Source organism: Peromyscus leucopus, chromosome 8b (genome assembly GCF_004664715.2).
Source record: "Peromyscus leucopus breed LL Stock chromosome 8b, UCI_PerLeu_2.1, whole genome shotgun sequence".
NCBI lineage: Eukaryota > Metazoa > Chordata > Mammalia > Rodentia > Cricetidae > Peromyscus > Peromyscus leucopus.
Window position 1 is genome coordinate 12,281,333 of NC_051086.1, and position 72,089 is coordinate 12,353,421.

Sequence of the window (72,089 nt, forward strand, 5' to 3'; positions counted from 1 at the left end):
CCAAATGAGAAATGAATTCTTGCAGGAGCTACCAAGGCACCCAGCTGGACAGCAGACTGCAGCTCTATTCTGCCTTGACTGTACTATTCACTGTTTCTTCAGGGAAGACGAAGTGTGATCTTGTCCACCTATTTGTATTCCTGCACAAGAAAGGAAGTACAACTATAACTTTAGCCTCCAATGAAACAAATAATCCCACAATGTACATAGAGATTCCAGACATATGCCTATTATTTTAACAAAAAATGATAAATCAGTTTTGGAATGTTTGATCTCTATAGTTTGGTTCATGATTAGATTGGTTACTTTAAAAATACTTTAAATTTTACTTATTTTATTAAATTTTTATAAATTTAGACTGAATCTAGGCCATTTGTATTATAATCAACAATTCATCCACTGAATGACAACTGCTACTATGACTTAACCTCCCTTGGTCCTCTTTAGAATACAATCAACAGTTATCTTTACATAAGAAAGTATAAGAATAATATAACTTGTCCCTCTCCATATATATATGTTATATATTGTACATTATATATATATACATTGTATATTATATATGACATGTTATATTGCATGTATAATACATATGGAGGACAAGTCTACACACATATATAAACAATTGTTATTGATTGCTATCAGTAACAAAACAGGATATCAATTGGATAATTTGGAGTAAGATCTTTGAGATTCACTGACTCAAACTCTACTGAATCTGCTTGCCACAGATTACCTTAAAATTCAAGAAGTGGGTAACAGTTGGCATGTGGTTTCTGTTACTCATTTTCGGAATTGTTAAGTGAACTTCTAGTAAGGCCTATTCAGAGCATTCCTCTTTAGGCAGCTGTGGACATTTACTTATCAGGCATGGATTAAACTACTACCTAAACAAAATAGAATCTCAAAGAAGCAGTAAGCCTGCCAACAGCTTTCCAAAATAAAGGATGAGGATTTAGAACTGAAAAAGATAGCATCACTTATCCCATCCTTCAGAGCTTACAAATAAAACAATTAAATCCTAGAGCCAGTAAATTAATCCATGAATGATGATTCTATATCTTCTTTATGGTCTCATGTTGAAAGATTCAGGCTGCTGCCCTGTTACAGAGCTTCTACACACATAGAAGACTTAGTTGTCTTTTCCTAAGTTTAATTCAGAGTTTATGGTAATGACTTCCTCTTGCTCATTAGAAAGATTTTATCCTGAAGAACAGATAAATGAAAAAGAGGGAGGAGTCTGCTGCTAGTACATATGAAAACAAATGTCACATGAGGGTATCATTCAATGCTTTTGAGCCTAAAGGGCAAAGCTTGGGTCTATAGTTATATGTAAGGTCATGTCTGTCAGACATTAGTATGACATCAGATACTAGTGCATTACTATGACAAATGCTTAAAAATTAAGAATTGTCTAGAAATTAATAGAACTTAATTATAGTGGAGAGAATGCTGATCATAAAGCTGTTCATATAGAGCTAGAGAAATATATGTTGGGAATATTCTAAAGAAAACCCAGGAATTCAATTTGTACAAACTGCCTCTTTATTAAAGACAAGTTCTTCTTTTCGTCCTCCAGAGTTGAAAGTGATGACAGCAAATAAATTACTGAAACTAATAATGTTTCCCCCTCGGGTTAAAAGATATCATCCATCCCTTTTGGAATGGTATGTCTATAAGCACTTGTCAGACAGGGGAAGAATTGGAGAAGAGTGCCAGTCCCAAGGTCCTTCATGCCTAGTCCACAGGATGGACTGGACTCCATGCACACCTGATCAGTGGTTTAGTGAAAATGGAAAAGGAGCTATTCATCAAAACCACTATCCATTACCTCAAAGGAATGAAAGAAGGCACATTTTCACTCTCATTTGAGTCTCAAATATGTGAAGGATGTTGAACAAAAGATGCCCTTGGTAAGTTTGTTTACTCTCCTCCATACATGTTGTGCTGTTCTGCATTATACTATGATTCTTTGGCTGTATATTTATTTTCTTCAGGATCTTATCCAGGATGAAATTAATTTTAGAAAATAGCTAGCCTGCCTCCTCCCTGCTTATTGTAACTCCAGTCAAGCCCATTGTGTGGACATTCTGTTAGGGTAAGAGAAAGAAGTCTTGCGAATTCTCCAAGAACAAAGAAATGTCTTAGGATTTTCATATTTGTAGTGTTTTTACTTGAGTCCTCCACAGACCCTGACAAAGGTCTCCAGGGACCCTACAGCTATATGCTCAGAATGACTACACATGTTTCACTTCATTGCAAACCCTAAAGAAAAAATATCCTTCCTACACAGGTTAGCACCAAAGGATAATGAAACTATTTCCCCATGGCTTCCTGATGGGTCAGCGTTCTCCTCAAAATACTCTTCTTACAGGGTGAAGAATAAATCTCTTGGTATATAAAACACTTTGAGCTCTTCAGAAGGGAAAACTAAGGATAAATTTCAGCTATTATTATTACCATTTTTATCTCTCACTCATTTAATATGATCTGACACATTATATTCCCTTTAGGCCCATGGAACCTCTATTCTGAATTATAGTTTATAAAAAATTCACATGTAATAGGAAGTTCTATGCCTGAAAATTTAGTAAACCCCATTTTTTATAGGAAATCTGTCCCAAATGATCATTTAAAAAATCTATTTTGCCTTGGATGTTTACATTTCCATCAGTGAAGTGTTTTTTCAGAAACAATCCCAGATACAGAGAAAAGGTTAGTGGAATAGAAATAAGATTGTGCTACAAGATCTGTTTTTATAAACCTACCTGCATTTCAAGATTTCTTTCAGAGGCATTAATTTTTCCATATTTTCTTTACAAGTCTGAAATTGGTCTTTTTTGAAAAAAAGGTATGAATCTTTTCAAGAAGTGCCATTTAAACTCTGAGAGCATCCAATTCAAAAATGAGGAACCCTTGCAAGGTGTCCATAATGCCTCAGTTTCAATTCATTGTGAAGACTAAAGTGAATTGTGTGTGATTCTTCCAAAGTGGTACTTATTAGTATATTGGAAAGGAGTAGGAATTGTAAAATGAGTGAGCATCTTTTCAGCATGTAAGTCACTTCCTGAGAATTAGATGCTTAGGGACACCTGCCTATTACAATGTTGATTCTCACCTCAGCACTGCACTAAGCTAGAAAATGGATGACATCTCTGACTCAAGAGAAAGTACTTGAGTAGCATATCACCTAAAACTGCAGAGTTCTTCATTATGTCTTCAGCATGCATGGACAGTCAGCTTCACTCCTTGTAGAATATAGATGCTGGTACATTCAAGATTTGTAAATAATTAGTGGCAACAATCTTGCATCCAAAGTACCTTTCTAGAACAAGCTATTCTGGGAAGAATAAGACTTGTTCTCTTGTGGTCTAAAATTTACAGATTTCAGAACAAATACAAGCTTTTAAAATATGCAATCCAGATGTCAGCTGTCCCACATGCTATGTCCAATTTTGTCCTGTTGCAATTTCAATACACTACTAAATCTCTCCTGGTGGAAACTAAAAAGAATCTCTGATACGAAGAAGTGACAAATTTGTAAGTTTTGGAAGAAATGAAGGACTGGTCTCTACCCTACATCTTATTCTGAAGGTCAAGAAGTTTTCATCAGGTACCATATCATCCTTTCCTTTCCCCCCACTAGGAGGGGGTGTACTGTAGACAGAGCTGGGCAAGTGCTTCTCTGCCATCCCTCCAGATGCAGGAGCTATGACTTAAGCTTCATAGATTAGATGTACTATCACTGATCCCTACATCTTTCAAAAATCTTCAATAATAGTACCCACCAGTTGAATGCTCTCTCAATTTCATATCTGGACTAACAAACACACACACATTGTTAGTGTAAAGAGAAACACCCATCATCCCTTAAATTACATAATTTATGAAAACAAAACTAAGACACAAAACAATTTTAACAAAAAATACATATGCTCTAGAGTGTAGAAGGTCAGAAGAGAGAGGATGTTCCTGGAGGAACATCACTAATATTTATAGCTTCCTCCAGCATTATTATAATCCTTTGGGCACCCTCAGTAGGGATGGTGATGAGATAGTCACTATAATTCTTAAAATTATATCGATGGGAAATTAGAAAAGTAAACGTAACTTAATTTGCATACATATATTTGCATGGATGTCTCAGAAAATGGCAGCAGTGGTGAGCTTTGGAGAAGAGGTCATTAGGAAGCGAAGACAACTCCAGATGTAATATTTGTAGGCTCTGTGTTAAAAATCCAGCAGAGCTACATGTCATTTGTCTACATGTTGAATTTACAAAGAAATTAAGCTTACAGTCTCTTAGACAATCCATGATCTACTTTGAGAAATATATATGTCCTAAATGTGAAAGCAGTGACATGACAATGGTTTTGTAATAAGTGTTCCACTAACAAAGACATAAGAAATGTACAATGCTGATGCATTTCTTATGGCTCACATTGGTGGATTAGCAATGTTTGGAAAAATAATGAAGATTTAGATCACTATATTTTTAAATATAGTTAAAAGTACATAGGCAAGTTTGATCAAAGAACAAAAAGCAGCAAGGTGCTTATCCACAAATTTACTTAAACAACAACAAAAGGTAACAGTTTTTGTAGTACTGATCTCATTGTATCCTCATTTATCAAATTTACTAATTCTATTTTTACAATTAAATGTTTATAGCATGAATGTTCTATCAAAAGGCACTTTAAATCAGGCAGATTTTCCTTTATTATATAAAATGTAGGTGCTTATGTAGCAATTTTAATTATATCTTAAAATATTTATCTAGACACTTAATGGCCATCTTTATGAAATACCCAACTGTCTGTACCTCAGGCTTTATCAGACATTTGGTCTCTATAGCAATGACTCAACTCTGCCATTAGAAGTGCAAACATAGCCACAGGCAATTCTTTCATTGTGGCATAGTTGTGTTGCAATAAAACTTTATTTACAAAAATAGGTAGCAGACTCACTAGTCTCAGAGTCACCTTGAACTGACCCCTAAGGCAGACCCATAGGGTATCTTTTATATTTGCTTTAAAACTCTTCATTGCTGAAATGTTATAAAGGAAATGGAAAACCACATGTTATTTAATTGTATGTACTAAAATTATATAGTATAACAATATATTGTATATATTATTTATTTTTCTTAGAGTAATGTTATGCATTTTATTAATATTAATAAGAAATTTATTTCTGTATTTATAGATACAGTATTTATTTGGAACTTCTTCAAATACATGTAACATTTACCTTCTTATATTCCTGTTTTAATATAATGAAAATTATTTTTTATATTTCAATGTTCTTTTTTGATTTATAAAAATATTTTGAAAAAACCTTTATAAACTAAAGTTTTTTCATTGCCTTAATATTTTTTATATATTTTACATACCAATCAAGGTTCCCCCTCTTCCCTCCTCCTGCCCCTCCAGCCTCACTCTCCCAACCCACCCCCCATTCCCTCCTACAAGAAGGTAAGACCTTCCATGGGGAGGTACATTTAGTAGAGGCAGGTCCAAGCCCCTCCCCCTGCATCAAGGCTATGCAAGGTGTCCCACCATAGATAGTGGGCTCTCAAAGGCCTCCTCACATACCAGGGATGGATTCTGATCCTACTGCCAGGGGGCCCTTGTAGCATGAATCTTAGAGAGTCTTATTAATAAAATCAAACCAGTAGCCAGGTATTGGGGTGAAGCTGGAAGATCAGAGAACCAGAACAAGCCACAGCTAACCTCACCTGGCCAACTTCTCAGCTGGTCTTGTTTCCTCAGACTGGAAGCCTCTGAATCTCAGCTGAACTGCTTCTCAAAAGCCTGAAAGCTTAACCAGCCAAATGCTTAACCAGCCAAATGTTTCTAGTTTCTGGTCCTCACGCCTTATATACCTTTCTGCTTTCTACCACCAGTCCCTGGGATTAAAGACTTGCTTTCTAGGATTAAAGGCGTGTGTCACCATGCCTAGCTATTTCCAGTGTGGCCTTAAACTCACAGAGATCCAGAGGGATTTCTACCTCTAGAGTGCTAGGATTAAAGGTGTGAGTGCCACCATTTTCTAGCCTTTGTATCTAGTGGCTGTTCTGTCTTTGACCCCAGATAAGTTCATTAGGGTGTACAATATTTGAGGGAACATAATACCACCTCAGCCCCTTAAGCGGATCAAGCTATCCAAATGTCTGACTTATGCAGAGGGTCTAGTCCAGTCCCATGCAAGCTCCACAGTTGTTGATCTAAATTTCATGAGTTCCCACTAGTTTGGTTTGATTTCTCTGTAGGTTTCCCCATCATGATCTTGATGCACTTGCTCATAGAATTCCTCTTCTTTCTCTTCGACTGGACTCCTACTGAAGTTTCTTTTAGAAGGGATAAGACCCAATCAGATCAATACAGGGATTCTTGTAAAGTTTTAGAAACCATCCTTCAAAATCATGACAAATTTTGCCAATTTCTATTTAAACCATATTGTCCATAAACACTCTTGATATACTCACTGTTTAATATTACTCTTTTGTTTCATTTATGACTTCTATTGCAGTTTGAAACCTGTCTAAATACTCATTCTTTCAACAGAATGGGGAATCTATTACATCATTTTTTAGGAGTTTCCCTAAAATCTCTTATATGTCTCATCAAGATATTGTATCCTTGTTGAAGCATCTTGCTAAAAGGAATGAAAAAACAGTTCTACATTCAAGATAACCACATTTGATGAAAGAAAGTAAAGAGGCAGTAACAAAGTGGAAAGACATTTTGTGTTTAAGAATTGAAACAATTGATAATATTAAGTAATCCATAGCAATGAAAGTGACCTATAGATTTGAGTCAATCTCTAATAATATCCTAATGGCATTCTTCAAAGAGCTAGGGGGAAAAAAACTCTGATTTATAAGTAATCACAAATAGGCAAGAATAAAAGATCCAAATAGCCAATGCTACCTTGAAAAGAATAAACAAATAAGGAGATGTTATACTTCCTAATGTTAAAATAGACTACAAATCTACAATAACAACAACAGATGGTGTGGGCACAAATACGGACATATCCCTCAATGGAGGAAAAGAGATAACTTATAAGCGCACCCTTACAGGTATAGTCAACTGATATTTGACAAATGTACTGATAATATATACTTGAAAAGAGACAGTCATTTTCATATCCATTGTTGGAAAAATTGGGTATGTACACACAAAAGCATAAAATAAGACCCTATCTCTCTTCAGGTACAAAAGTAAACCCATAGTGCTGCAAAGACTTAAATAAAAATGTGAAAATATGGAACTACTAGAACAAATTAAGGAAATGCTTCATTGAAAATTTAAGGAAATGTTTGAGGTCATTGGCATTGGCAGTTTGTTTTTCTATTGTTATTATTTCATTTCATATATAGCAGCTCCAAAACACAGAAATCATATTAAAATATAGACAAATTGTATTTCATAAGACTAAAAAGCTTCTACAGTGTATAAAAATGGTCAATTATGTGTAAGACACAAGAGATTAAATGGCATGTTTGCAAGCTATTTGTCTGACCAGGTGTTGATAAAATAAAAATTAATGTCATGACAAGGATGTGTTAAAGGGACAAACATCGTACACCATTGGAAGGAGGGAAAGCTCATATGACTGATTTAGAAAATAGTATGGAGATAACTCAGAAAATGTAAAGAATTGTGATATATTGAGCAATCCCACTACTGAGCATACATCTGAGCATACATGTAAAGAAATCAAATCTATACACTGAAGATACATCTACACATTTGTGTTCCCTATAGTGCTACTCACAACTGCCAAGAAATGCAGATCATTTTAAGTGTTCATACAGCTTATGGGTGGTAATAAAAATATAATATGGTACTGGTACATGTATCGATGGAGTATTATTTGTCTATAAAAAATGAAAGTTTTTTTTATTTGTAAAAATATAAATGAAACTGGAAATAATTGTGTTAAATGAAATAAGCTATGCACAGATGGACAAATGTTGCATAATTTCACTAATATGTATAATACAAAGCTAGCTGCATAAAAGTTGATAGTATACAAATGACTACAGTGGATGCAGAGAGCAGTGGAGGAAGAAAATTATTCAGTTCAACATTCATAAAAACCGAATTTAATAATTATTTTAAAATGTAAGTTAAAGGAAATGTATGTAAAAGTGGTAATCACATTTTCTTCACATTTTTCTCACCTTATTGAATGATCGATACAAATTTAAAAATAAAATATAGTTTATTTTAAAATACCACAATTTTAGCCAAAATTATTCAAGGGAGCTGCAATGCTTTACTCACTTTAATCAGTCATATTTTTAAAATTTAACTGTTGGGATTGGGAGGTATGTGTGTCACAGAACATGTGTAATAATCAGAGAATAACTTGGAAGAGCAAAATTGCATGATTGAGATCTTTCCCTTACAATGTGTGTACCAGGGATTGAACTCTGGTCATCAGGTGTGCCAGAAAGAACCTTAACCCACTGATTTATCTCTTGACCATATGTTCATGTTTCTGAAATTCAAGTCAGCATTCTAAAATAATTATAGAATAAGAAGGCATGGTTGTAGTATTCACTGCCTCTCTGGTGGTTACTGTACAATGTATGTCTCACACACATAGTACATAAGTTGGGGCGATGCATATAAATTTAAGAAGTCTAAATTGCCAATATTGTAAAAGTTCTTCAGTACCCATGTGCAACTGTGAACATCAGTTGTTGGACATACCCTACCCCTTGAGCACATCAGTTGTGAAAAAATGGTGTTACTGGGAAATAATATATCATCACTCAAGAACCTAATATCCATACTATGTGACAGGGTGGATCTAGAAAGTCAATTCGTGTTTCTTCTCTTTTATTTAAGTGCATTCTTTTTCAAAATTTGATTAGACTCGCAAGTTGTGTCCAAATTCAATGTTGAATGTGATACAACCCTCATATCTATGGAGCATTTGAACACAGTTTCCTTTTACTTCAAAACATTCAAGAAGATGATCATCACTTCCCTGGGGTATGTATTATGAACATGAAGTTAGGCTCAATCCAGGAGTAAATACAAGGGCTAATAATGGGAGAATCTCATCTTTTTTTTCCCCCAATAAGCTTACATTTGAGTGTATTAGAGACCAGCAAGATTTTCTAAAACACATGGGGTGGAGCTGGAGAGATGGCTCAGTGCTTAGGAGCACTTACTGCCTTTGTAGAAGACCAGAGTCCAGTTCCCAGCATCCACATGGCATCCCACAACTATCTGTAACTTCAGTTACAGGGAATCCAATACCCTCTTCTAACCATCGTGGGCTCCTGCATGCAAGTTGGATACATACATGCCCTCAAGCATGCACATATAATTTTTAAAATAAAAATAAATATATAAATAAGTTCACATTTAAAAATTATGAGCAAGACCTTTTCTTTTTAGCCAATATTTTTTAGTAGGTTTCTTTGTTAGTTCTGTTGAAGACAGTGCAGTAAAGACAATTACTTCTCAGTACAAACTTTATCCACATTAGTTTTAACCCTATGAATCTATAACATTTTCAGAAATCACATTAATATGTGTCAGATTTGCTTAAAAGTATTGTCAAGCAAGAAGTGTTCAGATGTAGTTTAATGGAACCTGATCTCAGGAAACTCTGCTAGAGATGTCGGGAGTACCATAGGAGAGGAAAGGAAGCTGATGCAGTGTGCGTGCACAGGTATGTGAGTAACTGGAGCAGAACCCTACTGGGGATTCTGGTCTGCCTCTCTCACTGAGTCAAGACTCTTAACACTGTTACTAGCAATTTCAGCTGGCAACTCCAAAGTGGTGTGTGTGTGTGTGTGTGTGTGTGTGTGTGTGTGTGTGTGTGTACAATACAGGCAAGGTACTGAGAAGTTTTGTCTTAAATAAGAAGAGTAATCTTATTGGGACTCTTAAGTGGAATCCAAGTTAAAAACAAAGTCAGAAGCCCTTTATTTTCAAGGTCGCAAGAGACAATGTCACCCACTCAAGGAAAGGACATACATCAATATTTCCAAATTCTCCAAAGTCTGAGACCCACCTGGTGCCACTGGGGCTGAACTTGAATGCTTTTTTATCATGTAAAAATAGAGCTAAAAAATGTACTATGCATAAGAAACCTGGTAGTCGCGGCTACTATTAATGGCTGCATTTATAAAGTCAGCAGTATCTTTGCACTATTTTTCCCAACATCCTCCAAGGGCCTTTATAAACACTTTGTATACATTTGCTTACAAAATCCTTTAAAACCAAATCAATGCTTTATCTTTCCCATGCCTCAGGCCAGGAAAACTCCACAAATCTCTGATATTATACATAAGTTCACCTATTCTCCACAGGCATAAGCAAAGGGGCTTGTTCTCTCTCTCTCTCTCTCTCTCTCTCTCTCTCTCTCTCTCTCTCTCTCTCTCTCTCTCTCTCTCTCCCTCTCTCTCTTTCCCTGCCTATCTCTCTCTCTTTCTGTTTCTGTCTCTCCCTTTCTTTCTCCTTGCCCTCCTTCTGTCTCCCATGCTCCTTTCTCTCATTCCCCATCTCCAGCAAACTTTTAAATAAAGATTTTATTTCCTCTCCTTTAATGGAAAAATTACAGTTTAAAATTATTCTTAAGATAAAAATATCCCAATTGTGAGAACTGATATTTCTCCATAGACCCCAAAAGAAGATATAATACATGCAGCATCCTGCTCAGTGTATGATGCTGAATATGTACAACCATTAATAATAAATTTGTTTCATCAATTTTTTTTCTATTTTCAGTACGGACTAAATATTTTTCTTTTAGTTCCTGGAGCACATTGTTAAGTGAAAGAAATATCTGCTCTTAGAAATTGAATTTATAAAAGCTTCCTATTGTGAATTTTGTTTTTGAACAAAATGGGCAGCAGATCAATGGTGGAAGCAAATACAACCATTGCTGATGGAGGGGATGGCTGTTTGTATGGAGGTGCTGGCTGTTGTGTATGGAGATGCTGGCTGTTTGTATGGAGATGCTGGCTGTTGCATATACAGGTACAGATGTAGACTGGAAGACTTTGTTCAGATGATAAAAATCACTCATATGACATTGCTTCCACATGTATTAATATAACACACTTTCTTTCAAATGCTTCCCCTTGATTTGGTTTTGTTTCTGAAAGAATACAGAAAGAGTCTACCAACTCTATGCATTCAGCATTTGACAAAAATAATCTAGCTGTTTCCTCATACCTGAAGATAATTTCATTAGGAATTTAACTCACTTAATGCTTTCATTTCTCTCCCTCTTAAATAAAACTATTCACTTGTGTCTAGGAAATTTCCCCTTTGTGGTAAGGTACTTCTTAAAATGAGGAGTTCCTAACATAGGCAACATGCTGATGCTTTGCCCCAAGAGTCTATAAACACTGCTTCGATATAATTAAGTGTGGTGAGATTAAGCTTGTGTAAATACAGAATTAACACACATAAAAATTCACAAATTCAAAGGTAGCTATTAATTTCTATAAAAATCCTTTCAGTCCTTCAGGCCGCAGCACCCAGTTTAGAAGCAAATTTGATTTCTACCCATATTGGTCATTTGTAGCTTCTCTTACACATTCCTGAAAATCTTCCCATCTGGTTATTATTCTCCCACCTACAATGAAAGTCCTTTGTGGTGAGTCACATGGTTATCGTACAGGGACACCATCAGTAGAGGAGCATGAATTCAGGAGTACATAAAAATCAAGAGGTAATGAGGCTAAAAGCCATTAACATGACAAATTCTATTGTCGAAAGCCACATGCAATAAATACGTTTAACAAAATCAGATAGCAGGCTGTAATTGTTTCTTGGTACTGCTCTCTGTAAGATTTCTCCAGCTTTTATAATCATTAAGAAAGATCCTCTTAGTTTCAGGTACCTTCAATGGTTTCAAGAACTTGGCGTGTTAGTCCCAGCCAGTTTGAAGGCAGCCATGAAACACATTGCCATGATTAAGACAGGAAACTGAATAAAGAGTTCATAGTGAGACTGTTGATTCTTTACAGAAAGCATCAACCTTAAACAGAAAACTACAGTCAATTCAGGAGTGCCAAGAGTGGGTGCAATAGCCATTCCCAGGGAAGAATATATCACTTAGTCACTCATTACCAAATGGTCAGTCCTAAAAACATACATGCAAGTAACATTATACAGACTGGGCAGACTATATTTATAAATATATACATATATACAAATATGAATGTAATAACAGTGAGTAAAAACAGAGGCATGAATTTTAAAGAGAACCAGAAAGGGTATATGAAAGAGTGTAGAGCAAGGGAAGTAAAGGGAAAAATATTGTAATTATATTATAGTCTCAAAAACATAAATACTTTAAAGGGCTGCTTGTGAGTTCCAGATGTAGAATTTTCCAAAAGGCTCCACATAGTCTAAGTTATAGAAGCTTTCCACAAGAATCAGACAAATATAAAATGCTAAGTTAAATTAAATATTTCTTAACTCTTCCAGAGGAGCATGGGTTGGCTAATAAAGAGTAATATTTAATATTAATAGTGAACACTCCAACGAAGTGTTACATGGGTCACATTTTGTTCTAAACTCCAGCTAGCACTTTCGAAAATGCCTTTGAGTTAGTTATATTGGCTTGCTAGATGTCCAGTTTCTAGCTAAGTGAGAAACATTTAGGTTGTGTGTCCTAAGGCAAAGTGAGATAGAGTGCTAAAAGGGATCTCTGGAGTCTGGATATATTAGGTCAAGGGGAAATGCTTCTCACACTGGGGGGCTGATCTCTTGAAACCCAGGGCTCCACTAGCATCATCTCAGCTATCCACATGATTGCTTTAATTATCCAACCTTAATATCTCTTGTAGATTCCTTCTAATACTTTCTAAATTCTCTTGGATGTTGGTAAATTGAATTTATATGCTTTCAACCTTCATTTTTGAGGAAATAAGACATTCATATTATCAAAGCCCATTTAAAGAGAAAATATAGCTTTAAAAAATGCCCCCCAATAATTAAAATATTCAGCTTTCCACATTCACCCATTGTCAAAATTTAATGAATATTGTACATATATTAAACTGTTTAAAAGCAGCCATCAAGCATGACTGAAACCATCCTAGTACCAAGAAACCTACTCCTCAAATGCTTATCAAATAGTATCACTCAAAAAAAACCATTCAATTAGATTAAAGAAGAACACAAACAAATATGGGTACTTAATTTATTAATAGCCTGATTGTTACTAGGATTTTGAGAATGTGGGCTCTGTGGCAGGGAGACCTGCACACACAGTTCTAATTAACACCAATCACACACGCTAATGGTAGAACCTACTGCTTAAGTAAATGAACATCCTTACCCCCGCTGCTTTGAAGAGCCTGATAGGCATGCACTTTATTGACAAAGTAAGCTAATTTACAGAGTGATTGTCCAAGAGGGAACTGCTGTTTATTTGCAGAGTTTTTCCCATTGAACTCACAGGGCAAACATAGCACTTAAATTGTTAATTAAAATATCAACAGATAAAAACGTAAACATTGGGTTTTCTTCAGAGTGACACATCCTCATTCACAACCAGATCCCGATGTCTCCTGATCATTGATTTCTGAGGACAGTAAGATCTGGACAAAGCATAGGTGACTCAGCTTCCTGTACAAAGGAGAACCCTTACCATGACAAAAACAATAAAGCTTGAGTTTGCTCATTCTCTGACCATCTAGAAACCTATGGAGTCCTACATTGCTTTGTGCTTTCAGTGATACCTATCTACAGGTACCACACCAAGGAACATCCTACATTTGAGTAATTGAGGGTGGATTGAAAGCAATATGCTGCTGGTGTGCTTCCTTAATCCTCAAGCAATCAAATTTCAGGAAAGAATTCTAGTGTTCACATTAGCTCAGAAAGGGAAATGTGACTCCAATCTTAAGCTAAGGGTTTTGAAACTTTACTGCAAGTGTGGATGATAATTCTATAAACGAAGGCTGCATTGCTATGAAATACTGTCATCAGAGGACACATGCTCTGTTAGTTTGATTAGTTTAGGTTCATTTCTTTCTCATTTATTTTACCTACTTTGTCCCTGTAGGCTACCTGCTCAAGAGGAACTCGTACTTGGTTGTTTTCTCAGAAAGCAGGGGGAATAGCTTTGCTATTTTGAACCCAGTCTGGTTAGCTCAAGAAATCTGACCTTCAGTGCTGGGTAGAGTTTTTAAAATACACTTCCTTGGGCCTAATTTTCCTTTTCAAATTTGATTCCTATGAAGCCCAGACTTAATTTTGCAGTTGGCGGCAGCTTGGGGGGTTGAGAGGGACCAGTGAGATTACAATATATCTTTCCTTGCATCCTTCAGAACAGCTAGATTTTATCTGTATCTGGTATGGTCGTTCAGTCCAAAGTTAGCTCAAAGAAGGATTCCATAGGTGGTTGAAGAGAGGAGAGAAACTGGGTTAAGAGGTAAGGGAGGCAGGAGATGCTGCTGATGCAGAAGACTTCCACTTGCCACTATAAATGATGGGATTCTTCAGACAGCCATTCATATGAGCAGTCAGGCATGCACACACACTCACACAACACACATTCACATGGGGTGTGTGTGTGTGTGTGTGTGTGTGTGTATAATACAAACATGCATGATCGAGTGAGATGAGAATTTGAAAATATTGGTTTCCTAGTTTATATTGTTTATATTCATGGTCTTTATCACATGGGAACTATGATGGGAGGTAATATCTGTCATTATTACCCATTTCTCCACAGTTTTGTAGGAAAGACTAAGCCAAGAATCTACCAGACAAAGCAGACAATACACCTTGGCCAGCACTTTTCAGTGAACTATGGGAGCTGGGTGATGGGTTGGGCAGCATTTTTGTAAGGATGGAATAAAATCAACATTTGGAACACCTTGGTGCTTATATACTTATATCTTTTAATCCAGTCCTTTACAATAAATTTGGAATGTAAAGTCACCAGTGAGAGCCACATCTGTAATTTCAAAGTTTCTATTAGTCCTATTTAAAAGTTTTAAAAGGCAAGATGAATTCTAATAGTGTTTGGCCCAAAATTAAAAAAAAAAAAACATTTTAAATATGTCATCAATAGAAACTTACTTAGATTATGTAGTTTTAAGTGAGTGTTTGAAGTCTGCTGTGTATGTCATATATGGCTCACATAGTAGTTGAGGTAGTCGTATTTCAAGTTCTTAAAAGCCACTGTGGTTCATGGCGACTCTATGCAACAATAGAACTCTAAGCCTCAGGTCAGTGCCTGCACACAGGGAAGCTATGCTAAAACTGAGTTTCATTTTTCTCAAAAAAATAATCAGAAGGAAGACCAGGGTCACTACAGACATTCTAGTGATGTGAGGCTTAATCAAGGCCAAAGCCAAGCCTGAGGCACTAGAGAGCAGAGCTCTGAATGGTCTCTAAGCTTGGTGGGGCATTCTCAGGCATCATAAAGTACTGCTTAAGAAATAGCATTCTCCCAAGCTGGAATGATTGCAGAAAAACATGTCAGTTCACAAGAAGCAGCCGAAAAAGAAAAATGGCATCTGAAGCTTCAACCCTTTCATGACCAAAAAGCCTTTCAACTCTCTAGTAGTTGAACATCTGAAGTCTTATTTGCTTTGTGTGAAACCTGAAGTGCAATAACTTAGGCTCCTCTTTTGCTGTGGCTTCCCAAAGCTGTCTCTGTTGTTATCTGCAGTCCCAATCATGAGTGCTGACACAGGACACACTCAATAAATAATTGACTACTTGAAGATAATCTGAAAATTAATACAAAATATTGTTTTATAAGATTTTTCTTATTAAAAATATTCATTGAAGAAATTGTAGAAAATAAAAAGAATAAATATGTATATATGCATAATATATTTATGTCACAAAAAATGTTATGTCTGTTACCTTATCCCTCACATGTTCCTTTTCTCTGCATAGACAAAAACACTTCAAAATTTCAAATTATACTATATTCAGGTTTTTTTTACCCTGAAATTTTAACAATGTTGGGAAACCATTTTCACTCATCTGGAAATTATTTTGAAGCCAGTTGTAAAGTTAGGAATAAGTGCATTATTTTGGCAGTTACTAATGATTAGTACCAACACAATCTTTTGAGCCTTCTACTAGTTTCTCATCTTTATAATACATTAAATGCTAATGGATCAGTAGAATTCTACACATATATTAGGGTGATTGGTCTTTCTCATCATTTATAGGGTTATTTATATATCATAATTGTTTTATGGGTTTGTAATCTTGTGCTATGGCACCTGGCTAAGTACTGTCTCATCTTTAGTCTCTTTAAGACGTCCACTGTCACCATCTTACCAGGGTACTGGTAATTTCCTATGCTGTTTTCACTAACACTCTCTTAGTGACACTCTTTCAGGTCTAAGTTATTTGGCAAAAAAAAAAAAAAAAAAAAAAAAAAAAGGATCCTTTCCTCTTCTTCATCTTCACCACATCTTATTGTTAAATCCAAGATCAGCTAACCCCAAATTGTGAAGAAGACAGCATTATTTCCAGTAATTCTATGCCATTTATGTGTGAATCCATTCGAGAAAAACTGTCTTCACGCAATGGTTCATACAGTCCTCAAGTCCGAGACAGCTATTCATATTGCTCACCACTAAAGCAATGTATATTTGTCTCACTATAGCATTTCTTAAAACCTCATTATCTGTCCTTTTGACCTACTGTGATTTCTTTAAAAGCTGTCCACTTTCATGAAAGTTCTCTAACCAGTGAAGTATCTGGGGAGATTCAACTGTCCATCTTTTAAAGGTCTGCATGTTACATAATGTGCAACTCCAATGATCAATCAACTAATTAATATTGGTGTGATTGTCACTGTGACCAAATGACTGACAGAAACAACTTAAGAGGGAAAAATATTGATTCACCTTATGATTCAGAGGTTTTTCTAAATCATGGCAGGGAGGTGGGCTCATTGGAGCAGGACAAACCATGATCCTCTGGAAGCAGAGTATAGCAGGGAGGGGCCAGGCCAAGATACAGCCTCCAAGGACATACCCTAGTGGCATGCTTCTTTCAGGTAGGTATGAACTCCAGCTTTTCATCACCTCCCAATAAAGGCAGCATATGGTAAATCCACCAAAGGAAGAAACCATTGTTTTTGTCATGCCTTTTTGATCTAATCCTCTCTGAGCCTAGCCTCAAGGACCCACCCTGGGGTATGCTTCCCTAATCTGGGTGATTGTCAATCCAGTGAAGTTGACAATCAAGTTTAAGCATGACACTAACCAAGACTGAGAAGCAAAGGGTTTGCTCTGTCAAAACATGCCTTCTTTGACTGCACATCAAGGTTTCCCCCCTCAAATAACTGGCATGGAAAGTAAATTGGACAGTGCTCAAACTTCAAACTTTTCTAGCTTAATGATCTGAAAGGGTAATTTCTCTGAAGCCCAGATTCCTCACTGGTAACATGATATACTCTTGCCTTATCCCAGCATTTCTGAAAACATCCTCATGAGTTTCCTGCCTTCAATTCATCTAAGAACGTTTATTAAAAAACACAGAGAGTTCATCTCCTTCACTCTCTTTAAACATGTGCCCAGTGTCCCAATCCTGTCCATGCACAGTGCCATCTGAGTTATCACGAGTCCTGAAGAGTTAAGGAATACGGAGTGGGAATGAACATGACAAACTGATACCCACCTTGTGACTATAAACAGAAACACAAGGAGGCATTCCAGAAATCCTCAAACCTGTTTATATTCTCATCCCATTCTAATGTTTTGTTTTGTATTGAAATGGACAAGACCTCCTTCAGTCAGTGATAGGCTGTAAAGGGAACAGCTACTTACCTCCCTAGCAAGTGACATCTGTGCTTCATGGTAGTTAGGTACAAATAAACCTAGTGTTGACAAATCTTTTCAAAAACATGTTTGTGTTTCCAAAACCCCTTCATCTTTACCAATAAAACTAAGGGTGAGTTTTTAAAGATCCAGACATATTCGGAAGTCTGACTTAGAAGCTTACCCATCTCACAAGGCAGCTTTACCCCCAGTGAGAAGCCATTGCTAGATTTCACACTATAGTGGGTGCAGATAAAGAAGGATTGTTTTCCCCTATGCTGTATTAATCATTTTGTCACCAATGAAACCATTGTGGCGATTAATCACACATATAATATCCAACAGTTCTGTTAGACTTCTAGCTCCAGTACGAATTATATCAAGAATTAATCCATTTTATTTTTCTTAATCTTCTGTTTTCAATCTCTCTCTCCACCCCCACCCCCCACTGTACCCGGATTACTCAGGTTTTTGTGCAGAAGGGTTCTAATTGTCTGGTTGACACCTGGAATCTGAATGATTAATGCCAGTAAGAGGAACTTGACCAAGGGTTCAACAAGCCATGAATAAAAACATTGAGCCGAAGGTCAGCACACAGGTTACAGTGAAGCTTTGTCTGGCCCCAGAAAGAAAGAGAGGAAAATGGGGGGGGGCATAGACAGGGAATGGGGGGAGGGAGGGAGAGACATAGAGAAAGACCGAGAGGGGGAGGCGAGCGGAGGGGAAGGGGAAAGAGGAGGGGGAGGAAAGGAGAGGGAAGAAAGGAGGGAAGGAGGAGGGGGAGGGAGGGAGGGAGGGGGAGAGGGAGGGAGGAGGGAGGAGGGAGGGAGGGAGGGAGGGAGGGAGGGAGGGAGGGAGAGAGGGAGGGAGGAAATAAAGAAAGAAGAAAAGAAAGCAGTTTCTTCAGGCATTAATATCTATTCCCCGAGGATATTCCAAACACAGCTTGTCTGGCCATTTCCCCCCAAACAGACACCTTCTGTTATTAGACTTGCTGTGTTTGCCACCCAGCCTGGTGGAACGGCCCACTTCAGCAATTTCAAATCACAGTTAAATGCTGATGCCCCTGGGGCTTTGACTACTGCAAACAAAGTGAGCTTGCAAGTTGCAGAAGCTTCCCTAAAGTGTGCTATAGGGCGGTAAATTTCACTTGATGGCTATTAAGGGGGCAGAAGTTGTAGTCAGACCATCTTAAAATCGGCATTCCTCCGGGGGCTTTCCGGTCAGGGCTGAGAAGGCGCCCAGACCAAACCAGCCAGAAGCAGTGTGTAGTATTGATTAATTGGGGGCGGGGGGGGCAGGCCATCCAGTGTTTGAAACTTTTATGTATCTGATGGAGGACTGTGTTTAATGTAAATGATAGATCTTACATTGCAGGAAGAATATTTTAAACAGCGGGGCCAGTGCAAAGCCACACGCTAACAAACGCTCGATAAATATCAATTAATGATGAGGACTTCGGAGGGCGGCTCCAGTAAGTGGAGAAATGAAACCTGGCCACCGTGTGGGCGCATGAGACACCACTGAGAGCATAAAGTAAACACGAAGTACAATTTTTTAAAAGCCAGTCATTATTTGAAGAAGAGTAAGCTTTTATTAAGTTAGAAGGCTCATTTTGGCTCAACTCAAAGTTAATAAAATACTAGCCTCTCTCATCTCTCAGGTACATCATATGTGGCTCTGGACACACGCCACAAGATTGGTTAGTGAATAAAATGCACGAAGTACATGCCTTAAATGAATGAGCCCATACTTGATATGACAGACAATCACACAGCAATAATAATCAACACGTCTAGCTCATTAAAAAGTCATCTGAAATGTCATTTTGACATTTACCAGGGATTACTTGAAGTGGTGAATAAGTCTTTTGAGCACCACCATTTACCTGCCATTCAGCATAGAGCAAAGAATATTGCCCAGTTTAGATACAAAGTACTTGCTGGCCATGTGACATATTGGGCAATATTGGAGGCTTAATAGTTTAAAAATTGACACAATGAAATAAAACCTAGCATATCCATGACTCAGAGAAGTGAGGGCAGAATTTTAACAAAAAATAAAGATACAAAAAGAAAGTATTTTCAACAGAAGCAACCATTATTTTGAGTCACAGACACATTTCTGAGATGTTGATCATGACAAGATGATACTTCCATTTTGTTAAATGGGATTTTTAACATCCACATTCAAGTTTATGAAAATACTTTGAATGATAATTGCTGAACATGCCAAGTGCATTTATAAAGCTAGCATATATGTCGGTAGCAGCAAATGACTATATTTGGAAAGTTGTATATAAACAGAGACATTCACTAATTATCACAGTTGCTGTTCATTTCAATAAAACCAATCATTTCATTTATGAAGCACAAAGGTTGTTCTTCAAATCATAGTTCAACCCTACCTCTTAAATTCAAAATAGCCTATACTTTTTACACTTAAATAGTGTAGAAGGTACACATACAGACAAAGATACACATGGCTGCCTTGAAATTATTTAAGGAGGAAATATTAAAATTCATGTGAAGCTTAGGGAGGAGGATGGCCAAGGAGTTCCAGAATCCAGGCCTGATTGGGAAACACAAAATTCTCCTCTCAAATGTGTGTGTATATATGCGTGTGTGTGTGTGTGTGTGTGTGTGTGTGTGTGTTATATGTGAGTTCTGTAATGTGTGTGTGTTAGATCATATACATATATATCTATGTGCTTGTGCTATTATGTATATATGTGTGTGCACATGCATATCACTTAATAAAGATTTTCATGGATCCAGAGCTCACAAATGTGTTTAGTAATGAACTTAGCAAATAATCTGTACCAGCCAAAATTCCAGCTTCTCTTGTATTCTCTGGCAAAGACACTGGATATAGAACTTAGAACCTTCATTTCCACCACACTTGTGTGCCGTGGGATGGTCTGTATGTCAAAATTCTGATTGGCCAATAAATAAAACACTGATTGGCCAGTGGCTAGGCAGGAAGTATAGGCGGGACTAACAGAGGGGAGAAAAGAAAGAACAGGAAGGCAGAAGGAGTCACTGCCAGCCGCCGCCATGACAAGCAGCATGTGAAGATGCCGGTAACCCATGAGCCACGTGGCAAGGTATAGATTTATGGAAATGGATTAATTTAAGCTATAAGAACAGTTAGCAAGAATCCTGCCATGGCCATACAGTTTGTAAGCAATATAAGTTTCTGTGTTTACTTGGTTGGGTCTGAGCAGCTGTGGGACTGGCAGGTGACAAAGATTTGTCCTGACTGTGGGCAAGGCAGGAAAACTCTAGCTGCTACACTTGTGTCCTATAGTTCATAATTCAACAACACCCAATTCTGTAGCAAATACAGCAAAGACACAAAACAGGAGCAGCAATAACAGCACTCTTTATAGCAAGGTCCACACATGCCCTTTGATTCTGAGCATTAATTCTGGTTCTCAAAAATGTTCTGGTAGGCATTTTTCTTACACACCTTAAACAAATTGTATTACTATTTATTTGTTTATTTATTTATTATTTCACACTTATTTGTGTGTGTGTATGCATGTGGGTGTGCATGTAGCATAGCACACACGTGGCGTCTGAGGATAACTTTCAGGATTCTGTTCTATTCTTTCCATCATTTGGGTCTGGAGATGAAACTGGAGTTTTCAGGCATTACAGTAAGCAGCTTTACTGTTCATACAGAGTGAGAGATCGCTCAGGCCCAGCCCCGGAACTTCCTATTTTGTTTATGAAATTGTATCTTCATTTCTATTTCCATTCCTTTCCAAAATTAAATTATCCTTACTAAGGTTTGATAGCATTCCTGAATGATAACACTTTGCATAGTCCTTATAAGACTGAAATGTGTGTGTGTGTGCATGCACATATGCATGTGAATGTGTGTATATGTATTAATATATATTTATATATATGTGCATATATGCCATATATATAATTGTCAAAGGCTATGAAAAATCTAATGTTTCAAATGGCTATCAATGTCTTGGGATATGCTTCAGTTGGTAAGGTATATGATGCATGATCTTAGAACTTGAGTTTGCATTGTTAGAACCCATTTAAAAATCTGGATGTGTGGCATATATTTGTCACCCAACATTAGTATAGCAATAATGTGGTGGTTTAAATGAGAATGGCCACCGCAGGCTCGTATGTTTAAATACTTGGCCCCCAGCTGGTAGACCTATTTGTGAAGGATTAGGATGTGTGGACTTATTGGAGGTGGTATTTCAATGAGGGTGGGCTTTGGGCTTTCAAAAGTCTCATACAATTCCCAGTGTCTCTATATCTCTGCCTCCTATTTAAAGACAAAGATGTGAATTCTGGGTTACTGTAATCACTCCATGCTTGCCTGTTTGCCTGCTGTCATAATCATTGCCATAATGGTCATGGACTCCAATTTTCTGAAACCTTAAGTCCCCATTTTTTTGTATAAGTTGGCTTTGTATTGGTATTTTGTTACAGCAATATAAAAGTCACTAAAACACGTGATTTTGAGAGATTGGTGGACCCACTACACACACATGCTCATTAGTCAACCAGCATAACCAAACCAGTGAGCTTTGGGTTCTATGGGACCTGTTTTAAAAACATAAAGGTGAAAAGTGATCAAGGATATCTAGCCTCCATATGCATTCCCACACATGTGCACATGCACCCATATGTATATACCTACACTAGTCAGTGCATACATCACACACACACACACACACACACACACACACACACACACACACTCAAGTGCACATGAGTGAAAAAACAATTAACAAGTAATCTTCAAAAAATTACTCTGAGAACCAGTGCTGAATTGCTTTTAAAGCATTCCTACAGTGGGTTTTAAAATATATGTTTATCAATTCAATGCAAATTGCAAATGATGCAGTTTGATAATATTCATCTCCTCTCCAAATCCCACAAGATCCACTGAAACACCCAGCGCAACCAATTTTGTGCCACTTATTTTTAACCCATTGAGTCTAATATGTGCTGTCTAAATACTCTCGGGTAGTGCCACCTCTTGTAATATGGTTGACCTGCCAGGAGTCACACCCTTAAAGAAAACTGACTCTCTTCCAGCAGCCATCAATTTCCATTAACACCTCAGTTATCAGAGGGAATTTATGGCCACTTCTCTGATTCCTGCTGGGCTTCTTTTCTGGCTTAAGATTGAACCGATTTTGTACATGCCGCCACATTTCTATGAGTTCATATGAGCAACTGCTTCATTGTGTCCAGAAAATAGAGTTTTGTTGTAGTTATCTTCTTCCTCTGGCTCTAGTCTCTCTAACTCCTCTTCTATGATGGTTTCTGAGTCTTGGGAAAAGAAATATGATATAGATGTCTCATTTAGGAGGAAGCATTCCACAGTCTTTTGTTCTCAGCATGTTGGCCAGTTGTGGGTCTCTGTACAAATCACCATCTTCTGTATGAAGCTTCTCTCATGAATGCTGAGATCTGCACTAAACTAAAGGTGAGGTAACCCAGACTGAGAAGGACAAACATGGTATGTACTTACTCATAAGTGGATACTAGATGTAAAGTAAAGGATAAGCAGACTACAACCCACAGCGCCAGAGAAGCTAGCTAACAAGGAGGACCCTAAGAGGGACATATGGATTGACCTGCAAAGGAGAAATAGATGAAATCTCCATGTGTAAACTGGGGGTGGGGGAGCAATGGAGGGTAGGGGATGTGGGATGAGAATGTAAGGGAACAGGATATTCAAGCTGGAACAGGGACAGAGTGGGAGAACAAGGAAAGAAATATCATGATAGATGGAGATGTTGTGGGAATAGGGAGAAACAGGGTGCTAGGGAAGTTCCCAGGAATCCACAGGGTTGACTCCACCTTAGACCACTAGCAATAGTAGAAAGGGTACCTGAACTGGCCTACTCCAGTAATCAGATTAGTGAACACCCTAACTAACATCATAGAGCCTTCATCCAGTAACTAATGGAAGCAGATGCAGAGACCCACAGCCAAGCACCAGTCTGAGCTCCAGGAATCCAGTCAAAGAGAGAGAAGAGGGATTCTATGAGCAAAGGGGGTCAAGATCATTATGGGGAAACCTACAGAGATAACCTAACCAAACTGGTGGGAACTCATGAACTGTGGACCAATAGCTGTGGAGCCCCCATGGGACTAGAGTAGGCCCTCTGCATAAGCGAGATAGTTGTTTAGCTTGAAATGTTTAAGGGCCCCCCTGGCAGTGGGATCAGGATCAGTCCCTGGTGCATGAGCAGGCCTTTGAGAGCCCAGTGCCTTACACAGCCTTGGTGCAGGGGGAGGAGCTTGGACCTGCCTCAGCTGAATGTACCAGGCTCTGCTAACTCCCCATGGGAGGCCTTGCCTTGAAGGAGGTAGGAATGGAGGATGGGTTGGGGAAGAGAAGGCTGGAGGGCTGGAGAAGGGAGGAGAGGGGGGGATCTGTGGTTGGTATGTAAAATGAATAGAAAATTTCGTAATAAGAAAAAAATTTAAAAAGGAGCTTCTCTAAAGAATGCTGAGCTATGCAATAATCTAAGGGGATATCATTAAGCCATTAAGAGTTGCTTTAATACTATCCTCATTTAGGTAAATAATAGCAGTCAGTTCTCCCTTAGGTCCTACGACATAGCTAGACACGGGTTTGTTGCTCCAGTGAAGGTGCCAGGTATAGGCATGGTAGTTTCCTGCACTACTATTGCTAGCCAGTGGGGATGAAACATCCACATTATTCCTAGTTTGACTTTTCCTTTTCCTATGACTCAAATATGTGATGTATGCGATGACTTCAATGTGATCTTGCTTTCAATCACAGAAGAGTAACCAAAAGCAATGACAATAGGCTGTAATGTTTGGAGCAGGGGTTGGGGAGGGCTATGAGATATCATTGGTCAATAATTCAAAAATAGGTAACTCATTGCTGGTACTGGGACCTTTATTTGTATATGATGTCTAGTGGTGCCATTGTCTCTTCCTTACCATATAGTAACTCAGTTTTAAAAAGAAGACACACACACACACACACACACACACACACACACACACACACACACAAAGAATGGCGAAATAACTGGTTGGACTTATCGGGATGAAACAGTGAGGCCTTGTGACTCCATCCTTCACTGATTCATGAAAGCCAGATGGAAGGTACACCTTCAAGATATGTAGATTTATGGGCAATTTAGAGGCACTGCTAAATATTTGTATTGGGGCATAAAAGCAAAAGTTTACACTCTGGGTTTCACCATTCCAATGTCCATTTGTGTTTATATATTCAATAAAATGATGGATACTTTCACACCAAGAACACACCAGCGTCAAATGCCATATTTATTAACATTCAGCTATCTAACTTAAAATGAAAGTTATTGAATTTATTATAGTGAAACCTTTGCCATTATCCATTCCACATGTCCATATTAACTGTTGATAAATTCCAACTGTGTACTTTTGTGTGGTTAATTACTGTATCAAAAATGCATAATATCATAAGGACAAATGTCTTACAAATCTGTGAAAGGAATTCATAAGTATTCAGCATCTGTCAAGTTGGAATTTTGCAAAAGCAATGAGTTCTAAGCAAATGCTTTTGAGAAAGTCACAGATTATATTTCCCAAATGAGTTAGTAAAAACTGGGTGGATATCAGCTCATGAGAGCTTCTCCATTACTCTCTCTTATGAGATTTTCTTTCTTTTGCTATCCTTAGAGGTGCTCTCCCTTTTGGCAAAGGAAAGGTAAATTCTCTGACGCTTGAACATGCAGACCATGTAAAAAGAGCAAAGTTTACTAGAGGCATACACAACTCATTTGAAACACCAGCTTCAAAACATAGAGTAATTCAAGGGCAAGTATGAACACTGATGACAGAAGCCAGAGCAAAAAGTGGAAGCTGGGAAAGTAATAACACATATTGGCTGATGTGGAAGGAAGCATCAAACACAACTCTGTCAATATTTGAGTATTTTCCTATCTGGGTGTATTTGAGAAGAATTACATTGGCCTTCAGATTGCTAACACTTGTAGATCCAGCATCAGCATCCTCATCTTGGTTGTTGTTATCATCATCATCATCATCATCATCATCATCATCATCATTATCACAGGGGCTGTGAGAATGTGTAGAACAGGCACTGCTCTCAACATGGGACCCTCTCCCTGATCCATTCTGGTTATACTTCAGGAATAAAAGACACCTGAACAACAGCTTAGCAGTTGTTACCAACTAAGTTCTTGGGAGTTCATGGTGACTTCTTTGACCGACACAAAATGAAGTTTCTAGATGTATACAGGAGAAAATAATTAAACCATTCAAATGCTACTGATGAAAGTCATTGCTTTAATTTTGTTTCAAATATCTACCTTTAGCAGAAGATTCCATTTAAAAGTATTTAGAAAAACCCTAAAAACAAAAAGAAGGAAGAAAAGGTGCTAAGCTAGGTGGAGAAAAAAAGAAACAAAAACAGTAAATCATTTTATAACACATGATTTTTTTTCTCAGTGCAACTCTTCAGTATGACACTATGCTGGTGGATATGTCATCATAAATTTGTTCAAACTCAAAGGATCTACCACACCAAGAGTAAATTTTATACATAAACAGAGACTTTGAATGACAGTAGTAACAAATATAGCTTACTGGTTTTAGGATTGATCATGGGAGGAGCTGTGCACATGAGCAGCAAGGGTATATGGAAATGCTTACACCTTCTGCTCAGGCTACATAGAACTGTTCTCAAAAATAAAGCACTGTAGGCAGGCAGGAGGTGGTGGTCCACACCTTTAATCCCAGCACTCAAGAGGCAGAGACAAGTCAATCTCTGTGAGTTTGAAGTCAGGCTGGTCTACAGAGTAAGTTCCAAGACAGCCAGAGCTGTTACCCAGAAAAAAACCTGTCTTTAAAAAAAAAAAAAGCCCTTTATCCATCTGTAAATTCATTGATTTCGTCTAAAGCAAGCATGTTCTCAGAGCAAGTGAATGTATTACCTTAAGTCTCCTAACTCAAAAATTTCATAAATGCTAGGTTGCCTGCAACTATAATTTTAATAAAGATGGGTGTTCTGGCATTGTGATTTTAATGTTGTCTTGAGATACAATCACACTTTAAGGGATGGTAGTACCATCTTTGGTTGTAAATATTCCTGAACCTTACATAAACATATACAGGAGACAAGGTCCTGAGTCAGTGTTCCCATACACAGGAGATGCAACCAATATTCCTACACTACTACCATCTCACAACTTCAAGCATCTGAGCCTCATAGTTGAAACAAGAGATCCTTATAAAATTAAGATTGACTATGGAACCAAACGTTTGTTACATAGTAAACAGGATACTGTGCCGCGTCAATAAGGGTAAATGACGCAAAGCATGGATGAAGATTGAGAGAACAATTGTGAGAAGGGTTCAGTCTGAAGAGGGTGAAAGGGTTCTGAAAATGGAGAAGACTGGGAGCACCCAAGGGACCCCAGGAACTGGAGCATGCACACAGTAATATTCTAGCACACACAAAGCATGGACATCAAAGAGATCCACAACACAAGGAAAAAGAAATCACATAGATTAAAAAAAAAAGCAAATAATTTGAAACCGATAATTTAACAGGTACATTGTGATAAAGAACAGTTACATTTTAGTATGTGAACATCCTCATTATTATACTGGGAAAGGCCCAGTACAAATATAGCATGTCTCAAAAGGAAACTGTTTAGAATATGTTGCAGTTGAATTTGACCAAAAAAATGTGTGGGCATTTTATTTCACTCTTTGTGTTACTTATGAAGGCTAAACCAAATCAACCAACAAGAAAGAGTAAGCAAAATTGAGTTACTATATATAGACTGATTTTCATTACATTATTATACCCTAATTCCATGAACTAATTATCTCCTGAGTTGGTACAGTTTAAAGGCAATGTATTTTATTATTGAAATATGGTGAGTTTGCTAAGACAGTATTCTTAAAATTGTTTCAGAACACAATCATAATTTACAAGGAAGTGATAAAAATTTTATTTTTGATGTGTGAGAAGTTGCTGGCAAACTCACATAAAACAATCACATAGTAAAGCAGAGCATGCCCAGCTGTTACCCCAGTGATTGAGTTAATACCACTCAATTTAATAAACATTTTCAAGGGGATGCATGCAAGTGCTTTGAGGCTTGGACCTGGGGTATCGTAGGAAGATAAACACACAAAGGTATGAGAAACAAGAATATACTCACTTAACCCTGAATGTTATGGAAGATATGGGTGAGCTCAACAGAGACAGAATCCCATACCACCACTATCTAAAGTAATGAGCAGCCCCAGGAGGAAGGACCTCAAACTGAGTTTTTAATAATGAGAACCACAGATTCTGGCAGATAGGGAAAAAGAGTTGGTCCCAAGCATGAAAATTCCCATGAGCAAATTCAAATGACTCTATGATGAGTAAAGGCAGGGAAGGCATGCAATTTAGTCTGGCTATAATTGAACGCCTGGGTCTGGTGGGGGTGAGTGATTAGGGAGAGGGAATGCAGTCCTGCATTTTTGGAGCAGGGTGAAAACATACCCAATTCTGTTCAATATAATCATGTATTGCAACTAGATTTTTTTTCACCAACCTGGATTTAAAAAAAAAAAAATATTTGAGAGGCAGAGAAGCCTGTATGGTTGGGACATTAAAGAATGCTGACTCACTTTTCCACAAAATTAGCTTATCTTTCTGTGGGAAGATCCTTCAACTGTGAATGATATTCCCTAGGATGAGAACCTGGACCCTACCAAAAGGAAGGAAGGAGCTGAGCATAGACTTTCATCACTCTGCTTCTTTACTGCAGATGAAACATTGCCAACTGCCTCACACACCTGCTGCTCTGACTTCCTGCCATGATGAACCATGACTTCAAACTGCAAACCAAAATAAACTCACTGCCCCTTAATGTGCTTTCATGGAGGCATTTTTCAAAAAATGGAAAAGTAACTAAGATGGTACCAATGACCCTTGATTCATTTTACCTTTCTGTATTTGACAGCCCTTCACTTTCTCTTCAAGATGTGGCTTGGAGTTGGGCTCTTTCAGGAAGGTTTTTGTTTCTGGAATGGCTGTATTCTCATGATACCCTGGAGAAGATTCCATCCGGGTATTTTCTACATTACTGCATTATTTCACATAAATATATCAATTTCTCATTCAACTGCCCCACTTACTGTTGTAATCGCAGTTCTTAACACAGATTTCTATGCATTCAGCATTCAATGTATAGTGAGCTAAGAACTATACAAGATCCATGAATAGGTTTTGAATCATTTTTAGGGGAATGTTGGTAGTGAATAATGCCATATACAGTTGATTATTTGTAAACTTTCATTCTTATATTTTAGGCATTATGTTAGATCAGTTTATTATTGTTGACAAACAGAATTATTTGATTTTATGATTTGTTTCCTAATACTCCATTCCATTTTGGAACATATATAATGTTTTAGAAATAATGTCTTCTTAAAGTATGTGCTGCATCCTTTTGGAAATGATCACAAATAGCTCTTCTTTCTTGATGCTACAAGTAAACCTTCATTCAATTGGCATGTGTCTTTGGGCAAGTGTTAGGTTAGTTACAGTGGGAACCCCACTTCAGAGTTAGTAGTTCATTAAATGTGGCTGTCTAACCACCAACTAACCATTCCCTGCCTAGAAATTCTGTCACTAAAACAGAGAAGGTGGTAAATCAACTTTGAGAAGCTTAGAACATTTATACATAGTATTAGCAGTCACATTCCCCTGCAGGAGGACCAGTCACAGAGTGAAGGAAAAAAAAAGAAAAAAAAAAAAAAAAAGAGCCCTGAGCAGTGTGAAAGGGAAGGCGAGAAGGGAAAAGAAGAAAAGGAAATCTTCACTATATCTAAGTGTATGTGCCCATGGCTCTTCCAGATCAAACCTCTTCTTTTCATTCAGTCTCCTAATGGATTTAGTATCTTCAGAACATGCCTCTGTGTATGCTTAAGTCAGCTAGAGTCAGAGATTTCTCACTTGCAACAAAGGTCCAAACTCTTGCAATATACAAGACAAGGTCAAAGTTTCTCCTCAAATTACGCATTTCAATTATTTCCCTGATACATGACACATTTTCTTAAAACATTTCAGTTGGGTAATTGCAAACTTAATTCTAGCAACTAATTAGTGGAAAAGCAAGGTCTGTGAAAAACAACCATTCCTACACTGCATGTGTAAAGAGGGAAATTAGAGGCAATTTAGAATTGTAGAAGCATAGAATGAATGAAGTCAAACCCTTAAACTTGATATTCAACTTCTGATCCAAGAACTGATTTAAAATATTAGACCCTCAGTAGCAACTAACATCAAAGGAAAGGCAACGCGTGATTTTCAATCAAATGCAAAATATATTTGGAAATTTTGGTCTCGTTTTTGTTTTCATGATTTGCCTGGAAATTTCCATCATCTCTTCATTTGATTTGGATGATGATTAGAGAATTTTGTAAAGCCTAATTCCAGTAATAATCATTTCTCTCTGCCATTGGAGAGTGCTTCTCTCTTCAGAGCATCTCACAAATATTTCTTGATTAAACCTTCCAACAATTCTTGGAAGGAAATTGGGTGATATTTTCCGTGACTGCATGGTCTCTTAGGAAAGCATCTACTGGGATAAACCAGTTATGAAGACAGTAAGTATATCTATCAGCAAAAAGATAAAAGTCACAACATCCTGCAAACCTTACTGTGTACTCATCAAACAGGAAGTAGAGCCAAATGAACATTTAGCTAATACCCTTATGAAGGTCTGGCTTCAACAATGTGATGATAGCAGCAAAGTCATAAAATACATAAATATTCTTCAAAACATAATCATGTATTATTAAGCATCCCAACATTTAGTTTTCATTAAAATATTGATGTATAAGAACTTTTAAGTTGGTGCCGCTGCCAATTAACTATAAATAAATGGAGGAGAGGGTGGGAAGGGAGGAAACATGACTTATTAGGATCACATTCTATATATTTGTTCATTAACATGTAAATCTATATTATTAATGCTATTATCATAATAATACTATGCTATTAATATTGATCATTCATGTTGTACTTCTGTTCAGTTTTATTTTATAGTTTAAATGTCACACAGGTGGAGAATGAATACACTAAAACATGCATTTTCACTACATATTCATGCAATAATTATTCTACAATATTTAGAACTACAAAGAAATACATAAAAAATGTTCAAATTAAGTTAACCATATTATTAAGCAATGAAAACATTAGACCACACTTTTAATTGTGGCTTATCTAATTGTTAGACAAAAAAGATTTAAACAATCTAAATATTTTAAAATTTTAGATGGAGTTACAGAAATTCCAAACTAGGGAAACATACACACTTGAGGTAGGCAGAGAGGTGTGTGTGTGTGGAGAGACAGAGAGAGAGAGAGAGAGAGAGAGAGAGAGAGAGAGAGAGAGAGAGAGAGAGAGAGAGAGAAACAGACAGAGACAGACAGACAGAGAGATAGAGAAAGATAGAGTCACAGACAGAGACAGAGAGAGAAGGGAGTGAGGGAGAGAGAGGGAGAAAGGAGGTTTTCCGACTGTCATCTAGCAAGGTGGGTAAAGTGACTTCTATGCTTTCACAATTCTGTCAAAATGCTACTGCTGAGAAAAACATCAGTTAGAGGCCAAGAGCTCACCAAAGGGAAGCTATTTTCAGTTATTTTTATTTTAGATGTTTAATATAGAGTAAGTAAAATGGCTTATAAACATATTTCAAGAAACTAAAGCATTAGAAAGAACATAGTGCACCTGTGCTAATCTGTGTTGGGGAAGGGACCACTTTAACCATCCTGAGGGACTTTTACATGTCACCCAATTCTGTGTTGCTTGGCAACATGGGCAGGTCCCAATGCTTGTTGAGGAGGGTATGGTAAAAATGTCTGAAAGGTGTGGGTGAACTTATCTCCAAATTCCTGTGTCAATATTGTTTTGACCTGATGAGAAGTTGTAGATAATTCTACTTCTCTATTAAATAGTCTGCTGTTTACTTTAATAGGCACATTTACTGACATCATGAGAAAATATTCAACACTAATAGGAAGGATATCTGGTTTGGGGGGAGTGTGTCCCCCCGAGGTTTCTATGTGGGAGGCATGGTCTTGGGGTACTCATGCTGAGGGAATTTATCTAGTTAGCACTGGGTCAGGACTGCTTCTACATGGAATAGATGCAGGATCTCAGAGTGGGTCAGGACCGAGGTGGAAAGGCTATTAAAAGACCAACAATCCCTCTGTCCCTTTCAAATGAGACATTTGCTGCTCTTATGAAGTCCAGATATGTGCTATGCCACCCTTTGTCATCAATCCAAGCATATCACCTGGCCCTGGCAACCGCAACTTTGTGACTAAACCCCAGACAACCTTGATATTATGCTCTTGAACCTACAGAAATATGAACTACATAAAGCTCTTTTCTAAATGAAATGTCCAGCCTTGGGCATTCTGTTATGGCACCCCAAAACAGCCTAAGATAAAAAGTCAGGATGAGGTGCATGAATTCATATTAGCCTGTAATTTAGAGAAGCAGACAGATGAGAAAATAAATATTAACAAATGTAACTAAAGGAACATTGAGCAACAGTGAAAGCAAAATACCAGCAATAGTCCTTGATAAATTATTATACTACTTTCTATGGTATAGGCTAGTGATAGTGTAGGAAAAGAAACATATGCTGTTATTAACCTAAGCCAATTACACACAGTTCTACAGAGAAATTTCTGTAGCACCCTCTAACCTCTTCTCCATTCATTGGAGCATTTAATGACAGATAGATTTTTGATTGATTCCTTTATTATTTGTACATGTAAACATCATCTATTCATTCCCTGCAAGAATATGTCTGGCATTTTATTATGTATTGAGGTAAAAATACAAACGCAAGATAATATATACCCATTATTTGTTCACAGTCTAGCAGACACCTGAAAGATGGAAAAGCAAATGCTAGAAAGCTGATTTGCTGAGATTATGAAAAGCAGGTCACAAAAAGAGCTTGCTTATGAGAAGCTCCAGGTCACCTCAGAAAGTGTTCAGACATAGACTCTCTTGTATCCCTTGAGGCAGAAATGCCTTGCCCACACAGTTTTCCCATTGTGAAGGAATGTATTCAGTCTTTCATATTTTATTGTTACTTATATTTGCTCTTTGGGATTAAGAAAGAGACAAAGTCAAAATACGATCCCACATTGGACAAATATCTTTTTATTTCATTCTTAGTTTTTCCATCTTTAAAACAGAGATGGCAACAATTGTCTTCCCATTTCTTGAAGGTTATATGTGTAAGAGGGCTCTGTTGGGTTACTGATGGGGACTACCACTGGATACGCTGTTGCCATTAGTATTTTCAACAGTTGCTGTGGAAATTTCCACCAGGCTTTGACTGTGCTCATCACTCAGAGTACAAAGTAGTGGGACACAGACTTTCCCCACAATAAAAAAAAATAATAGTAATAATAATAATAATAATGCAATTATGCAATATGTATGTTCTAAGCCACTAGGTAGAGGTCACTGGAGAAGAAAACATCAAACTCACTATTATCTATTATTAAAAACAACAAAAAAAAACCAAGAAAATGTGGTCTTATACATATGTACAAAGTGGTGGGTTTTCTTCAAGTCTTATTCTTCTAAAAACAAAGGAGCAGAAATGCCCACCAAAGAATTATCATAACAATTTAACATGCATGAAATCTTATAAGTGAATCTTCTACTAGAACTAAAATGAAAGTGCTTGTAACAATAACTCTAGGTGATTATGCAGTCCCAATCAGTAACTAAACAAAGTGGGAAGTATTTTAAAAGGAAAATACAAATTTATCTGGACTGGCCTGGGGCTTTCAATGTGGAGCAGACATGAAGCAGTACCCTATTCACCTACCTATCCCCCAAGCTTTTTGAATTTGGGCTTGAACCCAAACTTCTAATGTTATGTGAACAAACTTCACTTGTTATGTGAAGAATGAACTGATACAATGTTAACTATTCTGCCTGATGGGACTATACTTGTTTGTGGAGATATGCAGTTGCTTGATTCTGTAAAATCAACCCCTTTTGCAGATTTTGATTTTAGAAATTTAGGGAAGTGGCACAGTATTCTGAGGGACAATCAGAAAATACAGGGTTCAATGTTTAAGAAAAGTAGTAACTAGTCATTAAGCATATTATTTTAAGAAACTAAGCTTATTTACAGAAACTAAAACAATGTTTTTCTTTCTCATTTGAATGTCTATTTTACAACCATAAGTCCAGAATATACATCAGTAAGTTGCTTTGGGGGGTGGCGTTTCACCATACATTTCCACATCACAGTCCATTATCAAAGGCAGTCAGGGCAGGAACTCGAGCGGGGAAGGAAATCTGAAGGCCAAAACAGTAGCAGAGGCTATGAAGGAGTGCTGCTTACTAGCTGGCTCTCCAAGGCTTGTACAGCCTACTTTGAAATCTCACCCAAGACCACCAGCTAAGGGATGGCATTGCTCATTGTGAGCTGGGCCCTCCCACATCAACGATCAATCAAGAAAATATACTATAGGCTTGCCCAAAGACCAGTCCACTGAGAGCATTTTCTTGAGGTTCCTTCCTCCCAGTTGTGTCAAGTTGACATAAAACTAGGCAGCCCATACGTATTTGTAGTTGACACATAGCTATGCATATCTTGGGAAAAAGACTGCACCATGTTCAATTCCATGTCATCATTGTTTAGTGCACTGCATAGCTCAACATGTGCTTCCTCCTCCTCCTCTTCCTTCTCCTCCTCCTCCTCTTTCTCCTATTCATCTCCTCTTCTTCCTCTCCCTCCTTCTCCATCTTCTTTTTGAGATAGGGTTGCTCTGTGTAGTCCTGACTCTCTTGGAATTTGCTTTGTAGACAGGCTGGCCTTGAACTTATGCACAACTACTGCCTAGCTAATTGCTTGTTTGTTCTGTTATTGAAAATGGATATTTTTTCTCATATAATATATCCTGATTATGGTTTCCCCTTTCCTCTCTTCATCCCAGTTCATCCTACCTCCCCTCCTATCCAAATCCACTTCCTTTCTTTCTCTCATTGGAAAACAAATAGGCTTCTAGGGGATACTGATATAATGAGATAAAAATAAGGTAGAACAAAAACAAACACATTAAAATATGACAAGACAAACAAACAGAAGGAAAAGAGCCCAAGAAAAGGGACAAGAAATAGATACAGAGACCCACTCATTTTTATGCTGAGGAATTCCATAAAAAGATGAAACTGGAAGCCATGTGAAAGGGTAGGGAGGGAAGGAGGCAGGGAAGGGGTGGGACCAGGGAGGGAAGGAGAGAGAGACGATAAATAAATAAATAAATAAATAAATAAATAAATAAATAAATACATACATACATACATACATACATACATACATAAATGGTTGGATTTTTTAAATGAGTCCAGTTTGCCACTTTGAAGTGATAAAGACACTTTTGAACTTTTCCATGTATGACCTGATCACATCACTTGAGGACTTGAGAACTGGCAGTAATGCACAGGTTGGAGGATGAAGAGACACCACTTGGTGAGATCCACATTTAGACTCCTCATGTTCGAACTTGTTGCTTTCTACTGATTGTGAGGCAGTGGCCACCACCACCACCCAATTTTACACAGAAGAACTAAGTTTTTAGGGAGATGAAGAAGACCTCCTGGGCTCTGGTGAATAGCTCATGGCCTGAGTCTGAGAATCATTAGCATCCCTAACTCAACACAACCACTCCTATTTTCAAGTGGAGCTACAGGTGCTTACACTGGGTAGAAAGGAACAATCACCTTAGACATAGGATGTCCCATAAGGACATTCCATTCCTCTGCCTTTGGTTATTGCTCCAGGGATGTGGCTATGGACCTCTTAGTATTGTATTTCAACCATTGATCAGGAAAGTTCTATTTTATGCTGATCTTGAGCTAGAAGAATTGAGAATCAAAACTATTGGCCTTTGTCATATTACCAAGCAGAGTCTGAGAAAGAGAGAAGTGACATGAATATCACAATTTTGGGCCTAAACTGAAAATGACCATATCTAAAGTTTCACTTATTTTAAAATTTGTAACCATAAGATGTATGTATTTTTCTTCCCGTTTCTTGTCTACCTCTCTATCCTCATTCTCTTCTCAGTGGTGTGTGTGCGTGCGTGCATACGTGTGTGCATATGTGTGTGTGTGTGTGTGTGTGTGTGCTTGTGAAAGTAATTTGTTACTTAAACCTCTTTTTCTCTCAGTGAAAACAGAACAAATTCTGACACATGAAGTCAATAAAGAGTTAATGGACCAGTATTGAACTCAGGTTCTTTGTCTCTGATACTGAAGCACAGAAGAACATCTGTATAATCCCCAACACAAAGGAAAAGGCCTAACATAACCAGCATCAGTTAGCAAGGGGACTCCTCCTAGTTTTGGTTAAGCTCACTACAGTACCCACATTTCCTTCTTTTGCAAAATCAGGGAAATAATATTATCTGCCCCTGGGATTTGTAAACACTCAAAGAAATAACACAGGTAAAATGAACTAAATAATTTTTTGTCAAATTGCAGCTGCACAATTGATGTTAGAAATTATTATTTTTCTTATTTTTTTTAAAAAAATCCAATGTATTAAGGATGATCTATTTCATACCCCTTTTCCTTTTAGAAAGAGTCTTCGGGGTGTCATTCAGCTGGGTTCTTGCTTTGAATACTTCTTAGTAAATGTAACAAGTGGGACGAAAAGATTCACTTCCTATGGTTTACATGCTTACCTTCTGTGTAGAATTTCTGCATGGACAACTGTTTAGACTTGTTTTAGAAGCATGCTTGTCAGTAGGATATTGTGCTACATGCCTACAATCCTGTCATTCAGAGGCACAAGGATTGTGAATTTAGAGCCAATCTGGGCTACACAGTGATTTCAAGGCCAGCTGACATTCTGCTTTAAGACCCTGTGTCATGTAAATAAACATCCTAAGGGCAATACACATAGCCCTATAGTACAGTGCTTGCCTACCATATAAAGACCTCAGTTTGATCCGTAGCACTCCAAAGACTGAAACAATCAACTTACTAAAAACAATAGCAATAACAAGAAATGTCAGCTCAAAACATAGCTGTTGAGTGTTTATAAGAAGGCAAGAAAGCCACCAGAGTGCCTCAGATTTGGGTATGATTTATAACTTTGAGAACCTGTGGTCTTGTGAAAATGCACAGTTTTTGTTTGGAATCAAGATATATAGAAAAGTAAAGACAGAAAGGAGTGGAGTTAGAGGTGGGCTAATCAAAGCTAAAGATGTATGAAAAACCACTATGGCATACTTTATAAGGTAAATAAGATATGTGTGTGTATTTGTATATATATATGGGTTTGAACATAGATAATCTGTATGGGTAGACAATGTTTCCCTCAGAAGATGCAAGTTATTAAATTAAAAAAACCTCAGCATTTGGGATACTTCCCTGTGGGTTATTGGTAAGGGAGGCCTGTGAGGCCCCCCAAAATCACAGGTTATTGCCATTTGCTCTTAATTGTGCACAATAAGTAGATGGTAAGGCCATATTGCTGATGGTACAACATACTTTGAGTGCACGAAATAGAGCAATTAAGCTGTCACTGACCTGAAATATCTTTCCTGCTGGACAGATGGCATAGTGCTAGAAGGTGCTATACATGCTGCCGAGGGAGAAAAGACACTGGTGGTCTTACCCCGAGTTGGATCTTGAATGTTACAAAACTGACCTGCCAGTCAAAATATGCACAACTGGTACAGTAGTGGCACGAAGATAATGGGGTACCCAACCACAAGCCCAGTGGCTCCATGGGCTAACGAATGTTGTTATGCTATATGGACATGCCATGAAATTGACTTCTAAATATTAATATATACACGTTACCCCATTACTGTTTCTCTTCAACCTTGGCCAGGGAATCTCCATTGTGAAGTGATACAGCAATGCAGAGATTTATAGCTAATTTTAATGCTGATACTAAATGATTTTTGAGGGTCAGTCATCATTGGTATGCCTATATGAAGAGTCCTAATTGGTATTATCAATATCAGTGGTCAGGGCACATCATGATGAGCTGGTGGAAAGAATGTAAGAGTCACAGCATGAGAAGGGATGTTGTGTAATACTGTTTTCTGGAAGTACCATTGACATTGCACTTATGAGCTCACTGCAGCTATGGTCACAGACAGAAGACCTCTACAAGGTGAAGGCAACACAAAGAGTCAACATTACAGCATACAACACTCCGTGGACACTGCAGATAACCAAAATAAGAAGAAAACAGAAAGGTGAGAGGGGCACATGGGGTACCCAGGGAAATAGAAGGCAGGAGTTTGGGGTGAATATGATTAGGATACACTGTATACACATATGAAACTGTCAACAAACAAATAAAGATATTCTTTTTAAGAAAGGAAAGAAGAATTAGAATAATTTCAAGTATATAAGTAACAACATATAAACACAAAGGCAGACATATCAGGAACAAAAAATGTAGTCAAGTTACAATTATGCAAACCTCACACAATTTATCTGATTACTTTTGTTCCCAAGGAGTATAAAGGTAGAGTGAATGAACTTCAAGATTCTAACAATTCCCATTGGACGGGGACCATGACATATCAAAAAACTCTGTGTAAATTCAAAACTTTACGCCCCAGGGTATATTCAGAAATACTCTGGCAAAGTTTTTCAAATCCTCCCTTAAACACCACTGGCATTGGGGGGGGGTGCGGTGGAGGGGGAGAGGATGAGTGAAACATCTTCCAAAGCCACAGGTGCAAGCTGATTTTCAGAGGCGGCCCCCTGAGAGGAGCAGACATTATATCACAACGGATGTCATTAGACATACAGAAGGCAGCATAAAATGCCTAATTTATTCACAAAGTGACATTTTATTTAGTGCAAATAGGCAATTTGGGCATTTTGGGGAGGCACTTTCAATAATAAAGGGGTGTGACTAACACAGGTTGGAACACCTGACATTGTCTCCACGACACAAGTTGCTGTTCTTTGTCAGTGACAGAATTTAACAACAGAAAAAATAAGATATGTAATGTTTAGGAGCCTTCCCTCAAGAACATCCTCCTCCCCAGCCCATTAGTACATGACACCTGGCCTGGCCACATGCTTCTGAAGTCAAGTTACTATTATTCATTTTTAGTATAGATATACATCCTATCTCCAAAGTAATTTTTTTCAACAACAGGCATTTGCATTTTTTTAGATCTGCATTAATTTACTCTTACAGTCAAAGGTTAACTACTATAGTAAATGGTGTTCTTAGCAGAACAAGGGGTCACTGTACAGTCTCGCTGTCCTGACAATTTATAGCTGTTTATGGTCGCCAGCAATATGGTTTGATAGTGAGGTCATCCTTAACTACTAATCATTTTATACATTCTAATCAGCTCTTAAACATTAAATAACTGCTACATAATTCTGAGTGAGAATTTCTCATTCGTTTTATCCTTTTATGACTAGGTTTGTTGCTGAATATATACAAAGCATATTAGGAATCAAATGATATATTTTGACAAGCGACTGTCAAGTGCACAGCTTAACCAAATGTAGCCAAGTCTCTTGGAAATTGTGACGGAAGGAAAATTGGTTTTCTCTGCCTTTTTCTTGCCAAGCACAGACCTGATTCACAGCTTCGTCTTAATATTCAAGATAGCCTTTCCAGAAGGCCTTGGAGAAAGTGTGAGTTACACAGCTCTCTTTTAATGTTCATGGTCCACAATAGCCTCTGGTACTGAAGAAGTGATTTGTGCCTGCTTTTATTGCTTTTATTTGTTTGTTTGTTTGTCTTCTCTCATATATTACATCCTGATCTCACTTTTCCCTCCCTCCTCTCCTTTCACTCGCCCTCACTCCCCCCCCCCGCCCCCATCAACCTCTGTTTTCCTTCAGGGCTTCTTGGTATATCAACAAAACCTGGCATAACTTATACATTGCTTGTTACTTACCATAAGACTAGCCACATGCCCTCATATCAAGGCTGGATGAAGCATCCCAGTAGGAAGAAATGAGTCCCAAAAGTAGGCAAAAGAATCAGAGACAGCCCCAGCTCCTATTGTTAGGAGTCCCATAAGAACACCAAGCTGTAGAACCATAATATATACAGAGGACCTTAATCAGACTCATTCAGGCTCTGAGATTGTTGTCTTAGTCTCTGTGAACCCCTATGAACTTTGGCTAGTTGACTGAGTGAATTTTCCTGTGGTGTCCTTGACCCCTATGGCTTCTACAACCCTTCCTCACCCTCTTTTGCAGGATTCCGAGAGCTCTAGCTAAGGTTTGACTCTGGGTCTCTGAATCTGCTGCTATCAGTTGCTAGATGAAGCCTCTTTGATGACGATTATATAGGCTCCGGTCTATGAGTACAGCAGAATGTCATTAGGTGGACATTTATTTTATTTTATTTTTTACCAGCAGTGTTTGGTTTTTATCTTAGGTCTCTAGGCTATCCAGCTTCTGCTTCCTGACACCCCCGCCCCGAGAGATTGTCAGGGAGAAGTTCCCTCTTGTGGCATGGGCTGCAAGTTGAACCAGTTATTGGTAGGCCACTCCCACAAGTTTTGTGCCACCATTCCCCCAGCGCATCTTGCCCCCGTCAGGACAAATGGTAGTTCAAAAGGTTTTGTGGCTGGGTTGGTGTCCCAGTCCTACCACTGGAAGCCTTGTCTGGTTAAAGAAGTTGGTTGGTTCAGGCTCTGTATACCCCACTCCCAGGAGTCTTCACTAGGGTCACCCTTGTAGATGCCAAGACGTTTCCATTGCACTGTTTGTAGTTTGCCCCGGAAATCCCAACCCCCCCCCCATTCTAGTCTTCTCTCCCAGTACTCTCTTCACAGCCTCTTCTAGAACATTTCTCTTATAATTAAATCAACCAACTGATATAAATTCCTTTGAGAACTAGAAAAAAATCTCTAATTGTGGATTTCAGATGCTAACAAGGAAAGGAATTTGAGGTAGGATATTTTGGTGCCTTCCTTTTATTACATTTTGGACCAATGCCTGCTGCTAAAACTAGACCTGAATGTTATCTAACTTGAAAATAAAACTAAAACCTTACCTCCCATGACTATGCAAACTACTCACATTCCATGCCTTCATGCTGAGAAAAATAACAATTCTTCAAAAAAAGACTTCAAATGGTTGCAAAATATAAGCTTCATAATTAGGAAGCTGGGAGAGAAATCCACCAACCGTTTCATTATTGTGGCTGCTGGTGTGTTTTGTTACCACTGTGGTGGATGGCTTTAGGGTCCACACATGGCCAATCCATGTGAGTTTTCAGGACATATCATTTCCCCTAAATAGAACATGGTTGCTGCTGTCATGCAGGTTTTCTGAATACCACCTCTGAATGTGGAACACAACCATTCAAAGAAAGTTTGAGGCATTTCTCTCCCAGACTTGTGAGCTGCTTAGTATAATAGAAGCATCTGCTAAAGGTGAAGGCCTACTTTGCAATGAAAAGGGAGCCTACAAACGATGGCTTGCTAGGAGCTGTGTTCAGCATGCAGTCTGAGCAGTAGCGGTCCGTCCAAGACACTCTCTCTTATCATCCCCTTTCTCCTGAGTCAGCAGGGACCAGCATGTACAGGGATCCTCTGTATGGTGGTTATCAAAGAGCATGGATTTGTTGATGCTGCTTCCCGACAGTTCACAAGAAAAGAACTCTCAACAACAGGGCCAGACGAAGCACATTTGAAGTCCTTTTGTCCTACAGGATTTCAGATCATATACCAGAAATGTGAATCCATTCTAAGGTACCAAGGAGCCAACAATAGTCTTGGCTAGATTAACCGAGGAAAGCATCCCGAAGGAAAATGGAAAAACAAAATATTGTGGATCTTCTCCTCATCTGTGATGAAGAGGATTTAGCATTGGTTTTCTGGCTGTGACAAATAGCTACCTGGGAGATACTCATATAAAATTATACAACTCTCCATGAGTTTCTCTGAATTTTCTGAAAAGAGTATGAAATGCTTTCCTTTTCTCGCTGTTTGATCTGTTGCTCAGATGTGCGTATTTCATGACATCCTGCAGGAGGAAGAGTTTCATCAGCCATTGGCAATGTGTTAGTGAACACAAGTGGAAAAATCCCACTATGGTTATCTTGAAACACTTGTACTTTAGGCAAAAAATAGTATCATTTGAGGAAGAACAGCAGTTATAACAGTGCACTTAATAGCCAAATAAATATAAAATGGGAAGCTCTCCTAGAACACATTTACTTACTGGCTCTTGCTTCTTCCCACTTGTCAGAGAAGTCTGCTGAGAACATATTAGGAATCCGCAGCAGTGAAACTCATTCCTTTGTGATATCACTCAGTGCTGCTGATCGACTATTATGTGGCAATTTTATTGGACACAAAACCTAATATGATTAGATATATTTTCAGGGATTTTTGTAATGATAATTAGGATTACAATTGAGGCCAATCTAAACGATATCCACTAAAGTCCTGGTAAGACATCTTAGCATAATTTAATGCTGTCAATATCATTAACTGCCTGTAGAGGGTATGTGTACCAGTCAGTATGCCTCAACAAGAGATTTCAACTATTTTTAATTGCAGTGAAACCTGTATTCCTTAAAGCCTCCTATTCCAGTGACTGCTGCTAGAGTTAGCAGTTCTTGGGGTGTGCTTATGTGTGTCTGTGTGCAACCATGCACTCCACTACCAAGTTATAAAACCATAATTCTTTGCATTAACACCAAGGGCTTAGAACCTCAGTAATATATCCATTGCTAAGACACCACACAATGGGAGTCTTATATGTGAGTCAAAAATGTTGAATAAAGATTAGCCTAGCTTTAAGCAGCATTACAAAGATCTGATTCTGCATTTATTTTTCAATTGTTCATAGTTACTCCTTTATTCTGTTCTCTGCATGAAACTTCTATTTGACCCTAGATTGCTCATTATTACCAGAAACACAACATAAAAGCCTACCTTCCTGGGTTTTAATATCCACCAGTAATGCTCTGGAGTTTTATAGAAATAGATACAGGTATTGATTTCCCTCCACAAAGATCACAGGGAATTCATAACTTCTTGGCCATTTTAATTAGCATACAGCATACTTTTTTAGTGTAACCATCTTATCTGTATCTTTAAAAGAAAATAATTATAACTACACTACAAATAAAATAATGTAGATGGTCTGGGTAAAATTTTCTTCTCTCAAAACATATGCCCACAGAGTTTTTATGTGGATGTTAGGCTACAGACTTTTCATTTTGTCTCCATGGTATTGCAGCTAGTTTTCTGTACATTTAAACCATGTCTACAATTGATTGAATGGTTCAAAGCAATACAATGTTATTATAAAGCTTTAGCAAAGCTGTGGTGATGTTTGTTTTACAATTGTACATGACTTGTCACTGTGGAAAATGTAGCGGTATAAACACTGAGCTCTTAGTAGACTGGAGAGGTGGTTACCAAATATGTGCCTGGGACAAAGAAAATTTCACACTGAATTCCAAGCTATAGGGTCTCATTCTTGAGAAAGATGCTCGTATTTCATGGTAGTGAGACATGCCATTCAAGTTGCTTGCCATTTAATGCTACCACTTAATTTATATTGTAAAAGCATCATCCTAATAAGAATTTCTCCTTGTTGCAATTAGTTCAAATAGATACTATCCTCTGATGCTGAAGATTGTTTGTCTTTTCTTAACTTGAGTTAGGCCTCAGTGTAGTGAGATGACACTGTTTCCCACAAGCTGGACTTCAATAACACTTTCTATTGATAATAACATTTGAATGCAACCTGCGAAAAGTTTCCTGTTCAAGTCTTTAATTGACTTGTTATATAAAAGGGATAAAGACTCTGCTTGGAGCAAGATGACTTTAACATCTTTTTAATACAGCCAGTCTCTATGTTCAACAAAGAGAAGGCTTTATTTAAGCTGCAAGTTTTATCTTTTTAATTTTTTTAAAAAATTTTTAGGCAAAGAGAAAAATAGCTAACAAAAATCTCATAGATGTTTTCACCCCTCCCCCTCCATTTTTTTCAAGTGAAGGCATATTTAAAGTTTTATCTTTTATTCATAGCAACTGATCTAGTTTAAACTAAAGTTTCTTTTTATAACAAGTACTAAAACATCAGAGAAGCATAGAGTTTAAATAGTATAGAGGAAGTAGCAATACCTGTGACGATCTCTTGCTCATGGAGTTGGAAGCAGTGAAAGCCAGACATGCTCAAAATGATGAGCATGAGATTAATGCGAGGCACAATGTGAAGAGAGTTAAACATTTAAATGCCAAATGAAACCAGTGACTTCCTTTTATTGTGATGATGAATTTGGGCAGAGATTGATTGTCTTTCCTGAGTTTGCAGAGAATCACATTTAAGTCCACCCAACAGGCTATCTGGCATGTAGCAATTAGGAGAAGGCTGATATTTTGACCACGAGAGCATGTGCTTCTACTGCGGACACTCAGGAGGTAGATAGAGCAGGACTACAAGCTATAGGACAGCTTCGGCTATAAAACAAGGTCTTAACAAAATGATACAACACACACAAAACAATGCAAATTTAGATGGATTAGGACTATTAGGCAACATAGCATGAGTGCTCTATGAATATGGTGTGTGAATCTCCTGGTAGATCTTTTCAGAAAGTATCATTTACCTAAAATTATATGTAACATATGAAAACCCACGTGCATACATACAGAGTTTAAAGTAAATTTCCCCACTAGAGCTGCTAATATTCTCATGCTCCATTATCTGTAGAAGCCGGGCATGGGAAGCCACCTAATGAGTTGTTTGTGATGGGAGTGCAAGAACTGGAAGGTAAGTCCCTACCACTAAAGACATTATCCACTTTGGACACAGGTTCCAGAAGACCTGAGGTGGATCTGCTCTGAAAGCCTCTTCCCTGATGACTAACTTTCATGGTATCAAAAGGCTCAATGCAAGTTTCCAAGGGAGGAAGCAAACAATAGTGCTACTATGATGCCTTTGATAATGAAAATGACCAATATAGCAAAATAAGCCTAAGGGTACAGTACATGCATACATTGGCAGTAACCAACAGCTCTCTAATTGAACTTAAGCCTTGCTCAACAGGAGGGAAATCATGCCTAGTCAACTATGCAGGGCTACTGATGTCATGGATCTTGAAGGAAAACCCTACAACTACCACATTACTAAACCAGCATGATCCCTACCTGCACTCTAAATAATTTTCCTTATACCCACAAATCCGTGCAGCTTTCACCCCTCAACAAGCAAGCTTTTCTTTACAACTAAGACAAGTACAGAAAACCATAACTGATCAAAATGCAGAGAACGGTTGGTTGTGTGGTACCCAATCCAAAGTGATTAATCTATATCACAGTTTCTCCACGTAAGGCTCAAGGTAAATCCTGGAAAAGGAGGTGGGAAGATTGAAAGAGCCAGAAAAATTAGATATCTGATGTGAGATTGTGCCTCCTAGAAATATCAGGGAAGCTAAACCCATGAAGTCTCAGCAATATGGTTGTCTAAAAACAATACCTGAAAAATGCTAATACAATAGACACGCTAATGTGGAAAGGAAAATTTCATGGCTCCACACCTAGACAAGGAACTACAAGTAACCAAGGAATGTTGAGAGAGGAAGAAACAGCTTTCCCCAGGGAACCTCCTAATTGGTTATGCAATATCAAGTAGTCAGCCCTGTAACCATTTCAATACAAGTAACTTTATATGTACTATCAGGTTATATAAATATATGTATATCAATTTCACATATGTATATAATTTGATATAATATATATTATGTATAATATATATTTAAAATTTGTATATACATTATATATAAAGAGAGAGAAAGGGAAGAGAAGCAATGAATTTGAAAAGGAAAAATGAATGAGAGGTTACATGGGGGCAAGGAAAGGAAAGAAAAATGATTTAATGATAGCAGGAGTCCTGAGATTTTGCATTTGTAACAAACCTTAAGGTGAAGTCCTGGCTGTCAGTCTAAATCATCTAGGCACAAAGAAAATTTATGCACAATTCTCTCTAGAAAGCAGGTGAGAAAAAATCCTTGGGAACAGGACATTGGAGAGGAGCCAACAAGGAACCTGGTTTTCTCATGACTACCTGAACTTTGCAGGCTAAAACTCCATGCTACAATTCAATGGAAGTCTATTACAGCATTGTAATAGAAGGTATGACCACCCTGAAAGAAACAGACTGCTTGCACAGGAGGCAGAGCAAGGGCAATTGCCATGAAGACATACATTCCTATGGAAATGTCCTGACTTGAGGGCAGGAACATGCTGGAGAGCATATGGGTTAGGACAAACTAAAGAGAGTACTGAATTCTTACCATTCTGAGAGTGTGCAGGGACACATGGAGGAGATGTATGATGTGTTACTAGACACAGCTTGCAGAATCAGTACAGAGAAAAGACAGAGTAGAGATGGGGAGGGATTTCAATTCTCTAGACATCTGCCGGAAGTCTCATTTGGATAACAGCAGAATATCTAACAGGTCTTTGACTTGCTTTGCTAACAGCTTCATCTCCCAGAGGAGAAATTTTCCTAAGGGTGCTGCCATCCTCTACTCATTTTTGGCCAATCAGAAAGAATTAGATGGCATTTTAACAGTGTTAAGTAGTTTAGCAATAAGATATCATATCAATTCAGAGTTCAGGGGAGGGTAGGAGAGTGATGATAGTCTCACGTGTCAGAATCTATGCAACTGCATTCCAAATCACTTGGAAATGCTTGGCATGATATCTTTGGAAGGGAAATCATACCAGTTCTTAAAAATTCACTTTAAGATGTACAGTGCCAGAGGAGCTAAAGGAGAATCAGAAAGTGGAGGTATCTAGGGATCCTGTACAATATCAGGTAACACTTTGATGGCCAAAGATAACCATGGCATGTTTTAGTTCTAAAGAGCCAATTCATCCCCCATTATTCCATTGCTAGGTCTTCATGTAGAGGATCTGGAGGGCTAGGAGAGCAGCTAGTGCTACTTATGGACAAGATAGGCAGATTTATTTTGTTGCTATTGTTTTCCTATGAGACAGGATTTCATGTAACCCTTGGGTGGCCTTCAACTCTGTAGTGGAGTTGTTTAGGTTCTCTTGAACTCCTTGCTTCCACTTCTTATGTGTTAGGAGCACATGTGCCTATTGCTGATCCCATATTTGAATTAGGTTTGCACATCTTAAGAGTCATTCGTCCTCTTTCTTGTCTTCAGGGCATGATACGTGGTGTTATTTTTACCCAGGGAATAAAACAGCTTGTTCAACTAATTACAAATCATATTGGGTGCCACTTCATTACAAAACAGTGGTTCCTGGTGGGTTTGATTCCCACAAAGCAGCCGAAATTCCAGTATTATCAAAGTTATCTTATATGCATTCCCCCATTGTCTAAAAATGATTAGGCTTATAGACCTTACTTGTTTTGTTCCCAGTGTGTTTCTAGCATCTAATCAATGGCTACTATATGCTAAACAGTCAATATATGTTAGTTATAGAAGTAAAAGTGACAAAATGGACATTATTCTTGGTCCTTACATCCAAGGGTTCTGGATAATCTATGTTCTTGGGTCTTAAAAAATGCCTGTTGTACATGACATACTCCCAATTTTATTTGTTGAATATTTACCCCAATCCTTTACTTCCTTTGCCAACTCAATATTTTCATTCTAATTACTTCCTCAGAGGGAAATGAGGGTGACTGATGGACATATCAATTTCCTTTTTGAATCTCTCTTTCCTCATCAAACATATACATTAAGTATAATATAATAAGGTACAATTGCACCTCAAATATGAACAATTTGAAAATCAGGGAGATGGCTCATTTGGTAAAGTTCTTGCCCTGTGAGCATGAAGAACTAAGTCTGGACACTGATATCTACATGAAGCCAGGTACAGCATACAATACCTATAAACCCTGCACCATGAAACAGAGACAGGTAGACCCCTAAAGTTCATTGCCAAACCAGTCTACCCTGAGCCCAAGGCTTAGTAAGAGACCCTGTTTCAAAAAGTAAAGATGTGGATTGATACCTTACATCAATTTCTGGCCACCACGTGTTCAACATGTGCATGCATACACGTGCACACACAAATTTGCAAGTACTCATACAACCCCTACACACTGAGAAAATTGAATAAAGAATTTACAAAACAGAGTGGAATAAAATGTATGCAAAGGGCTTAGTCAGACTCAGCTTTGAGACTCAGATCAAAAAGAAAGGGTGACCATTATGTATCAAATGAGGCACTGGGGCTAAAGTTGCCCTGTCCTTCATAGGGACCAAAACTCACTTTCTAAAAAATACACATTGGGTCACACTTTCTCTGTTTAGGATATGAATGAATGATGCCAGAAGCTAAGTTAAAAGCCGAACAGTGGACACAGTCTCTGGGATAAACCTGTGAAGGATGCCCTAGGATCTTGGAACAAGATATGGATACCATGATACAAAATTCCAAGTCATGGACACAGGACTAGGAGAGCCAGTTAACAGGCTGAATGCTATACAGTTGAAGGAAAATTACCAGTGAAGATGAAATTTAAAACCCCAGTTCTAAAACTATTCACAAAATATACCAACATTACAAAATATAAAACCAACAACCAGGTGAGCAATTTACTCCAGTAGGAGGGGAAACAACATTCTCACACACACAGCAAAAATAACTTTAAACTGAATGTGATTATCACATTTTGAAGATAAATGATGAAATTGTGCCCAAAATATAGAATAGAAATTATTCTAAAAATCACGCAAAGAGGAAATAAAAACAGGTGGAAATTTTAAAAAGAACCAATTAGTATTGCCAAAATGAAAAGCAGTCAATTATTTAAAAACAGAAACAAAAACAGCAATCTAGTGGAGGAGTAAAAACAATAAACAGGTAATTATCTAATGACGTGGTGAATGCAGCTATGGAGATCAGCAGATGCCATGCTGAACACCGCCTTCACACACATGGCTCTGATCTGGTTCGGGCTTGGGAAAGAAACCAAATCTGAGAAGTAGATGGAGTTGCATGGAGTCTTGAGAGAAAAAAAAGTTAGAAGACAATTATTGCCAGAGATAGAGAAAAAAACAAAAGAAAAAAAAGGAGATGTCTACAGGGTATTGTCATTGGAACAAGGATGAGCACAAGCAGGGTGGATGAGGAATGGGGCTATGGACAAGACAAACTGTGAGGGACCTGTAATGCTATCCATGTCTGGATGCCCAGATTGAAATGTGATACATCCAGCTTTATTTTTGAGATGAGTCACTTTTAATGTTTTTGTGGAGGATAGATTAGAAGGTTCAACAAGATTGGGGCACAGGTTAAAAAGGCAGGAGGCTGCCTGGCTGCCTGTGTGAAAAGCGATGATATGAGGAACTCTTTCCTTCTCCATCTTTTAATTCCAAGCCTTCTGCCTAGAACCTTGAGTTGTATCTGAAGAAGACAATTCATTCACCTTGGAAATCAAACCATTCCTAAAACTGACAATGGTGAGATTACTCATAGATCTAGAGCCAAAAGCACTGTGTCTACAGACAGATCGACCAGAAGCCCTATCAACATAAACACTGTGGGCTTTTCAGTGAGAGAGATGGATGAGATCTTGCTCTAAATGACTCATTTTAGTCTCACAGTCCTAGAGATGACCTGGCCATTGGGAGAAGACTTGAGTCATACTTGTCATGACAGGATCTGAACAGGGTCCAGAACTTCTATGCAACTGGACAAATGGCATGCCAAAGGATCAGAGGAGAGTTCCATTCTCACGATCACACCATAGTAAGGAAGTCAATAGAAGGAAAACAAGTTCTAATTAGAGAAAATGGGAAGATTTCCATTTTCAAGAGTGAAATATAACAAAAAGATAAATATGTATAGTGATAGATCCTAGATAGCTCGTGGTCTTCCTGTGAACAGCACGAGGCCTTCTTCATGCCCCTAACTATTAACATTGCCATAAATGTAAAATATTAGTAATAATAATTACACTCTGCATATGTTTAATGTCTATCAATATGGCTACAACTCTTAAATTCCCTTAAGCTTCTTCCCATTAGAAGCAGTAAATTAAATATATATGTATATTTTATATATATAAATATCAAACAAATTAAATGCTGCTAACAGCTTTTCTAATTTGTAAACACTTGAATAAACATGAGCTTTATCAAATGCTTAATTAATCTGAAATGCCAACTTAAAAAGTGAAGTAATGAACAATAAGCATCGTTCCACCTCAGGATGTCATTTCATCTGTGTGCTTTCTACAGGTGTACCTTGCATGGGAAATCAGTCTACTCTCATAGATTGAGATTAATTTGGAATTGGTTGAAAATGGTTAGCTTTTTGCATAAACCATTTAATAAAAAAATGAAGATTTTTTTAATTTTTAGTAAGAAAATTATCTTCAAGTCAATGAAAGCTGAGCCTAGATTTTATGTATTTGCTTTTTTATTCTTTGCATCAGAATCAAAATCAACTATTTTGTTACAATTTGATCAGCAAAAGCATTCTTGTATAAGACCATAAGTGGAGTGTTTTAAACTTAGGTTTTCACATTAACCTTGCTTGTAATCTGCAATCTAAGATATTCTGTAATTACTGCTTTCCAGTTCTATTTTTCAAGTACTGGATATTAAGCCCATGGTTTTACTCAGGCTAAACCAGTGTTTTACATCTAAGCTATATCCTTACCCACAACTTGTGGTTTTCTTTTAGAAACAGGGTCTCCGAAAGTTGCCAGGGTGTACATGAACTTGCAATCTCCCTGCCCTTGTTTTCAGAGTAGCTGGGGTTACAGGCTTTATACCAAAATACCTGGCTCTCCCCAAAACTCACAGGGATAATATTTGTGATCCATAGAAGCTAAGTGTAGCATCTGACAAGCTAACCCTTAAGTTATTCTCTCTGCACATGCATTAGACATTCAAAAGCACCCCAATGACTACTGTGCAAATGCAGAGCAGTGAGACATGAGGATTGCTCTAAAAGGAGACAAGGGGCAACATCTCCTGTATGACATTCATTTGGTGAGTGAAGGTGAAAATAAGAGAAACTACTAATAACACCCATGGAACTCTTCAACTACAAAACACATTTCATGAAGAAGTCTCTAAGGTGCATTAGTCAAGGGGTCTTATATGTGCAAGGCTTCGTGTGTGTGTGTGTGTGTGTGTGTGTGTGTGTGTGTGTGTGAGAGAGAGAGAGAGAGAGAGAGAGAGAGAGAGAGAGAGAGAGAGAGAGAGAGAGAGAGAGAGAGATAAGTGCATAGTGGATCAAGAAAGATCTCCTCTAAATTCTAAATCTACCCTGTTACAGACTGCGACACTGATGCACAAAGAGAGGAGTAAGATACTGAAAGTTACAGTGATTCATGACAGAGTTGGACAGGGCATCTCTATGCCCCCACTTCTGAGTCCTTGATTGCACTTTCTATAACATTCTGTGAGCTACAGTATGCTAATACTCCTGAAAACAATGTATCTTGCATCCCAGCACCCTTCTTGCTAGGGCAGTAACTCTTCTTCCTGTTAGTGGTTCTTCACAGGTCAATCTTCCCAGCTACCGGAGAGAATGTCATACAGGAGAGAATCCAAAGTCTCACTGAATTGAGGCAGATTACATCTATTGCTGTCCCTTTATCTCATAGCCAGCTTCTCTATTATAGAAGGAAATTAAGTTGGTCTGGCATGATTCACTCTCCACAAAACCCTGTTTGCTACACAGAACTATTTTCCTTTCTAGGTGATTGCAGTACAATTTTTTAAATATTTTTTTTACTATCTTCTTGGTAGTTACACTAAGCTGACTAGACTGTAACTAGTAGATACTTGGCTTTGCACACACCCACTGTGTTAAAACAGGCTCTAGATGTACTCTGTTATTTTTAGACCCTTACTATGATATTTTCTAAATTTATATAAATTAGTAATAGGTTGTCCTGGAAAACTAAATACCAATGTTGAAGCAAAGAGAAATATCACTAGATCCTACTGATTCTACTATATCAAATTTTACCAAGCATCTTTCCCAACTGTTTTCTCTCTCTTTTTTCGTACTATCTTTACTCTGTAGGGAACACTCTTGATCGCATGTTGTAGATAAACTGGTTCTTAAAGACATAAGTAAAAAGAATAAAAATAAGATAAAGTCTTTGAAGCACTTGCTTGTGTCCTTCCTCATTTGTTGATCATCAGCTGTCTTTCCCTTTCTTAATAGCTAAGGTTTTTCTTGATTTTGTTTTATATCATAGAAAGGGGCAGCCCTCATTACCTCTTCTTCCTTACCTTTTTTAATTCCTATGTGTTATGATTTATTTGTTTTATTTTTTTCTTGTTTTGAGGCAGGGTCTTTGCATTTGGCCAAGACTGACCTAGATCTCCTGATCCTCCTGCCTCAGTCTCCTGAGTATTGTGATTATAGGTATACCACAACTGCCATGTCTGGCTTACATAGAAGAGCCTTACCTCTATTTAACAAAGGATAGCATCATCATATCATTCTTCTCCTTAGTGAGGCTACTGGGTTAAGATTCTGGCCATGTTACCCTAGAGTTGCAGGGAAAGAAGTGAATGACATTCATTCTTTTATATTCCGTTATGCAACAATTGAAACTGACCACTTATTGGTATATAGAGGTAAGTTTTAAGTTTAAAGGCTTTTATATGACAATTACTGAGGAGATGTAAACATACATCTATTGATCAGAGATAGGGTACTAATGATACACCAAAGAAACAAATCCAACCAAGATTAGCTTGTTGAACCAATGAGTCATAGAGCATGGATGAGGTGTTACTTACAAAAGCATCAGTGACTAAGACAGTTACCTCATTGAAAACCCTACCTCACCACGGGTAACAAGTCACACAAGTTGTATCATTGAAGTTGCCTGAACATCTTGCAGACAGCTACACCAAAGGATTTCTCCTTATCACTGGCAATTGCTTTCTGCACAGACAGTTTTCAGAAAGGTTCCATGTATTAAAATTCTTTTGTTAATGTACGAGTTCACAGACAATATGTTTACAGGACTTCAAATACAGTGTTTTAACCTTAGGTTTCACATTGATCCTGCTTGTAATAAACAGTCTAAGATTCTTCTGTAGTTACTGTGTCCCAGATCTCTTTTTCAAGTATTGAGCATTAAACCCACAGTCTTGCTTATGATAAGCATATGCTCTACCACTAAGCTATAGCTGCATCCCACATACTGTTCTTTCTCCTTCCTCCCTCTGGGGAAGAATGCTGCAGAACAAAGAAAATCAATTTACTATGACATGGATAAGGCGGCTGCCCTCATAGAACTCACTTTTTATGGGTGATTCTGGTAAATGCACATATGTAAACACACGGTTTTACCCAGTTATAATTTTATAAAATTACCAGGACAGAATAATTAGCCAAGAGTGCTATCAAATGAGTGAATTTCAAGGAATAGAAACACACACACACACACACACACACACACACACATGCACACGCACACGCACACGCACACGCACACACACATGCAAACACACATACACATGCACACATCCCCAGACACCCAGGTTTTCCTGCCTGAGCATCCTCACTGGGTTTTTTCTCAGTCTCTAGGGACCAGCCACTCTGCAGGCATGCACATGCAGAAGGCTCTGTGAGGTACACAGGCACAACTGTTTATCCATGCCCTCTTAAACCTAGCAAAGAAGCCAAAGTTTGAAGAGTTTGTTACATTTGCCCACTTTTTCTTCTTTCCTATAAGCTGAAGTATAATCTAAAGATTTATCTTCAAGAAGGAGGACTCGGGATGAGTTGGATTAGGTAGCTTAGGGTTTTAAACTTTTCTTTGATCTTTCAGGTGACTGTGTTTCTAAAACAGCACTGCTGATAGTATTGGATAAGTCGCCTTGGTTGGCCTACAGACCAAATGGAGTCTACTTAAAAGCCATATATTTTACATATAGCCATGTATGCCTGAAGCTTTATACAATTGATGTGACTATTTCATTATTTTGATACTGTAAAATTTTTCCCCACAATGAAGGTAATGCTGCAACCTATACAGCTTAGGGATTGATCTAAATGGAGCAATAAAGAATAAAGAAATGACAGACACACATACAGAAAGTCTAGGATTGGAAGGGTCTTAAGCTCTGATAGAAATGCACCAAGAGCAGCCCAAAAATTCAGGGCACTTATTTAATACATCTGAATCCAGAAGGCAGGTTTATCCTCATACAGCTGAATGAGGAGGAGGCAGGTTTAGCTATCTCTGTAGAAAGTCTTTATAGAGGAGCAATCTGAGGCTGTAAACATCTGGAGGGAGGAAGCTGTGGCACTTTCTACTTTCTGCACGCACTGTGAACATACACACAGGACCCAGGGGAGAGCTTTGCCATTTCCCCAAGTCTGACCTGTGGAAGACTTAGCCATTCCCACAGGATGGAGGCATTGGGGTCCTTGACATGGTCATGTTCATCATGTCAAGGACACACATTTACTCAGGACTCCATTTGCTCCCATAATCCACCACCTGCAAAAGCTTCCACTAGTCTTGGTTTATTTGTTTGTTTTCTGACCCCCCTGGCAAAGATTTAAATACACACAAAAATGCTAACTATAGAAAAAATAATATATTGCAGATTTCTAGAATGTATTCATCCCACATGACAAACTTTAAACTACTTAAAAAGCAACATTTTCATGTCCCTGTAGCCCCTGACAAGCAACACTGGTTCTAAAACTCTACTTTAAGGGCTTGTATAGGTGGCATCATTTGGTTTGGCCCTTCTGTGACTAGTTTATTTCGCCTAGAAAAATGAATACCTGCTTCCCCCTGTTGTCTCATAAGCCTTCCCTTTGCTCTCAGCCTAATATTCCACTCTACACATTTGCCCTGACATCTTCATCTACTCAAACATATGGTAGATATTGCAGATGTTTTTGTTTATTTGTTTATAAATCTTGACTATTATGACAATATAATGATGCAATGAACATGAGAGTGCAGCTACCTCTATGAGATCTGGATTTCTTTGTTAATGTACCCAGAAGCAGGATTTCTGGGTTGCAGGGTTGTGGCAGTTGTATATGTAATTTTTGAAGAAAAAAAACCTAAATTACTGTTTTCCCACAGTGCCTGCACCATTTAACAGTCCTGGAAGTGGTTTTTGAGCCATTTTTAATTTTTCCATATCTCACTAAAATCCCAGCTTCATTTTTGTTTATTAATACTAGTCACCCTAACAGGTATGATGTAGTATTTCATGGCATATATAATTCCTTTGTATGACAGACTGGCATGTCATTCAGAACTGGACTATCATTGTCTCAGAAGAGGATCCTCAAACAAGCTTAAACAGAGACAATAATAAAATGTGACAGTCATTCAAAATTTTTGTAAGCACAGAAAAAAAAACCAGTTACTCTGCCATTTAAGGAATTTTAGACATACTTTGTCTTGCTCAAGTGAATAATCCCTGCTTCCATCTGAATTGCAGATCTGGCCTCTGGCCAGTTTTGCCATACTAGACAAGAATGAGTTACATAGAATTTAATCTGTTTTGTGACAGCATCCAGTTATAGAAAATCCATACAACTTACAACCTCCCCAAATAATCCAGCCAGAAGCAACTCTTCTGACTGCTTCTCTCTGACTCCCTCTTATAGAGACAAACCAAAGTCCCATTCATTGGGATGGGAAAGGGGTATGCGCGAAACTTGCTTCTCCACAGGTGTTTCTGGTAGTCTTTGGTAGTAGCATCCTTACCTTAAGCTCACCTGATGCTAACAACATTTGAACTCTAGTTGTGACAACTATAAACCATTTCTACACACCACTAATAGACCTACATAATAGTGGGTGGGTGATAACTGGTTGAGAACCAATGTGGTTACTGGACCAAGATTTTAAATCTGATGTCAATCCTACTGTCAACACCTTGATAAATACTGTCAGTCATTGAAAACTCTGAACAGAAGGAACCTCCTGTTCTGAAGCTTTCTATCAATTTTCTTTATCTTCCTTATTTCCTTTAAAAAAATTCTCAAGTTCATTGTGAAATTACCATTTCAGTCATTTATGTTATTTGAATCCTTTGTGCAGTATTTGAAGAAATTTTGTTATAGCTTTCAGTAAATACCTACCACTTGTAAAAGAGAACAGCCAACATGTAGTTATACTTTTTTTTTTAATAAAATCTGTTTTGCATGGATTTCAAGCCCTCCAGGCACCCTGGTATCTGTTGTTGTTTTCTTATTTACACTCACTAGAGAATCCCAAAAACCAGGGATGTTTCCAGAGACTGCTGTGAGAAGTTAGTCTTGTGTTTATTAATTTTTTGTGCATATGCCCATAGGCCTTGGGGCAAAGAGTTCATTTAAACAAATATAAATGATACATAAATAACCACATTGCCTAGAACTCTTCTCTATGATTAGTCCCAAAGAACAGCAGGACCATTTTGTGATCCCACCTGCATGCTGTTAGGAAAGTATGGAGTTGTACTCACTGTCAAGAGTACTTATGATATTTTACCACAATGGAATGGAATAAATCACATTTATTCACTTGGACAGTGATTCTAATCACCTTCTGTCTCCTTTGAATTCTGCTGTTTGTTGAATCATTAAGATTCTTTTGCTATAAGCCAAAGAAATCCATCCTGTCTAGGTTAAGATCAAAGTTCTTATTAGAAAACAACAACAACAACAACAACAAAAAGGTAGGATCAGGAGCTTTAAATGGCCTTTGTGATGGATTCTATTTCTTCCAGCATCTTCTAGGATCTTCCAGGATCTTCCTGGGAATGAGATGGATGCAAGCCTTTTTGATGTTTGGGTCACTTTGCTCAGGCAGACTTTTTTAGGATCAAGTACAACTCGCAATGTCCGAGAAGTTGTATGACAACTCTTAGACCAGAGAAGGAAAAGTAGCTTGTTCAAATCTCTGTGAGCCTACATCTCATCAAACATAGCCAATTATTATGTAATGAAGAAAATGATCTATCCAGTGATGTACTTGTCCTATGCCCTGTAGTCTTTAAGTATACTGGGGAGGGGGGCGGATTCTGGTCAGTGGATATTAGCTATTTAAAATGCTTCAATGAAAATATGTGATTGATGGTGGGATAACCATTTGATAGGACAGAGAGGGATAGGAAATTCTATTTAAAAAAACACTTATAGCACATTCACTGAAAGATATTAAATTATTGTAATGGGAGGGGGAAAAATGTTCTTCAGTGTTAGGCATGTCAGATGCCCTGGAGTCTTTGATTGTACTGGAGTATATGGTAAAGAGGGATAAAAAATGTAAATCAGGTGACTTAGAAATAAAGATATCATCTTTGAATTGACATATAAAAAACCAGAAGTCCCTATCTTATGTGACTAGGCTTCATTCAGTTGGATGAAGGCCTGGACAGAGTAGAACACTGACTTGACTTCATATATCTTTTTGACCAGGTGGATGTCAAATTTTCTATAGTAAGTCTATCAATCCATCCACCCAAATACATACATACACATATATATATGTATATATATACACATACAGATACATACATACATACATGCATGCATACAAATAAGGATCCTAATAATTCTCTTGATAATCTCTATAATATACTATGTAAGGAAAGGGGATATCTTATGATCATTAAAATTTTTATTTTAATTATTTATAACCAGTTAGTGAAAAAAATACAGCAATCACTGCCACCTCACCAAGTTTATACAAGTACAAAATGATTATTATAAAAAAAATACAAAATAAAGGAAAAAGTCTAGAAATTGTCTTTTATCTTGTCTAATATAATTCTCCTCTCTCCTTCTTTTCCTTTCCATCTTTTTTATTCTCTTTCCCTACACAACCATGTATGGTGGTATTTTATTTGTACTGAAATGTGATTTTCATTGTATGTTAATAAATAAAGTTGCCCGGGGGTCAGAGCTATTAGAGCCATATCAAGAGCATGGTGGTGGTGGTGGTGGTGGTGGCAGCGGCAGTGACGGTGGCGGCAGTGCATGCCTTTAATCCCAGCACTTGGTAGAAGAGCTAGGTAGATCTCTGTGTGTTTAGGGTTACAGCCAGCATTGGAGACATACACCTTTAAGACCTGGAGGGCGGTACTTACAGGCAGTGACGAGGCAGTCATGTGTTTGGGTTTGCAACCAATGAGAAGGCAGAACAGAAAGACTATTTAAAGACAGACACACAGGAAGTAGCTCTCTTTCGGGAAGCTAGGAGCACTGAAGGAGGTAAGATTTTAGCTATGAGCTCTGACCTCTCGGCTTTCTCTTTTACATTGGTTCTGTGTTTCTTATTTTAATAAGATGGTTGGTTACATTTACAACCATGCCCTTTACATGACATTTTAGTCAGTATTGGATCACATGTGCGATGGAGTCCTGTAAGTATATATAACAGACTTCATTGCAATAAGCACTGCCCTGACAATGCTCACCGACTCTATACCATTTACCTATTGCTCATCATTTCAGTCATTTCTGATTGTAATGCAGTCAGCAATATCCTCATATGTACTGGCATACAAGGAAAGAAGTCCTGGGTAAAAATACTGTTGATCCAAAATGTCAATTCATATATATGTGTGTGTGTGTGTGTGTGTGTGTGTGTGTGTGTGTGTGTGTGTGTATGTATGTATGTGTATGTATGCATGTATGTATAATTTGTGGAGCCATTAACTTGCCATTATTGTTTGATAAGTTGGTGAGTAGGTATTAGCTTTCCAAAATGGGATTTTGAAGGCAAAAGTTACAAAAGGGCCATGGTTTCTATGATGGCTGCTGCTTACATTGGAAAATCCCCATCAAGATTGAAGAAATTTAGGACTAGATCTACTAGTACCAGCCACTGGATGGATGATACAATTGCCATTTAAAAGGCTGGCAGATGGCTTTATTTTTGCTCAGCAGCAATAGCCTTAGTGACTCCTGCTTTTACACCAACCCGTTTTGAATCACTGTCCTTGGCTGACACTTCTTTTTCTCCAATCCCCTGTACCACATATACATCATGAACTTGAACACAATGCCAACTCACCTCTCAAAAGGAGATGCATTTAAAGTCAAATCATTAATTTTGGAGGAGTTATTTTCTAGTGATTAAATTTTAAATATTTAAAATACTTCAAATGAAAATATAGATTTAGAATGAGTAGACATCATTTAATCCAAGAGTACATACTTATGTGTGCATATGTATATGTTAATGTATATATGTATGTGTGTGTGTGTGTGTGTGTGTGTGTGTGTGTGTGTGTGTTGTTACACAGGGGTGAGACTTTATCTTTCATTTCTCTGTATAACAGGGAAATTCAAAGACATTTAATCTATATTCTCTATTTTTCACATGAATAAATTTGCCAATCTCTAGCAAGTGCCAAATGCAAATTTATTATAATTTTAAATTGGCTCTATAATGGGCTCAGTGACAAAACATATGATTTAATATTCTTCATTATGGTATTGTTTATGTTCTATTGGAAAGTTTCTTTATTACTATTTAACCACATTAAATTTCCCTAAGGAGTGTGATTATCCATTAATGCTTTAAAGAAATGCATCACCCTGAACTGGTTAAAGATCTGAGTGTCATTTTTGACAGAAAACAAATGATATCTGAGAAAGGGAGGGGAGTATCTGTTCTTCTGTGACTTGAGTGTAACAGCACCTAGGGACAGTGGTAAAGGTGACAAGGGCAGGATTTTGGGGGCTTAACAAAAAATCATGTTACACCTTGAAGCAAAAGATAAAATTATACTTAAGATTTTCTTGTTCACTAACCTAAGAGAAGATGATAAACTTCCATAGAGTATCTGTCTCCATCATAAGCATCACTAGCCTTCACTAAAGCAGGACCCCTAGTCATTTCTTATTAAACTTTGTTCTCATATCTAAAGAATCAGTTTCAGGTACAGAGGCAATGAAGTCCTGAAGATTTATGTTCAATTGGTAAAGAGACACTGTAAAAAGTCATTACTAAAGTTGAAGTGGGAATTTATTTAGATATTTTTGAGATACTTTTTTTGGCACAGCTTTAAAAAATAGAAGCAAAGGAAATCACTCGTTTTAAATCATTCATTTCTGGAACTAAACATTCAATAATTCTCCTCAAGTAGAATACATTCCCTTGGCTTTATCCATTTTACTTCATTATTTTTCAGCATAATTCAACCAGCATTTTTATAAGTTTAGAAGCTAGGTCAGAATCTAAGCCCTTGAGGATCTTGCCAATAAATCATTACAGACTTCTTATTCATGTCCCAGTTATCCATGATGAACAAAGAGCACTTACCAGACATCACAATTCAGACATTCACTCAACATGTATCTACTGGGTTTCTGCATGGTGTGGAGCCCTTGGGAAACAATAAATGGACAATAATTTCCTTCTAAGAGAAAATATATCCTGTAGTAAGCCTGCCTTTTTCTCCAGACTAGTTTATCATCATTTATCTTTTTCCCTGGCTCATGTCCCTTTGGTCTTATGTCCTCCAACTTATGACCAAAATTCAGATTTTTGTCTTGACATTGACCTTTGCTGCCTGTATTTCCCTTCTGTGAAATATTACCAGCCCTCCATCCCTTACTTATCTCCTCAGACAACTGCTGCCATCCATCTTTTCTTATGCAACTCTTTTTTGACTCAGAGTCTAGAAGTTTCTTTTATGTTATTTTTTTCCTTGCTGTAAATTGTGATTATGTAAACATTAATGGGATGATTTTTCTAATATCTTCCTCTCGGCTCACAATCTTTATGAAAGATTGATGAGGCTTTGTAGGATTTTCTTGTAGGCGACCATTTCATTGTTGTAACCAAGTATATTCCAGGGAAAGCAAATAAAATATTTACAGAGTAGTTGATAAACTAAGCATGGAAGCAATCGCCAATGACTGTACAACATGACTGCAAGCCAAGATGTAAAACAACAACACTAAAAGATGAAAACAGAAAGCATAAGGATCTAATCAGGTGAGGTACGGTTGATGAATCTATAAACAGTAAAAAATCAGGAGAATTCAGGCAGTGATGACAAAGTGCTATGGGACAATGCAGAGGCAAAGGCATGGAGTGCTGCAAGATGTGGGGAATTTGGATTTACAGCAATTAAGACACATTCCAAATTCTTTAAGGCATACTACAGAACTCTGGCACAAAGAAGAAAGGCTCAGAGTAAATAGAAGAACACAAAAAGACTGTTTGCAGAGGATGACAAAAGGGTGGGACTGAGTGGGCCAGGTTGCTAAGTAGTGCAAGCAGAGAAAAAGGGGATAAATTTGAAGAGTTTTATGGTAGAATTAGGGGCAGCTGCCACAGGTAACATGCTAAGTAGTATCAAGGGACATATTTTTTAGAAGGAGAAAATAATGCCAAGATTCCTCTTTGCTATGAATATAATTTTTATGGAATAAAAGGGCATATACATGAACAATCAGACATATATTGAATAGTAACCACAAAGAACTGTAAACAATTATGTACAAGGACCATTTTGTTTTAGACATGCACAACATGAGCGAGCTTTACTATTGCTCTGGGAGTTTTACTACTGTTCTCACACCTAGAGACTGAACTGGGATTCAGATGACCCTGTCTTCAAAACACTGGGTATGGCTCAGTAAACTGTGCTGTCATGTAGAGGTTATCTACTGTGTAATATAATATTAACTTAATATTAATCTAATATAGTTAATTATTACATGTCACATATACTTATACAATATACTAATCATCATTATTATATAAACATAATGTAAATTAATAAAATACTAATATATAACATATCACACAATATATGAATACTTTATTATTGATATTTAATCCTTATAATATATTGGTTAATATATTGTTTTATATATAATCTGATATATTAGTTATATAAGGTAATTAACCTCCATACTAGAAAAGCAAATGACAATGGAGCACATTAGAAAAAGATTTCAAGTAAATAAAGTTTAAGGCTTTATGCAGGCAATTCTTACAACTCTTCTTCGCCCAGTACTGACTTTCAGCCCTCTGTCTATGTACACCCCTCTTCTCTTCCTAGGCACTAGCACCATTCACAGGCAATACAAGTTCTATTCTAGCTCTAGTATCAGACTCTGTATTCATTCAAAACTCTTCCCTTGTATCCTAGGTTAAGAGATGACTTAATTCATGTTAAAGTTCTAGTACTTCTTAATGAGCTTCCTCAAAAAAAAAAAAAAAAAAAAAAAAAAACTTTCTGTCCTAACATTAACCTTCCTGTAGCATTTAATAATTCAATAATTATTTAGCAATGATCTCATTTATCAAGTTTTAATACTTACAGACACAAAAACATACATACTATGAAAATGAAAATATCCAGGCTTTCCTTAACTAAAGACGATAGTGGCTAGAACCTTCTTTCCAATCAGAATTGATTCCAAACTTAATAAGCCACCACAGGGAACAAGCAATTCTGGTTATCTTGGTAATGTATGTGAAACTTCTAGAAAGGTGATGATAAACTGGTGAGTTGTAGATACTGGCAAATAGAGATGACTAGGTGTATGGACAGGAGAAATCCCAGCATCCCAAGAAATCCAAACCACATAGACAAACACTCGTCCCAGACATAAAGATAAAGATATACCTGGCTTGAATGAGTCCAGGGTATTGACCCTCACTTTAATCAAGAATTCCTGGGACACAAGTTATTTGCAAGGTCTTGGATCTGCAGTAGCTTAAATAGCCTTCTTGAATCTGGGTGATCAGAGGAGAAAATAGAGATGGATGAGCTCTCCATGGGAGCAGGTGGTTTAATCGGCTGTGGTTGTGTTTCCTGGTGCCACCTGGACTTAAATGTCCCGTGCTGAACACCAGTGAAAAATGGCCTTTTCATTTCACTTAGGATTCTCTCCTGATCCTTAATGTCTTCCATAATTAAGGAGTAACTACCAAGGCGTGGGGCATTTCCAGGGGATTAATGGCCAGCTGGGAGAGTTGATGGCCCGGAGCTGAGTGGGGACTCATTAACCTCAGCTGGTCATTAATTCCTCAGGCACTGCCTGGGGTTGGGGATCCTGAGGGCGAGCACTTCATTTGACTATATTTCAGGAAAAGAAAAAAAGTAAACTTGAAAATACACAAGGCTCAGCCCATCTTCTGTGGCAATGCAGAATGCAGTCTCTGGATTTCATATGACATGATCTTCTCCAGTCTTCTGTCTCAAGAAGAATCCCTGCTTTGAGTATTAAAGAGAGCAAAAGTAAATCTGATTGCTCCCAGAAGTGACTAATAATGCCAAAAGCCTAGAATATGCTAAATGACAAGGTTAAAAGGGTAATATTTCATGCCAACCAAAACTCCTCCTTGCTCAAACATACACAAATAAAGGCAAGGAGGACTCCGATAGTCTATTAGAGCCTTCTTCACTAGTTTTTCCTCTCTTTCTCTCCTGATTATTACTTACAAACAAGTAGAAGGTGGTTAATAACACCAACTACTTCTGAGTGGGTGGATATAGGCCATCCTTTATGTATCTAGGACAAGAGTTCTTGGAATAAGCCATTGGAGAATTAACTGGACATATGCCATGAAAGTTTCCAATCTGCATGCCCTGTAATATAGAACTCATCTTTTCTGCAGTGTTCCTAGGGAACAGCAAGCAAATAAACAAACCTTGCTTGTGTGGATAAGAATGTGACAGTCAGGGGTGCTCACTGTAACAATGTGTGGAACAGCAAATGCTCCAGCCTGCCTAAATGTTCCTACACATATGCAAAGCTCCTTAAATCAACTATAGCAGGCAAACATGAAGGGGAGACACGGATTATATGATACAATGACAATGAAAATGACACACCATCAAATCTGGCTTTTGTTACTGCATAGAAATAAGTCAGAGAGCAGGCTAGGCCTGGAGGTTAAAAAAGAGGGATGCACATGACAATAAACCAATAGATACATATATAACTCAGAGAGAACAGTGGCTATTTCTAGAACAGTAACATTGTGAAGACATCAACCTTATCCATGTTTCTATTTTTACTTTTTGTCCAAACACCTTGTTATCATTTAATACTTCTATTTTTATTTTAATTAATATAAAAATGAGGGAATATTACAAAATGCCCATATTTTGTATGTCACTGAATATTTTAGGCATTTATGTGGTAGATGAGAGGTTAAGAATGCACATTTTCTAATTGAATTCCTAGAAACAAACTTGCAGAAGACCCCCAGCCCCTTCTAGCCTAGGATTCCTAAGAACTGTGTGTCTTGAGATAGGGGAAATAAAAGTCTTCTATACAAAAATTGCCTGAGAACAATGGAAGCTACTGCAAGAGTGACCATTATCCAATCAGTATATGGTGGGGACAAGAAGACAGGATAATGTCCCAAATGGTTTAGCAGTAGCCATAGAGCTGTGATTCTTTGGGTTCAGATGAATGTAATAGCAGGTACTTAATGTGTCTGTTCTTGAGGATTAGTGATCATTTTAAAATCCATGGAGATACTTCAGATACAGACATATCAGAAGGCCGAATTTAGAGTCAAAATGACTTTTCCTGGCCCTGCTATTTGTTAGCTATTTAGCCATGACAAACTGTTCAAATGTGCTGGTCTTCAATTTTCTCCTTCATAGAAATAGAAGTCTAATAATAAGAGTACCAGATTCACAAATTGATGAAAGGACTACATAAGATAATTTATATACAGCAGTGGTTTGTAATCATTTAATACGCAATATCCATTATTTAGTAAGGGTGCTGGTACAGGTAACTGGGATGGGAAGTTGAGATCAGTCACCACCCCATCACTTGCAAGAGTTAACTCTGTAATTTAAGTGACTCTGTGGGAGAAACTTTCATTATTGGTTAAATGTGTGGAAGAACAAATTGAAACAAAATATCTCAAAGTATAAAAATATTGCAAAATGAGTATCTTTTTATTCCAATCAATAGTGGGTTGTGTCATTTACAATGACATTTGGAGTGGTGTGGTAGAATTCTTTGCTCTAGTTAGTTATTTTCTTCATATATTGAGGTCAAATCCCATTGTATTCCATACCGACAATTTTGTCCCAAAGGTAATGGAGAAGCCAACACATGCTTACAAATTCAATGGCCCGGAAAAACAAACAAACAAACAAAAAAAAACAGCCATGGCAGTGAAAATTCCTCTTTCAATATTGCCTGAGTCAGTCACTGGATCCTGGGAATTATTGCATATGATCATCAGCTCCAAGTTTGCTGTTTTAAGTTGGAGTGAAGCCATTGATTTGAGGTGACGCTAAAAAGGAGTTCTTACTGTGAGTCCATCCTGACATCCCAGTCACTACATGTGAGCACTTTGCCTTCTCTTCCTTGAGGCTTTTGTGTTGTCCACAGAGATGGTTCAGGTCAGTCAGCCTTACCCTCCTTAAGGCTTTATTAGCTTTGTAACTAAACACTGGTTCTCATTTTTTTAAAGGGAAGAGAGATTATACTGGCAACACTAATATAACTATAGATGGTCCATTCTTTAAGTGTGGATAGTGTGTGGAAAGGTCAGAAGAAGGCATCAGACCTAAAATTAGGATAGTTGTTAGTCCCCATATGGAACTAAAGCTAGGTCCCCAAGAGCAACAAGTGCTCTTAATGACTGAGCCAGATCTCCAACCCAAGAAATCCCATTGAACAACAATAAATAGTAGCAGGTGGCATCATGGGAAAAAAATCTCTAGTTTTCTTTCTTCATTTTATGACATCAGAAAGAGTCTCAATTTGTAAAATTTGGTCAACTTAAATTATTTGTTTAAACACAAACCTCCAACAGAATAACAGTTCTGAGACGAAACTCCGTGGCCGTGTTCTGTTGCACTATCTGTGTGCATTTGTTTTCAATTACTTTCAATGATCCAAGAAGTTGTACCAAGTTTAACTTTTATAGTAATGGCATAGTAATCACATTTTAATGGGTTTAGTATATTGTTTAAATGGAGTAATGGAAGGAAAAATACGAAGTAAATAATATTTGGATGAGTGACGTTTTGAGGCTGTAATAATTTAATTCATCTGAGACATCTAAATGGATCAGCTCTTCTAAGGACAGCAAGATCCTTCTGGAATGCCAGGCCTTTGTTTTATGCCCAGCCCAGGAATTTGCTAGGGAAAAAGAACAGCATTTTTGGATGAGTGTTTTAAAACCAACAACAAAGGGCTGGAAAGACACCTAAGAGGTTAAAAGATCTGAGTGCTCTTCCAAGGGACATGATTTTAAGCACCCACATGGCAGTTCGCAACCATTTGTAACTCCAATCCCAAGGGATCTGGCCTCTGGGGGACCAGGTACATATGTGGCACACAGACAAACATGTAGGGAAAACATCCATACACATAAAATAAAATTAAAATTGAGCCAGAAATAAAAGAGGACAAGTTAGAAGTGGTGGTCCATCCCTGAGATCCCAACAACAGGAAGATTGCCGTGAAGTGAGAAGAACCTGGGCAACCAAGTGATTACAGGACCAGGTAGGCCTGTGTTCAAGAACTAGATAGTCAAGATAGTAACAAACAAAAGTGGCAGGAAGAGGAGTAAGAGGAAGCTTTGACTCTGTCAAGAGTTGCAAGAAGTCAGGCAGATGGCTAGTGTTTTTTCTATGAGCAGCCAGTGCATGTTCAGAGAATTTAGATGGTCCACATTTGGGGAGTGGGGTGGGACTAGGACTAGCAGTAAGCATTCTTTAATCTTAGGAGGCACCAATTTGGATCTCTGTCAAGACCAGAGTGCTCAAAGCATGGTCCCAGGACATGAAGCCCCTACTACCTTCTACCCTGTAGAAATACAGCTTGTGGGGCCCCATCCAGAGCTCCTAAGTTGGAAGTTCTTGAGCTTCACCCCTGAAGCCCTTTCATTTCTAGAGTCCCCAGGTGATTTTTGATGCATACAGAATTTTGTCCACAGTCACACTGGCAATTAGACATAATCAGAGCTCTGATTCCTCAGGGTGCGCGAACGCAGGCTCAGTCTCAATTTGATGAGGTTTGCTCACCTCAGGGCCTAAGCACTGCTAGTTATCAAAATGGTTTTTCAAATGCAAGAAACTCTCCTTTTTGTAACTCTCCATATTTAATATCTGCAGAGAAATTACTTAATGTCACCACATCAGCTTTCTAAAATAAATGCTGAACACTTTCTAAAATCCTGGAAAACAGGTACATTGAGTCTCTGGGCTAGTCACTTTTCCATTGCTCTGGAAACATATCAGAAACAATCAACCTAAAAAGAGGGAGTTTAAATTTGGCCTGTGATCTCAACTAAAAGTGTCACAGTTCATAGTCTCTTGGTCCCACTGCTCTCTGTACATCATAAGGAGGTCTGGGGAAAAGAGTACCCATTAACTCATGGTGATTGGTTATAAAAGAGAAACAGAGTGGAATGGGGCAGGTTTGAAAAGTTCTATCATCTATCACATTAGAGGGCTATGCCCAGTGACACCATTTCCTTCTCTTAGGTGCCACCATATCCTAGGGGTTCCATCATCTTCTCATGGTGCCTAAGCTGATGGTTAAGACTTTCATAGGGGGCTGTCAGAACACTCCATATCTAAACTATAACAATATTTCTGGATTTTTAATTCAATCTTATTTTTTTTTCAAAATGAGCAAATCTAGACTACAGATCAAAGCAGCTCACAGTACAAACAGCTGAAGCAAGCTCCTGAAATTCTTTATGCCTAAGACCTCACACTGTGCAGTTGGCATATAACCTGGGATAACCTAGGTGGGATGTTCCTTTCCTCCATTCTCAGAGCACAGAACAAAAGAAAGAAAGAAAGATAGAAAGAAAGAAATTGCACAACAAATAGGGAGGGCTTGTCTGGACAGAGCAAGAGGCCATTTCAAGAGCTCTTACAGGCCTATTTAAAACATTTCTTCAAAGGAGTTCCTGCAACAATTATTACAGCTCATTTGCCTGCAAATGTGCTCTCCGTTGTTAATCAGTCAGTCATTAACCCCAGTAATATCAATGTATTGTCACCATGCATTTCAAAGAGGCAAAGGAAGATGGGCAGAGGGAACTGCTAATTTGAAAGGCCCATTACATTATTTATTCTCCCAAGGTAAGCCCTCAAAACAAAGAGTTTTGATCTCAGCACTCTATCCAATGGTCCTTTATTTAGGTTCATGCCCAAGGTTCCCTCTGATTGCCAAGGAAATGATCTCACAGACCAAATAACACAGTTGGAAAAATTGGAGGATTAGGACAGAGATGAAATTCAGGTGAAGGTCTATAGTTAAGGGGTCTGAAAGAGCAATTGTTCTTGCCTTCTTCACAAGCAGAAAACCAGGGCCTCAGATAGAGAAGCCAGAAGAGGCCAAAGGGGACCATTAATTATCTAGTGGAGAAACTCGTAATGTCCCTAGACTGCAGTTTTTCTCCTAAAGGTGGTCATTTAGAAATCCTTGTGGACATGAGGCCTCCTGCTTGTCCTTACATCCATTTTCTAAGTCCCATGCATCCTGCACATGCCCTGTGGTCCTCTGGTGCCTGACTCTACACAATTTCATGAAGTAAGCAGAGGCTCTTAAATGATGGGATTACTATGAGTTTTTTAAGGAGAGCTCCATAAGTTTCACCAGCTGTATTTATAGAATTAGGATATAGAGTTGGGGGATGCAACTCAGTTTTAGATCCATGGCCTCTGAAGGACAAAGGCCAAGGTCTGTTCCCCAGCACCGTATAAACTGAATATAGTGGAGCATGTCCCTAATCTCTAATCCCAGTACCCAGGAAGTACAGACAGGAGGGTCAGAAGTTCAGGGTCATCTTTGGCTACATAGCAAGCTTGCGGTCAGTATGAACTATGAGAGACCTTTTCTTTTAAATAAAATCACTAGAAAAACTGTTCCAAGTTAGAGTTTGAATGCTATATATAAAATGAAATTACATTGGTTCTTATACGTAAGGCATTGAACCACACAGGAAGCCCAATTTATAGAGGAAACATCAGGTGTCAGAAATTTCAATCTAACAAATAAATACCAAGTATAAACTTACAAATAAATGAGCTACATATATTCATTAAATTCTACATACATGAAAATATTTCAAGGTAACACATAAACAGTATTTTAATAGTATAATTGAGAGATATTAGTAAATCTTAACTGTTTGGAGTTATATTATGTGTCTAATAATTGATCCCTGGACTAAGTTCAGATTTTTTTCCCCCAGAATCAGGTTTTTAAAGGTATTTGTCTATGTCACACATAAGGCATCAACAGAGAAATCTTCAAATGTGAGGCAAGTTTCCCTTCCTAAGACAGTGGCTGCTTAGATTCTAAACAGATAAGGATCTCCTCAAAGTGTAATAGGGGAGAGGGTCCATAGGGGGAGAGGGACTAGGAGGAGAGGAGGGAGGGGAAGCTGTAGTCAGGGTGTAATATATGAGCAATAAATAAATAAATAAACAAACAAACAAACAAGCAAAATAAAGGTCTCCCCACAAGGAGATGCTTTGATAAGAATTTAACCCCCCACCCAGAACAACATGAAAGCACATTGGAAGAAGCATGCACATCTGCTTAATAAAGAATCATTATTATAGAGGACTAGACTCTCATGTAACCCCTCCAACCTCATTTTGCATACTCCCTTCTTCTGTTATGGCAATTTACATACAGGAAGCTATCAATTTCATTAATTAGGCTTTAAAACAGCTATTTAAATAAGGATGAAACTTTTTTTTCTCCTCAGATAAAGCAATGCAACTAAATTATGCCTGTTGTCATAGATTGCCTAGCTGCTACTTTGCTAGAAGGCTTCAAAGTAGAACTTTGATGTGAAAAGAGTCTTAGGGAATATGCATATGAGAAATGATCTTGAAAAGGAAACTTTAATGCCACGTCTTAGAAAAGTAGAAAAATACAATGAGCCCGAGCCCCACCTCATTAGACGACAGGCAAAGGAATCAAAGAGGATTTATACATTCGTATGAAATTGATAGCCATAAAAATATATCTTTATTTGGGTCTCAAAATTTTAGATACTCATTGTTTCCAAACATTGAGCTAGACAGAAAATACACTGGCTAGCCACACATGCTCAGAATAGCAAAGGAAGTTCCTGGGATGATTCCTGTGGGAGGTCCTGAGATCTTAAAACACATCCCACACATTTATGGGATAGGCTGATGCTACTTGATGATGTAATGACTGAACATAAGCAAATGGTTTTGTGGGTGGCAGTGGGGACTAGCCTGGTGACACAGAGCTCTGCTGAAGCTTACAGCAGACTGAAGCATTAATTCAAAGACCCCGCCTCTCAAGCAAACCCAGGATTCCTCGTGTTTTAGTGTAGAAAGGGGTTTCAGGATGAATCAGTCTGAAGTTGGAGTTTATGGAGTGAGAGAGGAGAGAGAGAGAGAGAGAGAGAGAGAGAGAGAGAGAGAGAGAGAGAGAGAGAGAGAGAGAGAGAGAGAGTTGGTGTATTAGAGGACAGAAGTTAAGCTTAAATGTTGTTCCTAAGGATGGCCTCACCGTTTCTTTTTTGTTTTTTGTTTTGTTTTATTTTTTGTTTGTTTGTTTTTTTAATTGTTTGACTGGATCTCTTGGCCTGGGGACACTCTATGATTCAACTATGCTTGCTTACCCAGGAACTCCAGGGACCCTCCTGTCTCCACCTCCCTAGATCCAGGATTACAAGCAGCCACCATGCCAGAATTTCCACATTGGTTCTTGTAACTGGAATTTTCTTTGGACCACCATCCAGCTCCCAAATAAAGACATGGAGATTTATTATTAATTATGAATGCTCAACCTTAGCTTAGGCTTGTCCTACTAGCTCTTTTAACTTAATTTAACCTGTTTTTATTCGTCTATGTTTTGCCTCAGGGCTTTTTACCTTTTTTAATCATTTTGTATGTGTTATTTTCCTGATTCCTCCATGTCTGGCTGACTAGCCCCTGGAGTCTTCCTGCCATCCTTTTCTTTCTCCCCTGAGTCTAAATTCCTCCTAATGCTTATTCTCCCTGACTGGAAGTGCCACCTATACCCCTCCCTCACTATTGGCCAGTCAGCTTTTTATTAGGCCAGTCAGGTGCCTTAGGAGTCAAGGTGAAACAGAGACACCTCTTTACATAATAAAACAAGCACAACATATCTTTACATAGTTAAGCAAATATTCTGCAACATAAATAAACGCATCTTTGCATAGTTTAACGTTCAGCAACAGGTTCTAGGTACCAAAGACTTGTTCTCATGCTTGCCCAGTGGACCTTATGGACTAAGCTCACGTCTCAGCCTATGAGAGAATTTAATATTGATTTGAGTTCAGGGTTTAACAGAAAAAAAAAAAAAAAACATGCTGAAGTGAAAGATAATATGTACCCAAGAACATGCACATGGGCCGGGCGGTGGTGGCGCACGCCTTTAATCCCAGCACTTGGGAGGCAGAGGCAGGCGGATCTCTGTGAGTTCGAGGCCAGCCTGGGCTACCAAGTGAGTTCCAGGAAAGGCGCAAAGCTACACAGAGAAACCCTGTCTCGAAAAACAAACCAAAAAAAAAAAAAAAAAAAAAAGAAAAAAAAAAGAACATGCACATGGGATTCTCAAGGAGTCTGTTTTGTGTTTTCACAATAGCCATATGTGTTTGTAGCTTCTGTAGTTACATCTCAAAGAGGCCTAAAGACCCTAAATGAGATCATAGGGTGGATCCTGATGGCTAGTAGATAGGGCTACCTGATGAGGTGAAACCCTGATTCACAAGGCTTGTATGGAAAGTTAAGATGCTTGTACTATAAACCAATGTTAACATTTGTAAGAGTCCCCCAAAACTTCGGATTTTACTCTGGGAAAGGACTATGACCATGCACAATTAAGCCTTAAGCATGATGTACTGTTATTTTAATATTCTTGTTTAAAATATCTCTCTATGAAAGGAATATCATCTAGATGCAGGCAACCTTCACACTAAGTGTGGCTAACTATGCCGGGAATTCCTTACCCACAGCTGATAAGAGACTTCAGTCAATCAAAAAAATCTAGGTAAATGGCTCTTTTCTCTTCCCATTTCTCCTTAATTCTGCTTCTCTTTTAGAATAAAACCATTTGATTCTGATGGTTCTCATGGGTTGAAGACTTAAATGGAAGATAAAAAAATCAAATAAACAAACCAAAAAAAAAAAATGTTAAGACAATATAGGCACAATAAACCCAAAGTACTTGGAAAGAAAGAAAAGCAAAAGGAAACATGCTCACACCAAATGTACTGGTTCTGAAACCCAAGCCCTGCACAGGAAGCCTCATCA